This window comes from Ptychodera flava, chromosome 17, assembly GCF_041260155.1.
Source record: "Ptychodera flava strain L36383 chromosome 17, AS_Pfla_20210202, whole genome shotgun sequence".
Classification (NCBI taxonomy): domain Eukaryota; kingdom Metazoa; phylum Hemichordata; class Enteropneusta; family Ptychoderidae; genus Ptychodera; species Ptychodera flava.
This window is the reverse complement of record NC_091944.1, coordinates 4,678,542-4,750,630: the sequence shown is the minus strand read 5'-3', so window position 1 is coordinate 4,750,630 and position 72,089 is coordinate 4,678,542. Positions and strand designations below refer to the sequence as shown.

The 72,089-nt window shown below is 39.2% G+C and overlaps 4 protein-coding genes across 6 annotated transcripts in view; 1 reads left to right on the top strand and 3 right to left on the bottom strand.

The window, feature by feature from the left end:
* The window catches only part of LOC139115214 (aquaporin AQPAn.G-like), a 2,868-nt gene extending 1,948 nt beyond the window's left edge, over positions 1-920 (bottom strand). Inside the window, exon 1 of the mRNA XM_070677165.1 lies at positions 469-920. Coding sequence (XP_070533266.1) covers positions 469-833 — 365 coding nt within the window. The 5' untranslated portion in view covers positions 834-920. The remainder of the gene's footprint in view (positions 1-468) is intronic.
* A 5,476-nt stretch (positions 921-6,396) lies between these two features.
* Positions 6,397-18,241, bottom strand: LOC139115213 (aquaporin-2-like). Its single transcript, XM_070677164.1, has 3 exons — positions 17,724-18,241; positions 9,419-9,623; positions 6,397-8,725 (listed from the first exon to the last, which is right to left on the bottom strand). Exons 1-3 carry the CDS (start codon positions 18,092-18,094, stop codon positions 8,357-8,359), a joined length of 945 nt encoding a protein of 314 aa, XP_070533265.1. The 5' UTR covers positions 18,095-18,241; the 3' UTR covers positions 6,397-8,356.
* Positions 18,242-25,074: 6,833 nt separating this feature from the next.
* Positions 25,075-51,942, bottom strand: LOC139115212 (sphingomyelin phosphodiesterase-like). Of its 3 annotated transcripts, XR_011548077.1 has the most exons (13): positions 51,266-51,929; positions 50,181-50,345; positions 47,324-47,447; positions 40,502-40,605; positions 39,328-39,497; positions 39,046-39,165; positions 37,763-38,008; positions 30,233-30,425; positions 29,734-29,823; positions 28,331-28,425; positions 26,874-27,670; positions 25,989-26,831; positions 25,075-25,782 (listed from the first exon to the last, which is right to left on the bottom strand). XR_011548077.1 is itself a non-coding variant. In XM_070677163.1 (11 exons), exons 1-11 carry the CDS (start codon positions 51,644-51,646, stop codon positions 27,505-27,507), a joined length of 1,854 nt encoding a protein of 617 aa, XP_070533264.1. In that variant the 5' UTR covers positions 51,647-51,942; the 3' UTR covers positions 25,075-27,504. The 3 variants fall into 3 exon arrangements, 1 of the variants encoding a protein (XP_070533264.1); XR_011548076.1 differs by having other exon boundaries at positions 25,989-27,670; positions 51,266-51,902; XM_070677163.1 differs by having other exon boundaries at positions 25,075-27,670; positions 51,266-51,942.
* A 7,196-nt stretch (positions 51,943-59,138) lies between these two features.
* Positions 59,139-70,033, top strand: LOC139115211 (sphingomyelin phosphodiesterase-like). The gene is made up of 13 exons (XM_070677161.1): positions 59,139-59,374; positions 61,192-61,889; positions 62,676-62,840; positions 63,087-63,210; positions 63,711-63,814; positions 64,193-64,362; positions 65,873-65,992; positions 66,439-66,519; positions 66,741-66,911; positions 67,975-68,167; positions 68,637-68,726; positions 69,103-69,197; positions 69,510-70,033. Exons 2-13 carry the CDS (start codon positions 61,566-61,568, stop codon positions 69,631-69,633), a joined length of 1,761 nt encoding a protein of 586 aa, XP_070533262.1. The 5' UTR covers positions 59,139-59,374; positions 61,192-61,565; the 3' UTR covers positions 69,634-70,033.
* Positions 70,034-72,089: the final 2,056 nt, after the last annotated feature.

Sequence of the window (72,089 nt, the reverse complement as noted above, 5' to 3'; positions counted from 1 at the left end):
CTAAATTAAAAGTCGTGCTGAATGGAAAACAACGTTGATTCACAATGAAATTCAATACAAGCATAAGATAGGGACATCTATTCGGACTCTCAAACTTTTACAATCTTGATCTTCAGCCTTACGTTGTTAAATTAAACACAAGTCAGAATCTTTGAAATCCTAACTTTATGGCTAATCTACAGTTTCCTTTAGACAAATCATGGAGATTAGATTATAGCCCCCTTGTCTTTTTTGTAAGCGTCAAAATATTACTCTGAAATTCAAATTCGATAAAGTTGCGGTAGCGCAAACACCATGGCGTGGCTGGCTGTTACACACTTGACTGTGACAGAGAAGAGATCCGCAAACGACTTGAAACATGTACCGTCAGGGCAAAATGAAAAGTCTCATTTGTGGAGTGATCGTGATCGTCGTGGCAAGGTTTAATAGATTGTGAAAATAGCTTTCGTTGCCGATTCGTCAACTTACCCGCGAACGAAAGCAGCACCGGCGATGGCACCAACACACTGAGCGATTACGTAGAACAGGGCCTTGAGAAGTCCGATCTTTCCCGTGACTAGCATCGCCACTGTGACGGCCGGGTTGATGTGCCCACCGCTTACATCTCCGAAACAGTGCACAAGCGTAGCGACGGCGAGACCCGCACACAGCGCGATCTGGACCACCGACGGCGTCTTCTCGTCCCACGAGATGGTCGACGATAGCAGTAGGCACACGAAAAGAAAAGTTGCTACCAGTTCGCAGGCAACAGCTTCCCAGAAATGAAGACATTTGTGGGAATCAGTTCCGCAAAGCCTTGCACAAACAGATTGGTTTTGCTGTGACGACGCCATTCCTGAAAATTTGCTGAGGTTTTGCACAGGGCGGAGACCACTGGAACTGAAAGCCTCGGAAGATACGATGTTCAGCTCGATGTTGTGCTCTACGTTATTCACGCGCTCGCCTAGGAGTATACTAATTTGTATAACAAAGAAATATAATGAAATCGACCAATCACAGACAATCTTACGCCGAGGTATGATGAAGAAATCTTGTAAATTGTAAGAAAGCGAAATGACGACGCTAAACAGACCAAGTCTGTGATTGCTCTTTTACAGGTGTTAACGAGCTGAGAACAGGGTGGCGACATATCTATTCAAAGAAAGGGTGATAAGAATAATGTGCACTTTAAGTACAGTGCGTCTTCTTATAGACCCTAGGGTCTATGATCTTCTTCATTTCAAACGAGAGAGAGAGAGAGAGAGAGAGAGAGAGAGAGAGAGAGAGAGAGAGAGAGAGAGAGAGAGAGAGAGAGAGAGAGAGAGAGAGAGGGGGGGCAGAGAGAGAAGAGAGAGAGAGAGGGCAGAGAGAGAGAGCAAGTTGGGAAAGAGGAGGGTTTGAGGGAGGGGAGGGTTAATGTTTGCGATGCATATTGGAGAAATCAAAGAAGTGAATATACGATGCCAAATGTACATGTTAGTTTTGAAACGCGTGTGATACCATTTAATATGAACGACGAGATCTAGAATTATCGTGATGTTGAATGAGTGATTGTAAACTCCTAATGGGATTTAAGGTGACGTTGTACAAAACACGGCGTATTTTACTATTGTCCACATTTTTGCAAAGATTCATTCAATTTTCATTAATTCATTAACCAAGACCGAAGTATTGGTTGGCTTCACTTTTTAGCATGACAAGCAGTCGTTGAGTTTGGTGAGAAAGACGTGTAAATTTATGCACATTTTATGCAAATCACCCATTTCCTGGCTTCTTTTTACTCTCACTTTCAGCATTTCAAAAATATTTAACTCCACTCTGACTGGACAAATTTTGGACAAAGTTTGGAATGGGACAAATTTTGTGAAATTTTTACATCATATTATTTATATACAATGCAAAAAACTAATAATGATTTTGTTTAGCAGTAAAGTACTTACATTTTGACCAAGAGTCATTTCTATCTTGCTTATCCATAATGTTAATTTAATCACTCATTTTGAATGTATGTCTTTCAACCCTCGCCATCTAATAATTTACGTTCTTCCAGGTCCTCCGTCATATTGCCATCATCAACCCTATGATAAGTTTTTTTCATGAAATTGACGCTATAGGGAAGGATCGGCAATCTTTCAGCTATGGAGCTTAAATGGTCCGCTGACGTATGTTCCTTCAATTGAAGGGACCGTCTAATTTATTCGTTTACGGGGGGAGGAGGTTTGACCTCCATTCAATTAGTAAATTTCACTTTCGCACTTTTATTTTTGATTACAAGTTCTCGTTACATTGTGTGTAAAAAATAACAAAAACTGCAAACTCGTACGAACAAATTTTGCTGTAACAACTTCCAACTCGTACGTGTCATACTGACGGCGGTTAGTATTCAAATTTGATTGATTACTTGACGATGTATTATGGTCAGGGGAAACATATTCTTCACTCAGTAGCTATGGCAAAATGCTACATTGTTACTCTCAAGTAGGCATCAACATTTCGCACTTTTGAACTTTCGTTTATGGGAGGGGAGGGGATTTTGATGTAAGCAAAGGAATTTCAGTTTATGAACTTATGCGACAAACTGAGACGGTCCCTAACGTGTCATTATGTCAATAACTGGACACTCTGGGCAAGTCGAATTTTGATGTTGATTTGAGAGCCCACATGTTAGTACCAAGAGACTCTAAAACTTCTGCAATACTTATTTGGTCTACAACTGTTGTGGGGACTCATTTTGAAACTCATTCAGCAAATAAAATTTTCACCAGCCAATTTCTGTGAACAGTGAAAATCTAATATTTCCCCCATAGAGTAAAACAGGTATGGCGGTCATTTTGAATTCATAGAGTCAGTAATTGGGTATTTTGTTTCTCTAGTACCAATATTTTGCACTGTAACCCTTGACTATTACTCTTGATTTCGAAATGGAATGGCTTAAAGTTTATTTTACGGGAAGTTTTAGCAAAAGTTGAAGCCTTTCAATGTCGAGGTGTGTACAGCCTTGATGCGACACGCTATCTGTATGACACACTTATCTTCCTTTGTATCTTCTACTTCAATTTCATTGAAAAGACATTATACATGTATCTCAAGTCTGTAAACCTTAGTCCTGTGTGTATTCCATAAACAAAATTGCCACAACTTTCACCACAGGAAAGGGAACAATGCCGTACAACCAGAGTATTTACATAACTTCAACATATATTTATTATGTTATGATCAGTTTTAAAAACGAATACAACAGTATAACCCTCGCATATGTCATCACTAATGTATCTTGGATCGAACTATAACTTAAAGCCTCAGAGACTGCATCTTTCCATTTTTTTTTTTTTTTTTTTTTTTTTTTTGATGTGGTTAGTTTTAAAGTAGAGATACATTATGCCATGATAATCAATATGAGATCTGTATGTACACTGTAAAAATAGCGGACGCTAGACGCGTCTTTACGTGTTCAAAATGTAGATGTCGGTGTTCAAATTTGAATGGCTAGTGTTCATATGTTTAACACTAGTGTTCATATTATTAACAATGATGTTCTAAACCTGAACACTATGTGTTAACAACGATCCCTTCAAGTGTTCAAAACTCAGCATCACAGAAATTTTACAATACTGTGAAACAATTAACAGTCTTTTGTGTTTTTTACTATACAATCGCTATATTAAATTTACTATTGCTTCACTGTCAGGCAATCGTACACGGAATTTGATGTAACGAATTTCACACTATGTGAAAAATATTTCCGGCCTACAATTGCTGAAAGCATGTTTTTTCTAAAAAAGGAAGTATACAAAATAATTTTACACGTTTATTACGGGTTGAAAGTTTAAAAATTAGAAAGAAAATCAGAAAACCACCATGAACGTTTTAATTTTAACATCGGCGTGCAAGAGGCGTTCTACTTCTAAACACTTGGTGTTCAAGTTTGGTGTCTTTTCCTATCCCATGATGCATCAAAACGGAAGTTGCGACATTTTTCTTGTAAGCGCACCCTGAAGTCGTGATCGTGTGGAAGCAAGACCAGAAAGGGTAAGTTTCCTCTCCAAAATAGTAAAAGGTGTTTGATTTTTGAAGCATCTATATTATCGTCCTTTGAAATTAATTGTATTGTACCTTGAAATAGCTTAACTACGTGAAGAAACCTTTTTTCTTTCAGTGGCTGCTATACCAACAACGAGCTGTGACTACGCCGTGGTACTTTTGGCCATGGCATATCGATCGATCTCACTCGGGTCATGCAAGGGTCATCGCAACACAACTGTAGCGGTAACCCTTGACCTGAGCGCGATCGATACGCCTTGCATAGTACCGCTGCGTAATCACAGCTAACACATGTCTTTTAGTAGACACAATCGCATGAAAAACAAACATCTAGAGTACACAATGTATTGTTTCAGCATATGAGAGTTTGGCTTTTTTATTTTAATCAGTTGATGACAAGAAGCAGCAAATATCTTTTAATAGTATTGAAGAGCGGCACTGTATATGAAAGTGTCCCCTTTTCCTTAACCTAATCAGCCCCTTGTCTTTCATTTAACGCTTCATCTCGCCATATTACCTATTGCTGCATTTTTTTCAGGATGTAAAAAGTTGGATTTAACTGAAAATCTAAGAGTTGTTATAGAAGCTGGTGGTACAGATAACGAAGAAGATGAGTGTACAGGTAGCTGTCTGGAAACAAGCTTGAGAAACTCAGTTCATCTTTAATGTAGATTTAAACTTCCAAGGGTCAGTAACTGAATTTTGATAATATTTCTGTATTTTTGTTTTGAATTAATCTAAGCTTTGGTAGCATGCTATGATCAACTAAATGTTGCCGGAGAATAAGCTTTCACAGACGTGTAGTCTCCCTTATTTAAATTAAAGCTGAAAGCGACAGACCATTCTGAGTAAAAATGTCCACTTTGAATTACTGATTTTTCTGTAATTTTCACTCTGAATTTTCTGTCACTTTCTGCTTCAATTTTTCATCCCCCCTTGCAACTGATGAAGGAGACTTCACGTCTTTGAAAGCTTATGCCCTTGTAACATTTAGTTGATCATAGCCTGCTACCAAACCGTAGATTATTTTGTATTGTAGCTCAACATGTCTCTTGTAGTTAGCAACTGGGTTTTAGCTTTCCTGTCAGCTAAATAGGTGGATGTGTAGCATCGTCCTCAAATTTGTACATCCAAAGGTTTTTCTTCAAAACAGCCTGTACGAATTCTTCAATATTTGGATTACAGATCCCAAGGGATTACCCTAATCACATATGTTCAAATTATGATGAAATCTGCAAATTTATATTTGTGAGGCTAATTTTGCTATTTTTTGGGAAAAATCTTCTTCTTTTTTACTGACGTCTTCAATATTTGGTAAACATGTCCCTAAAAATGACCTTAGTCAAATTTGTGCTAGTTGTGATGAAATATTCAAATTTTCACGGCAATTTTTGTCATTTTTGGTCAAAAAATCTTTAAAAAATCTTTTTCAAAACTGCTAATCGAACAGCTTTGATATTTAGGACATAGATCTCTACTGATAGTCTTTTTCAGATTGTTCAAATTATGCAGAAATTTGCAACTTTGTATTTTTAGGACCTTAAAGACATATCAGACATTTTTAAGACATTAGGGATTACCAGAATGTGATATATTCAAGTTATGATGAAATGTACATTTGTTTCATTTTAAGGGTGATTTTTACAATTTGTGGTAAAAAAAAATTGTATAAAAATTAATAGCAGGGTACACCAGAATTTGAAAGGTCTTTACGAATATCTTTTAAATTCCCGAGAAGTATATTTTTGAAATGTCACCCATTTATTTCAGGGTTTATTGAAAGATATTACAAAAAACAAACCTTTTTGTTTATGAAGGACTTTGTTGGACAAGGAAATAGGTTTTACTCTGCCAAGGACCCACTTTCCCCACTTTCTGCATGTTGTGTCTTACTGTGACACTTTGACAACTTGACATGTTGTGTTTACTTTAGTGTGTACAACTATATACCATCTGAACCAGAGAAGCCTTGACTAACTTCTTTTTTCTTCAAAATTTACAATTGTCTATACAAGAGGAAATGTCTTTAAGAAACCATCTTACAAAAATGCAGTATGCATTTCATACATATAGGTCCTTTCAACACAATAAGTATGCCAGATTTTGAGCTTTTTAGATGATTTTTGTACATTTTAAACATGTATGAACATAAAACGTAATCCACAATATGGTGATTTTTATTGCTTATTTTTTTGATAGGAAGGTGTTAACACTGTTGGTTTTTTCCTCTGACAAACTTTACATACAAAGTTGCAATGTTTGTTTGCCCATTTTACAGTAAATTATTGTATTTTACTCTAGAAATGTTTCGTGTATTTTTAGAATAAAATAATTTCACTGGATATAAATCGTCTGTAATGTTATTTCCAGGCTTGAACACCCCCTGAACGCCCAAAATTAAAGGTGTTCAACAAGCGCGCATCATGTGTTCTAGCCTTTAACACACTTATCGTTGAACGGCGTCCATGCGTTCAAAAAGTGTTACAGCCCTTTGAACGCGTAAATGCGTTCAAATTTTTGAACACATTTCATGTGCAACGTGTGTTCAGATATGGAACACCATGGTGTTCAATACAATGTCTGATGAACACGTAGCGTTCAAAATCTGCACACGTGTGTTCAAAAATTGAACGTTGGTTGAACACGTAGTGTTAAATTTCTGAACGTCTAGACGCGTTCAAAAAGTGTTACAAAAAGGCGTTTAATTGGTGTTCTATCCTTTAACACTTAACTTTACAGTGTATTTTAATAGTTGCTACACATCTTGGACATTGTAAGTCTGAATACTATTTAGTTTCATTATAAAACTTTGACCTATACATGCTAACTGAGTGCTATACAAATTATCATGATAAAATGACCCTTGGGTATTCATCTACTGATACTGCTGCGAAAAGTATTGCTTTAAAAAGGTATTTTGTAGTTTCATGTACTGCCAGTTCGTGCAGTCATGAGGGCGCTATTCCGATAGCAGTAGGAATTTCAATTCACGTATTGTTTCCACACCTGCAAGTCCGTGCGTGGCGAATATCACATATTGCATCACTAAAATAGCTTGCAATGCTAAAAAGTTAAAGTTAGAGACAAAAACAGTACGGTATACTTCGAACGAAAGAAGTGCATACATACGGACTTTCAGCGTGGAGGCGCATCGTGGTCATGCGGACCCATGACAGTGGCGCATTTTTGCTCACATTTTAACGATTAATGATATTCTGGTATATGATTCAATTAAAGATTTCTTTACAGATACAACAGACATACTGAAATACATCAAAAGCTACAGACAATAAAGTTCGACGTCATTTTTGTCGTCTGCTTGCCAGTCCAGAGTACAGTAATGCATGTAAATTTAATAAATTCAGAACAAGCACTTACACACATAACATCAAAACCATCCTCGGAAGTGCGCTCGAAGATCGTACTATATCCATACGACCTATGTAAATACTGTATACCCAAGGTACGTTCGGTTTGCGACTTATGACTGATGACTGATGAATGTTAAAACATGTTTGTCATTAAAGAGAGGCAGTCGTCGGAACTGCGCTCAAAGATCGCTCGGGACCTCTACGGCCGAAGTAAACACTGTATCCAAGGTACTTTGGCGATTGATGAGGTTAGGATATGTTTCATGATGCATCTATATATAGTGCATGAAATATATTGTTTATAGACAAGACAGTCGCACATGCGTAGTACCGACAACCTCCGTAAAATTGAAATTGAAATCGTGCGCTGTTGATGTGATGCATCTCTATATTGTGCATGAAAGATATCGTTTGCAAACATGAAAGTCGCAATTCAAAACACCTATTCCTTCAATGGTATATGGTTTAAATAAATAAAACCCGCAAACAAGAAAGATGACGAAGAAAACTGAGTGTATATACCATTATTTTGTTTATGTAAAAGTGAAAGTACCATGTCCAGGTCGAAGGTAGTCAAATGAAGAGGTATCTACCATATGTATCAGTAAATCTTAGGAACTTACTTCCGATTGGTCAACATTACTAGCTGCTATCGAATGAGCCACGACAGAATCCTGCCTGCAGTTACTTAGCGGTGAAACGGGTGTAGCACAGAGGCCAGATGAAAAAAATATACGTGTTTCCGGTAATCCGACCGGCCGTTGAGAAACCAGCCGACCCTAGATATTCTTTTCGCAATGTCCAAATAAGAGTAGATTCTTTAAAATATACCATACTTTGATGATGGGTCTCATCAAAAAAGAATATATAAACAACTCAAAGAATTTCCTCCTACCTACCGACCCAAATTTTCGGAGGAGGCATGTTACCAGGAACACACGTAATAAACTTATTTTTTATTTGCCCTAAAATCCCGTAGTTTCTGATATGACGTTTATAGTGTTGGCCCTCCCTGTGCACTCGTCGTCGAAACTGAAGGCCACATTATCGTTGTCCGGGACTCGGTCGTGGGACACTCTGTTCTTATCGATGATCTTTGAAGGCAGGCTGTCATCATTGACCTCGTATTGACCTCTCCGATCATTGCGACCATCTCTCTGTCGGTTACTCTTCTTAGGAACGCGCCTACCAAACGATAAGACGTACAACCAACCAGCAGCGACGCCGCCACCCAAAGGTCCCGCCCAGAACACCCAGTGGTCATCAAAGATTTGTGTTATGACAGCGGGTCCGAGTGTTCTCGCCGGGTTTATACTGACGCTAGTGTAGCCGATCTGAAGAAAATATAGAAACGTAAAGTTCATTCACTGATAATTTGAACCAGCTTAATATTTGTGTTTGATGTGCAATATGACTGTTGATAATCGAATTCAAGTTCCTTAAGAAGGATATAAATCTGCCTTTACAACAAGAGCGCAAAGGGACTACGACGGGATACCTACCGTTTCGTCTACGTAACATACATTTTTAACCTGCAACTGTATTTTAACGTCGTTAGACATTTTCCGTGGCCAATCGATCTGCCTTTGTGAGATAATGCACACACACTCACATAAACACAGACACACATATGATACAAACTGAACACCTTGCACACATAAATTCAACATTTGGAGTAAAAGTGTCACGTGATGACGATGCAAAATGCCGCGATCAAATACTCAGCACCCATTTTATGACTGGTATATTTGAGACATCAATGCAAAGAATAAACTCTACCGTCTGAAACGATAAAAACTGAAAACTCAAACTATGAGACTAAAAATCTTATTGAAGACAAACATTGCATGTAGGGATTCTAAGAAACTCTTACACACCAAACGAACTCAAAATATGCCACGTTAAGAAAAGTAGAATAAGTTTAAAATCAACAAAACTGTAAATAGATCCATTGAAACAGCTGGAAAGCTGAGACTTTGTCTAAACATTCGGATCTGTAGCTGCTTTCCAAACGTTTCTGTACTTACCCCGACCAGATGAGCTATCACCACAGCAATTCCGATTGCTAGCGGTTTGCTGCCGCTGATGGCGTTCTTCTCGTCAACCGTGGCGAAGACGGTGAACACCAAGACGAAAGTCAGAACGAACTCGACACCGAAGGCCTGCACCTGTGTGATGTCCGGATTCAGGATGTTTGCTCCCATTGTACCACGTACGCCCTCTGGTGTCACTCTGCGGTGCAAAGGGAGGAAAGTCGGAAGATTAAGTTGCAATACACGACAATAAAACAGGATCGGGAGGGCTTGGTCTAAAATTTGAGGTATAAGCTTACATTTACTTGAGCCACAATTTTTCGACTGAATTCGGATTGAAATAGATACCACAAAAATGCATAACAAGTATCAGAAGTGTGGTTTATTTATATATAATACTCTATCAAGTCTGATCTTTCACAGCAGGGACTCGAGGGGAGACTGGTGATATACTTATTCTGTACTATTCTAGGCTTACCATATATTGGTGTCCAATCCATGCCAAAATTACTACTTTGATTTTACAACACAAACATGCTATTTCACAACTCAACATGCTATTTGACAACACATCATGCACTTCCAAATCCTATTTTACAACTCAACATGCTCTTCCCAATTTCATTTGACAACACATCATGCACTTCCAAATCCTATTTTACAACTCAACATGCTCTTCCCAATTTCATTTGACAATTCAACATGCTATTTCACAACTCAACATGCTATTTGACAACACATCATGGACTTCCAAATCCTATTTTACAACTCAACATGCTCTTCCCAATTTCATTTGACAACACATCATGGACTTCCAAATCCTATTTTACAACTCAACATGCTCTTCCCAATTTCATTTGACAACACATCATGCACTTCCAAATCCTATTTTACAACTCAACATGCTCTTCCCAATTTCATTTGACAATTCAACATGCTATTTCACAACTCAACATGCTATTTGACAACACATCATGCACTTCCAAATCCTATTTTACAACTCAACATGCTCTTCCCAATTTCATTTGACAACACATCATGGACTTCCAAATCCTATTTTACAACTCAACATCCCATTCTAAAGCTAGCTCTGCGGAGCAGGGCAGTGTTACTGGCTATCGAACAAGATTCAAAATGGCGGACGCGAAATGGTCCCCTCGCACAGAGAGAGAAATGCGAACTTTGCACAAGTCTAAAAACGCATGTTAGCATATTGTGTATCTAAACAAAATGAGCGTGCTCGAAAACTAGGATCGATCACGATTATAAATTAAAATTGGCTGTTTTTGGAAAAGAAACTGCGCGCTGCAATCAGCAGTTTTGTCTATTGTGCACCGTGCGTGGGAGGCTTATCGTGAAAGACCGAGATTTACTATATGGCGCATCTGATACGGATATGGTCCCATCGCATAGAGAGATGAAAATAGGCTTTGTCTAAGTTCAAAAGCACAGCTTAGCTCATCGTGCATCTAGACAAGTTGAGCGTGCTCAAAATAGGAGATCGATCACGATTTTGGGTGAAAAAAACCGATTGTTTTCGGTGGAGAAACTGCACGTTGCAACCAGTGGTTGGTTTTGCCTATGGCGGTCAGCAGGGCTGTGGTGGGAGGCCTTTAGCCGGCAAGGGGTGGACCATTGGGGAGTGGAAAATTTTCGAAAAAAAAATTCCCCACAAATTTCAATAAAAATAATCAGCCAAAGAAACTTGAGAAAAACAGATGACGCACTTAGGTAAAAGGAAAAAAAATCCGTCAAAAGTTACTTTCTGAAACATTTTTATTTTAGTCTGCATCAGATATACTATGATTCTTTGGCCAAGAAGGGGGGGGGGGAAGATCTGAAAGGTATGATCGTGGCCAGTAAATGAAGTAACTTTTTTATTTTATAACTTTTTGTTCTGTTTATCATATTTTTTCTTTCACTGAAGTTTGGCATCGTAAAGTAATTCGAGATATAAGATAATGTAAAAATCATATCTGTGATATCGATTGTTAACAACTGTATTGTGGGTCTTTACACTATGATTAATTAACAAGAATTCAACAATTCAGGCAGCTTGCATCGGTACATAAAATGGGAATATTCACCAACCATATGACAAACAATCACTTTCTTTGTATTTCACTATTCAACGAAACTGATTTCCATTGTAATGTTCTAAACTTTATTTTACAATTAAACATTACAAATCCGTATTTTTCTTTCAAAATTTCATTTGTACACTTGTCTTGACGGTTGAATACCGTGCGTGTGAAATGCAATAGTGCAGAAGAATACGGATAGCGACATTACAGCCATGACAACTGACAACTAAGCCTCAGCAAGCGGAGATGTAAAATACGAATATGGGGCCAGACAAGGGTCAAAGCTCTGTTGGAACGGACTTCGCGAGAAAGACTGTGTGGATAACAACCGATAGAGGTCGCTGTAATGTCGCTATCCGTATTCTTCTGCACTATTGCATTTCACACGCACGGTATTCAACCGTCAAGACAAGTGTACAAATGAAATTTTGAAAAGAAAAATACGGATTTGTAATGTTTAATTGTAAAATAAAGTGAATAGTGAATAGTGAAATACAAAGAAAGTGATTGTTTGTCATATGGTTGGTGAATATTTCCCATTTTATGTACCGATGCAAGCTGCCTGAATTGTTGAATTCTTGTTAATTAATCATAGTGTAAAGACCCACAATACAGTTGTTAACAATCGATATCACAGATATGATTTTTACATTATCTTATATCTCGAATTACTTTACGATGCCAAACTTCAGTGAAAGAAAAAATATGAAAACAGAACAAAAAGTTATAAATAAAAAAGTTACTTCATTTACTGGCCACGATTATACCCTTCAGATCTCCCCCCCCCCTCTTGGCCAAAGAATCATAGTATAGGCCTATCTGATGCAGACTAAAATAAAAATGTTTCAGAAAGTAACTTTTGACGGATTTTTTTTCCTTTTACCTAAGTGCGTCATCTGTTTTTCTCAAGTTTCTTTGGCTGATTATTTTTATTGAAATTTGTGGGAATTTTTTTTTCAAAATTTTCCACTCCCCAATTGTCCACCCCTTGCCGGCTAAAGGCCTCCCACCACAGCCCTGCTGACCGCCATAGGCAAAACCAACCACTGGTTGCAACGCGCAGTTTCTCCACCGAAAACTCGTTTTTTTTCACCCAAAATCGTGATCGATCTCCTATTTTGAGCACGCTCAACTTGTCTAGATGCACGATGAGCTAAGCTGTGCTTTTGAACTTAGACAAAGCCCACTGTCATCTCTCTATGCGATGGGACCATATCCGTATCAGATGCGCCATATAGTAAATCTCGGTCTTTCACGATAAGCCTCCCACGCACGGTGCACAATAGACAAAACTGCTGATTGCAGCGCGCAGTTTCTTTTCCAAAAACAGCCAATTTTTAATTTATAATCGTGATCGATCCTAGTTTTCGAGCACGCTCATTTTGTTTAGATACACAATATGCTAACATGCGTTTTTAGACTTGTGCAAAGTTCGCATTTCTCTCTCTGTGCGAGGGGACCATTTCGCGTCCGCCATTTTGAATCTTGTTCGATAGCCAGTAGCGCAGTAACACTGCCCTGCTCCGCAGAGCTAGCTTTAGAATGGGATGTTGAGTTGTAAAATAGGATTTGAAGTCCATGATGTGTTGTCAAATGAAATTGGGAAGAGCATGTTGAGTTGTAAAATAGGATTTGGAAGTGCATGATGTGTTGTCAAATAGCATGTTGAGTTGTGAAATAGCATGTTGTGTTGTAAAATCAAAGTAGTAATTTTGGCATGGATTGGACACCATATACCATACGAGTTATAACCAAGGCAGCTTTGGAAGAATCCTGCCATCGCACTTCTGGAAATAGACTCACAGCCCTCAATCAACTTGAAAAAAATCGCTTTTGAAATTCCATTACAATTCAGTTTATTCAGTACTCTGGCCGGCCAATATGTACAAACAGTAACAGTAGATTTGATTACAGATCGCTAGTCAGTGCAATAATTGCATTCACAAAAAAGGGAAAAACAAGTAAAGTAAGTAAGCGTTTGCAAAAACAACTCTATGCTTAAGTTACGCATCAATGGTAAATTCTCTTGTTCGTTTTGTTGTAAGAAAAATGCATTTACCCAGTTTCCTCAATTTGGCAGTATTTTGAGATGAAAGAAGTATCTTGAATTTGTACATACAAGAGGGTTAAAAAATAGGAAGAAATGTATTTAACTCTCAAGTCATTATACGTTGGACACTGTACTCCTCTTCAACCGCCCGCAAACTACACAACTCACATAGTCTATCTGGTCTAGGAATATTGTTCCAACGACCTGTCTCAATCTTCAGAGTGTGCTGATGTTTTCGCACTGGGTGAATGCAGACAACCAAAATATGTTGACCTTCTCCGCTCCCCTTAGGCAGGTGAACAGCAAGCCAGGAGAGTATCGTTCACGATGTGATGATTACGTAATTACAAACCCCTTTTCAGGGCAACTATTTCGCGGCAATACATGTAATTTGTTTACTGTATCAACTCCGTCTACACGGGTCCAACTATGAAGGGACGACGAGACGATTAAGTGTATTTAGTATCTCAACATGAGGTCACCGTATTGAAAATGAGATTCATAAAGCCTTTACTATCATGATTTCTGCTCTTTACGACAGTCGAAGTGTATAGAGGAAGAATCACATCTCCTTTGAATCATAGACACTCCAAAAGACCTTAAAGGGAAACGGTCGTCGGAACTGCGCCTGTACGAGTTTCTTGTTTACAAAGAATGTATTTCGTGCACGATATCTGAATGCACCCCATCATCATAGCTGAAACATTTAAATTATACGATGTAGATTGTGGCAAACATGTTTTCATTTTCATCAATCACCATCGTACCTTGGATACAGTGTTTACATTGTTCGTATGGGTCCCATACGACTATGTTTGAATGAGATCGTCGATGAAACTCTTTCACATACACTTATCTCGCCGGTCCAAGACCAAACGCTTGATCGTTCTGAGAGAAGCAAGGCCAGTTCTGTATGTCAAGACGGTCTCCTGCCCTTGTGGTACGGATGTGTAAATAATAGTAAGCTTGCCAAGAGTTGATGTGATCGTGATTGGTAAATGAAATGCCACAGAAAAAACAATATCATGACGAATATACTCATAGAAGGTCATATGTCGTGTGAACAAAGCGAAGCTCTCTCGTCATGCTAAAATCCTTGTGTTGTCTCGTTGAAGTTGTAAATTGCCAATGGGCGTTGACTGGACGTAAAATTCATTGTTGTAGTTCTCGTTGTAAAGTACAATTTCTTGTTTTACTGTCAACACAGTCGGTATGACAATATCCTATATTACAGCTGAAGACCAGAGTTTAGACGGAAGAGAATTCATTTGAGAATTCATTTGTTAACGGTAAATTTAATATTGCACAAACATTCTGTTTTTCTTGTGGGGTTAAAAAGTGTCTTTGGAAAGGGAAAGTATCTGCACTTATTTTCTGGATCAAAAAATAAGAAAAATAAACAAAGTTTACAACTATTGGAACTTGAACTGAAATGCAAGCTTCTATTCTTATCTATTACAAATAGGCCTAACCTTGAATATTATCACGGTGAATTCACGAATTTAATGTATTTAATGTATCTCAAAAACACCTGCTTCCTAAACCGTCTACTGTCTTTCCTGGCTAATATCTAGATTTTCATTTTTCCTTCCCTTCAAATTTTAGGTTACAGGGTTGGTTTATTTTGCCCCATTATTTTACGTCAATCTAGTCGGTGGGGTCCCCTAGTGTTCTCTTTATCGCAAATTCTAAAAACGGACCAGTCGCTGTAACTCATGATGATTGTAGACTATTAAACAATAACAGTGCATTTACAGTGGGTGTTGTAACATGCTTCCAGGAGAAGAACGAGTTTTGCTTCGTCAGCTTCGACGACAGATATTCGGATTTTCAAACTTTTGCAATGCATTTTTTGGTCTGCCACTTTTGGGGGCTCGTCTCGAAGCTCATGGAATGAATAAAGATTTTACTGGAAATGGAAAATGTAATTTTTGCTCATAGATTTAAAACAGGGATGGATTGAGGCCATTTTGAATTTTAAGTATCGTTAACAGCGGTAAGTTGTTTCTCTAGTACTATATATTGTATGGTAAGCCCTGATTTTTATTTTTATTTCCAGACAGGGCGGGGAAAGTTCATACGACAATAGCAAAAGTTGAATTCTTTCAGGTTCACTTTCAAGGCGCTTATACGATGGGCGCCAAGCTGAAGCAAAATTGGACTTTTCAGCAGAGTTTACGTCCTCGGAACAAAAATGCACGTCGAATGTATTAAGATGACTGAAGAATGTACTGTTAGTCACAATTGCCATTATATCAAATGTATTGTGAGGATCCGATACTTGTAGTTTGAAAAGATCACAACAGGGATTCTATATAACAATTTATGCGTTTTATAATTACACCCGGCCATGCAATGGTAGCTCGACTGTCTTGTAGGCTCCAGTGATGTTAGATATTGGTGCAATACATCGGCTTACAGATTGCAAATGGAATAATGGACCTCAACAAGGCCATGGCGCCTGATGCGGGCCATTGATCTCAAACTTTTACGGGGAAAGCGAAAAGCATTTTACGATCCAAGTGACGCTCATTCTGTACACCCATTCTTTGTTTTCAACATGGCTGTAGAAATTCCGTTTGATTGATTGATCGTTCGATCAGCTTACGTCCATTTTGATTCTACAGGCACGGCTTAACGACTACCAAACTATGTAGATCGAACCATTGGATTGTTTTGCCCTCAGAGACCAGGTGCAAAATGCTGCATAGACCGAACATAATTCATCGAACATAGTTGGAATTTTCCGTGACGTTGAGGACAATTTTTCGTTTTGATTTCTTCAAAATTTGTTCGTGTTTGCAAGGATACGCCAGAAAATCGCCACTGAATATTCTTGCACGGCGTCTAGATTCAATAATTTATGTTATTAAAAGACATAAATGTGAGCGATGTCATTCGGTGGCACATCCTTTGACTCGAAAATGTTTACGTTCTGCCACACGGAGCGACAGTCTTTAACATTTTCACCAAGTCACGTATTTGTGTCAAGAATTACTTACGTTTTCATATATGCTGGCTTATCATGCTTATCACGACGCTAACGTTTTCATAATTGATATTCATATTCTACATATGATAACTGCGGACTTCACTCTAGAAAAACACTGTGTTTCTCGTTTTTGACGAAACTTTCTTATAGTGCAATTCTATTTATTCTTGTGCTTTCTCCTGACCACTAAAGTTTACTCTGACCGCAAGATATTTTCTCTGCACTTTTAGGATTGTGGGGATGTGAAGGGTAAGTAGCTCCCCACATCGAGTTTATCAACTTTAGTAAACTCCGCTTAGGCTAAATAGGACGAATAAACAAGTGTGTTTCCGTTGAGATGCCTTTCTAAGGTAGGGTAGGTCGGCCTTAAACTTTTTTTTGTTTTTTATTTTTATTTAAAAAAAACAACAATTTTGTAAATTGATGAGTGATTTTGAGAAAGCAAAAAGAAGCTAACACCGTGAGGATTTAAGTAATTTGGGTTATCGGAAACACCGGGAACATTTTTGTTAGGAATTCAGCAACGTTTACCTACCTACTTACCTATGTATGTATGTATGTATGTATGTATGTATGTATGTATGTATGTATGTATGTATGTACGTATGTATGTATGTATGTATGTATGTATGTATGTATGTATGTATGTATGCATGCATGCATGCATGCATGCATGCATGCATGCATGTATGCATGTATGTATGTATGTATGTATGTATGTATGTATGTATGTATGTGTATGATGTATTCCTCTAGCTGTGGGCCCATAGCTGTGGTGTGTGGTGGAGGCGTTAAAAGTCGTAAAAGTCAAACTCAGACCGTAAAGGAAAAGAATCCCGTTTGAAAACACCACAGCTATGGACCCACAGCTAGTATTCCTCCATCTATCTATAAACCTATAATAGCTGATCTCGCTACTCATTTATAACTAACAATTTACACCGTCCACATGATGCAAGACTGTACATCTGCCAATGCGTGTCGACAAATTTTTATCAATAACATTTGTCCGTTACCGTCTGTCAATTTATCCGGAGAACAACACCAGATCTGAACTTCATGGTCATCAGATTATGGAATGACGCCACCTCAGTCATTTCGTCAATTGTTGCTGGGTTGATGAGGCTGAAGGAAAAAGACAAATAGGTATGTAGCAGCACTCTGTAAACTCACCCGTGTATAAGAGCCGCACCAGCAATTGCACCTACACACTGAGCAATTACGTAGAACACAGCCTTGAGGATTCCGATTTTACCTGTGAACAACATCGCTACAGTGACGGCCGGGTTGATGTGGCCTCCGCTGACATCACCGAAACACTGTACCATGGTGGCGATAGCAAGGCCTGCAGACAGCGCAATCTGAACCACCGTCGGCGTCTTCTCATCCCACGAAATCGTCGACGAAAGCATGAAAAAAAGAAACAGGAAGGTTGCAACAAGTTCAGCAGCCACAGCTTGCCAGAACGAGAGACACCTGCAGCAGCTAATATCACAAAATTTAGCACAAGTTGACGACGTCTCGGTGTCCTTATCAGTCGCCATGTCCGATTTGGTCACGTACAAAGCGCGCTGTAACGCGCAGGCTCCCTTACGTCAACGCTGGTGATGACTGTAGGAAAGTGAACTTGTTGGACATGACCCGGTGGTCTGTAGTCTATATTTGCACGGCCGTGTCCTTGGTAACGAGGCGGTTGTCGTCATACTGCCCATTTCGAAAACAACCCAAGATGACGGATAATTACCAGAATCATCTTTTCATCCGTACAAGATTGGAGGACTATTTATTATCTCAAAATAACGAGTTGGACGAAATTATGGACATTGGCAATAGCATCATTTAATTCACAATGATTATTTTAACGATGCCGGTCTGTCTCTTAGTTAAGTTGTATCCGTGTGGCGGGACTAAACTTAACTGGTAACGACTTAATTTTCCGTTACGGATGAGCGACCGGGGATACGAAGGCCGATCAGCAAGGCTGAAACGGTAGCCTAGACCCTATTCATTCGTCGTGGACGAAGGCCAAAAGCGGAGAATGGTGGCTTAGGCTATGAATAAGGGAGCATACACTTTTTACTCGGGGAGGGGGTGTCGATGGAATTTGTAACCTCTTTTATTTTGTAGGGGAATTTAATCCACGTGGGAATCGTTCCAATGGCCTATTGTTGATTACTGCATATGTTAAAGGGAAACAATCGTCGGAACTGCGACTGTGCGAGTTTCTTGTTTGCAAACAATGTATTTCGTGCACGATATCTAGATGCACCTCATCATCATAGCTGCAACATATAAATTATACGATGTAGATTATGACAAAAATGTTTTTACTTTCATCAATCACCACCGCACCTTGGATACAGTGTTTAAGTGGTCGTATGGGTCCATTACGCGCGCGCCAAATGTTTCAAAAATATTTATCGATTCAGTGCAAAAATAAACTGTCTTTCTCAATTGATATAAAAATTCGGTCTCATTAGGAAGGAAATAAGTAAGAAAAGTATAATTAAAAAACAAAAGACAGAAATGTCATTTAATACTTCATTTTAACTTGAGAAAAAATCTTTAAAGCGTAATTAGGAAATAAACAATTTTCAACGATTTGAAAAAGTTATACATCCATACTTATCGACATATATACACGTATTATAGTTCGCGTAAAAGGTGCAATGAGTGCTGATTTTACAAAAAAAAAAGAAAAATATGTTATACAGTGGTACGTCCACAAAATTCACAAGAAAATCACTAAAAATCACTACTACCACTCGGAAAAAATAGTACAAAAAATAAAAATGTGAACCACATACAGAAAATCATTATAAAAGAATCAGACAAAAAAGTCGTGCATACATAAAATTATTTATGTACTTAAGAAAATTAAAAAGCACTACGTCTCATAATAAACGTATTATAGATAATCAAAATATAATATGAATCACCAGCCGCTTTGACAGTAAAGAGAGAAAATCGGAGAAAAAATTCGGCAGTGATGGCTCTAGACAAAAGTGGATCTCATCTACAAAAAATAAAATAAAATAAAATCGAAAAAAATAAAAACGCCATGAACAGAGATACAAAAAAAATGTGTGGGCCTGTGGAAAGAAAAAACAAATGAGGACTCGCTACAGCAAAAAAAAAAAGAAAGAAAAAAAGAAAAAAAAAGAAAAAAACGAGCACTCAGCACAAAAAAAGCCCGAAATTACAATTATTTTATTCAAAAAACTCATGGTTCACGTTTCCTTCGATCGATGAATCCCCAACAGCGGGAATCCGATCACCACATACTCCAATGTTTGACGAAATATTAATTGAGCATTTCAGTGATAACGTGACATCTTGAAACCTAGCTCTGTTTGGCTGGGCCCTGCTCTACTTGAAACCATACTTGATGAAATGAAGTGGGCAATATCACCTAAAGAACGTCCAAGTTAACAGTGATAGTTCCAGAGAGTCAAGTTAACTTAGCCAATTTCAGACAGTCCACAGGTCGGATCACGAGCGAGACGTACAATCCATGACCCTTCATAGCAACACTGCGAACATATCGATGCCTTAGGTGCGGTATGGCAGGGAGCCCACTGCAGGCCTTCCACCGAGCCGCACTGTCATCGCCGTTTGGCCCACATGATTTCTACACAGTTTTATACGTGTGGTTCGATACATCGGGTTCAAATACCATGATAATTAACCACCTCGTTGTTTGGTAATTCCTCGTCTATCCTCAAAGATCACCAAAATCATGATAAAATGAATAGTTTTGAAGAAATCTGCCGCGTGTTGAGAGAACGTCCATCGTTTTCCATGTTCGACAACACGAGCAACACAACTGTACAAGCCTTACGACTACGAGTATGGCGAGAGTGTCCGGCCTTCGCAACGCCAGACACTCTCACTATACTCGCAGGGCTAGACTGGCACATGTACACGACATGTCGATCCCAATTGCAGAAATCTTTATGTCCACACAGTCCAATATATGGAGCTACGATATTTGTGCAGTAGCCTATACATAGCTCTGGTTGGCAGGGCTGTGAGTTACCGGCGTTATACGGCCTGGCCGTATAACGCCGGTAACTCACAGCCTAGCCCTGCCACCCAGAGCTAAATTTAAACGGAGTGTTTCAGCCCGAGTATTTTTGCCTTTGCCACACTCCGTTTAGAGGCTAAACCCACGGGATACGTGTGTGGTTCGATACATAGCGGCCGCTGCTAGCTCTGCATGGCAGCCGGCAGGGCTGTGTGTTACCGGCGTTATACGGGAGGCCGTGTCACGCCGGTAACACACAGCCCTGCCATGCAGAACGAGGCCGCTGCGCGCTGCGTGGTATGCAATTTTACTATGCATACCCACACGGCGGCCGCTGTGTATCGAACCACACGTAACCGTGGGCTAGCGGCAAGCCATCGTTTTGTTGGGGTTTGGGCACAGACTGTCTATGGTTTGGGAGAGGCGGCCCTACACTTTACAGCGAGGGGATCGCTGGTTGCCGGCGTGTAGGCCTACTGTACTAGTGACGGGACCGCCGGCCGCTGGCTTACCATCTCGAGTGTACATTGGAGCGAGGGGACCGCTGGCAGCCCACGAACCACCACGAGTGTTTTGTCAACTTTTAACCAAAACTGGTAACTGTTTAATATAGAATGCATTGGGACGTGTCGGTAACTTGGACGTCCATGAGATGATATTGAAGACTAGGAGATGAGAGTTATCGCTGAAATACCCGAAATATCTTGTCCACAACATCCGAGTGTGATAATCCAAAACCCTCTGGCATTAAACTGTAACAATCATGACGTTGACAATTCTTCAATTTTCATGTTGGGCTTTTTCTGCGGGGTGTCCCACTCTGTTTTCTTTTCTCGAACGGGCCTCTTTTTTTTTCTACTGAGTTTTTTTTTTTTTTTTTTTTTTTTTGGTAACCTCTTTTTTTTTTTTTAACCTCGCTTTGGTTTTTTTTCTAAGCTGACCTCGTTTTGGTTTCTTTACAGCCTCAACGCCGGCGCGATCTCGGTCGACTTTTCAATTGTGATTCTCTTTCTTTTTTTAGGTGAGACCTGATGGTGATTCGTTTTGTTTTTTGGTAGTAGTGCAAGTACTATTTGTGGTTTTGTTTTTAATCATTTCAATATTTTTTGTGTGTGAGCTTAATTTTTTTTCGTTTTTCCCTTATAATCAGCATTCATTGCACCTTTATATCAAATACACGTGTAAGTGTACGTCAATAAGTATGGGAGTGTGGTATTTCCAAATTTTTGCAAACAGTTTATCTTATCATTACGGTTTAAAGAATATTTTACAATTAAGCATTACATAACATTCTGCCCTTTTTTGCAATAATACTTTTCTCGTTTATTTTCTTCCGTAATTCCATCGAATTTTATTCCAATCGAGTAAGACGGTTGCACGTCATCTTTATCTGTACAGACACATTCAAATATTTAATGACACATATTTCAAATGAGTGCCTATTTTTATGAAAATGTACATTAATAAAATGCAATGATATGGACGAAAGAACTTTTTTCTTTATTATTCACACACGTTTAAGACTTTTTTTAGAAAGAAAATTTGACAGTTTATTTTTACTCTATGATGATAAATATTTTTGAAACATTTGGCGCGCCGTATGGGTCCCATACGACGAGGGCAGTTCCGAGGGCGACTTTAAAGTTACAGATAACAGATGAATAGAACGACAGATATACAAACACAAGTAGGCGCGTATAGCATATGCCGGTCGCCTGGGGTTTTTTATGAACGAAAATTGAGTCCAATCTAAAAAAATTGTTGCCAGCCCGGGAATTTCGAGTGAGCTGAAAAAATGACAAAATCGTTCTGTATTAAAGTAAATAATTATGAAAATTAATATTCGCTGAGTAATGACAACGTTGCCTTTTATGTGCTGTGTTGTTGAGTCGATGTTGTTTTTGTAGCTATCCGTTCTAGAAAAACATCTTAAATTGGCAAAAACTCTATAGAGCGTTGCGAAAATTGCATCATACCAAACCGTGTTGGATCTAATAATATAATGTTTCGACGATAAGTTGAGCAATTACTCTCGACGTCGTTGACTTGTCAGCCGTTGTCATAGCAACATCACGATCCTCAATCACGATCCTGTCAAAAATACAAACCTTGGCACTAATGAGTGGCAGTGTGGAGATAATCGACGTGAGAAAACTACATGAACAACAGAAAATGTAGAGTCAAAAACTCTAGCAACAAAAGACACATCACATTGACTTGGAACAGCGCACCTCGCACACCTTGAAGAGGTTTTCTGAACTCAGAGGTAACGAGGTGGCGTGACATGCATGGCGAGGTTTCACTTCTCTTTGTTACTGGCACGACTCTTCCCTGAGGACCTTGCAGGAAAGCGTCACAAGGTTTCAGATTCTGACGCACTGTGATTTAAATAGCAGTTTGTTTTTTGTAGAGTTTCAGGTCTATCATCCAATTTCCTTCTTTCTATAATCAGGCAAAATAAACTGATATTTCTGATCATCGTTTCTTTCAAAAACTGGCGAGACGATGAGCATTTTCCCCAGTCTTGTTCTGTTCATCAGTCTGCCTTCCAAATATATAGTCACCGGTTGGATTTCATGTGTTCTATCGAATCATAATTATTTCGAATTCAAAGCGTGCGGTAGACAAGAGTATGTTTGTATAATGCACACCATGCACGCACTGACCAGAAACATTACCCGTTTTTAATAACAGTATTGATTGATTGATCGATTGATTGATTGAGAGAGAGGGGAGGGCGTGCCAACTGGATGCAGATGAGACTGTCCAAACAAACAATGCCAGACAAATCATCGGTATCAAAATGACAAAGTTCATCTTTACTGGCGTTTTGTGCTGTGCCTCAAAAGTTTTTCAATTGAAACTAATTAAAACTAAGATGGTTGAATTTTTCCTTACTCCGTAAGCTTTAAAATGAATCTCAAAATGGTAGACCAGAATATCTGTCCCCGAGACGCGTTCTACCTTAAAAGGAAACAGTCGTCGGAGCTGAGCTAGTTTCTTTTTTAAAAACAATGTATTTCGTGCATGATATCTAGATGCACCTCATCATCATAGTTTAAACATTTAAATTATACGATGCATATTATGACAGACATCATGTTTTACCTTTCATCAATCACCATCGTACCTTGGATACAGTGTTTACATTGGTCGTAAGGGTCCCATACGATCCGTATACGACCTTTGAGCGCAGTTCCCACGACTGTATATCCCTTTAACATACACTATCTACAGTTTCATTGTGTGTATTGAGGGCTGGTGTGTACGTGTATACTTCTCAGAACTCCAGCTGTGTTATCGAGTCACAAAATCGTAGCAACTTAGTTTGAATCTTTCAGTCAAGTTGAAGGGACACTAGCTGTAACTTTTGACTAATTTTTCACTACTCTGTTTCAATGTATCAACTACAGAATTTTACTATAATCCGATCATCATGACCAATGCCCGGTTTCCTGCTTGCCAACGCAACCTGTTTACGTGAAATGACCATTGTTATTGTTGATAAATGTATTCTAGTCCGGACCTGAATACAAAATTTGAACAATAACAATGCAGATTATACTAATATAGGGTATATTTATGAGCTAAATATTAGGAATTTCTCTATGGTTCAGGGATTCAAACAGAAACTGCAGATGATACACAAAACAAACAGAATTTAAAAAATACCGCAATTATACGGTGTCGCTCAAATTTGATCAGAATTGGCACATACCAAAGATCAACAATAAGTGTTGTTTCTATCTGTTCAGTGCAGGAAAATTATACGTTGATGTCATGACAATTTCTGCACAGTACAACCAGAAAAACAACAAGAAATATTTAAACTAGAAAAACAAGAATGACAAAAGTAAATAAGGTCTGAAACTTTAGGTACTGAAGGTCAACTTTAGCAACATGCATAGCAGAGAATCTTTCAACCATGGATGTACAAAAATAGACATCCATGGTTTCAGCAGGTCTGTTAATATGTCACAGTTCATAAACAATGACAGGAAATGACCAATTAGCTGTTTCAGTTACTGCTACCACTCCCAAACATAATAGGTACCCTGCATACAAATAGGTTAAAGGTCAAAATCCTCTTATTCAGATGTGTGGGCTGATTCAGTTACTGCAACCACTCCTGCACATTTGCAGGATTTCCCTTTTTCTTACCTCATTTGCACATTTTTGACACTGACGTGTTCATTTGAACAAATTCACATCTCAACCCCTGCATCTACCTGTACACCAAATACTGAGATGGTAGCTTTGGCGGTATGGGAGCCTTTGTGTGTGACGGACATACATCTGCACATACATACCCACATACATACATACAGACGCCAGCCACTCATTATATAAGCTCTTTTTGGTATTTATATATAAAACCAAATATGAGCTAAAATGACCAAAGTTACAGCTAATGGATCTTTGATTGCAGTCATTGTCAGAAATTACCGAAATCTGGTAGACAGCAGAAATTGAAGGACAAGTCACACACAGAGCCACTAGCATTTTAATGTTTTTAATCTGGGTTGTATAAAAAACAAGTCGCTTACAGTGTCTTGTTTAACTGACAATCTGCCAAAAACAATGTGTATTTGAATCAAACGACTAAATAAAAATAGTTTGCAAACCTCGTATATAAATTATTCAGAAAAGTCATTTTTTCATGGCCAAATGATCAGAAATGTAAATTCTATTCTTTAATTGTGGTGTGCCTCAGTGCATTAGGAGGTACGCCTAATTGATTCTTGATTGGGAGGGTCCTCAAAGTGAAAACTGGTGACTGTAGATTGCCAAAGGGGTATTTTCAAAAATAAGTTATTCGCACATTCTTCAGCAGATAATTTGATGCTACCTTTAACCCTTTCATCACAATGGTTTGACCCAAACCCATTGTTATCTGTGAAGATTGTGGACCTGTTCATGACGAATTGGGGTGAACAGGCTAATCCAGGATTTCAAGTCCCATTTCGTCTGAACTACTCATTGTGTATACACAGGACACCCATCTGTATCACTTGACACTTGATAGATTCCTCCTGACCATTGGTAAAGTCCCATTCTTTTGATCAGGGTGGATTACCCTAATTAGGGGAAAGTAGGGCATGAACGGGTTAGATACTCATGTTATCTTCCTGTCTCTATAGTATTCTATCCTATACAAAATTTTTACATTCAATCTTTCTGATGTTGAAATTATCAGAAGAATACCTGTGAAACAACAGTATGGAGGCTGACCACTTTTTTCCTGATAAGAACTTCAAGTTATGAACATCTGAGACGAAATTATTGATACATCTTCCGAACATTCAAAAATACATGCAATATTTGTTTAAATAAAAATTATCAATACTTTTCATGATCCTGGCAAACTAGTTTTTGCAGACTGAAAATATACAGACTATGGACCAAAGAACCTGGAATTCCCCCCCCCCCTTTCTGACTATTGGTTTTTACCATGTCGCTGAAAAAATGGGGTAAACAAAGGAGGAAATTCAAGAACAAAGAGGTGATCTGATATTGATCACAGGTCCATCACCCTCAGCAATTTTTTTTGCAATATAATACATCTGAAATATTTGTAATATACCATGAGCACCACTTTAACAAGAGGCTTCTCAAAGAAAATTACTTTTTTCTTTTTCAGATGAGTCAGCTGTAATGTCTGATAATATTGTTATTGTTTTTCTTCTGCCCTAACACTTGTCGAAATACAAAGTGCTGGAACTGCAATCACTGCATTGCATGCAACATGCAGTTTATCGTTGACGAATCAAGACTGGATTCAAGTTGTAAATACTGCAATGGACATGTAGATGGTACACACATTATGGCTGCATTGAAAAGTTGTAAACCATTTATTGTGGCATGGTTTTGAGAAGAGAACAAGAAAATATTCACCAAACTGGACAAAAATTATGGAAAAGACATCAATGGCTACAGCTAATAGAGATTTAAATTAATATGGCAATGGTACATAGAATGAGCAATAAGCTTAAGTAATATAATGAAATGGAAGCACTGGATGAAAATTTGACCAAATATCTTTTGAAAACCTGAGTTTCGATTGACAAACCTTACACATCTTGGTGATTCAGTACTCTTGAAAAAAGGGACAATTTTCATTCCAGTGGTTGTGTGACAGAGAAAATAAAAGTCTACTTGGCTTCTTCATCACAATCTTGCATGCATCAGAGTCAGAGGTGGCCCTGGGCCTGAATTGCTGGTTTCTTGGGGGAGGGTAGTCTGCTATTTTTGCCCTTTCAACCACAGTCCCTCCATCGTGGTCTCTGTGGAGGGACCGTGTTTCAACCAAATAAGGTCACAAATCCTGGTTCTTTAGAGGGTTTTTGCTCATGGAATGTGCACATACCACCTGTTGCTCACTGATTAATTGCATATCATGAATCTTCCTCCCTGCTGAAGTGACATAATGTACTCTACAATAGTGTTTTCATTCTTTTGAGCTTATCCACTGTAAATTAATTATGTTAAAAGCAAATATGTACATTAATTCAGGATTTCTGTATTCTGGATATAAAAAATATATAACACCAAATCTGTATATGTGATGCTGCTGTTTGACAAAATGAAACTTCAGTGTTTTAGATTGACTGAAATCAGTATGGAATTCACACTGTCATCTATGGGCTGACCTATGCGCCTGGATGGGACACCTTTGGTTATAGGATTTACCTACCTAATAAACAAATTCAAAGATTGGCATACCAATGACATATGACAATAACATGCAAAGAAATGGACCAATCACAGACAACCTTGCTGGAGAGCTGTGAGAAGGTACTTGTGTACTTTGTGAAATAAAACAACATATGGTAAATGAGACTCACACTGATACAGTGATTTGATCAAAATTTTACAACAAAATTATTGTTTTGCATTGTCAGTGTTGATTTTGTCTGATTACTAAATCTAGCATTTGATGTGCATTCGCCTGAAGTTCAGAATTTCTTCAAAGGAGATCTTTCTGTCTTTGCACAGACTTGGGTCGTCAGCCCGAGCTGTCTGCAGCTGGCAAATCAGGCTTTCCTTGCATTGTTCATCACATGGGCTGGTCACATGAAGTTTATTGAAATACCTGTGTGGGAAGAAAATTGGGCATTATTTCTCTGCAGCGTTCCAATCCGACCACCTTTTAAATGTTTTTTTTTGCATTTTTGTTGATCAATGCTTTACTTTGACCAACCAACTCACAGACACCAATCAATGGTTTTATTCTTTAACTTGCAGAAGCAATGTAACAATTTTTTTCTAACGGTTTGATCAAAATAGATAACATAGAGTCCAAGCATTTGGAAATACACAATTTCAGTTCAATTGGCATCATTGTAAACCACGTGCCCCTTTACAGCGACAGCTTGGTGCTACCCGCAAAGATTTTTGCGTAGGTCAGCGGAGCGGAAATCATGTTCTGGCTTGCGAGAATGTTCAATTGGTAAAAGCTCAGCGGGGAAAACCTAACAATGGTATCTAGGCTGTTCCATATATATTTACTTGTAATTCTGTCACCAACTGTCACATGCAATCAAAACACAAGAACTAAGATTATCGACAGCTGACAATTTTTCACAATATTCATTTTTATATACAGAGTATATGGATGGAAACTATAACAAAACAATAGCAACATACCAATTGTTTCATATCGTAGCCATGGTTTTGGTTTTTAACCAAAACTGCTCACATTTTAATTTGATAAAATCTTTACCAATTTGCTAAAAATACATCAAGCACTCACCTGTAAAAATTCTGAAACATTGTATCATTTTTCTTGAAATTTTCTATGACTTTTTGCCAGTCGCTTGGAAGCAGGGAAGTCATATTAAAGGCAGTCTGAAACAAATATATTTCATACTTGTATTCAACGAGTCATCTTGACATTTTTCCCATTTTTTAAAGCTTATTTGTAAGTCTGTAAACTATCATATTCATGTAGTGCAAAACGGTTCTTAAAGTTTTGAAGTTGGCAGACCAGCAGACATAAATAGAGGCATACTGAGAAATACTTTACACATGGTGAAGACTTGAGGGACGACTGTTCTGACCAATCATAAGGTACATTGTTTCAGCCAATCAGCTACATGTATCTCTTTCAATAAATGTTCCAGGAGAACAGTTTCAGATATCTCTTGCCACATGTTCACGTTTCATTTGATAAGTGGGAGCTAAAATCCTCTCAGAACCATGACTTTGAAGCCGTATCTTCCAAGCTTTACAGCTGCCATTGTTCATTGGTATAAACATAGCTGCTCATCACAGTGATTTCAAGCTTTTTTAATATACATGTTTGTTAAGAGATGATATTGCTAAACGGGAAGTTAGAGGACTGTGGGTGCACAATAGGGGGATTACTAATGTAGCAGCGATTTGCATACAATGGGCCGGAGTCTATGAATTCTCATAGCATCACTTTGACCATATGACAAATTTGAATAATCATGGTGGGCACTTTCTTGACATATGCAAAGAGGGGTCAAATGGTCGTACAGGGAATACATTTGAAACATGTGCATTCTCCAACATAAAGCGAAACATTTTTTCAATTTATTTTCGGCTCAAGTTTAGTTGCTACATATTCACAGACATCATATGCAAGATTCAATGACAATGAACACCTGAAACATGGCAAAATTATGGGATTCTGGGACAAAACATGGCATATCTGATCAGGAGCAAGGCTTTTTTACATTTGCATTATACATTTACAATAATGTGGCTTTTATAGGGGAAGCTCCTGTTTAAGAAACATTACAGGTAGACATACATTTGTAACTCTTGAGATTTGAAGACTACAAAAACAATTTTTGTGATATCTACCCATCAGCATTCTCAACAGCATGGAAAAGCCAAAGGGTAGCTAATTAACATAAAATTACATAATTTGCATATTCTCTTGTTGTCAAAAAACTTATTTCTGATGCTCCATTTTGTTTAAATATACAGATACCTGATGCCCAGGATTCCTTAGAGCGCCCTCTATGGCAACTTATTTTTCTAGAACCCTTTCTTGCTAAATTACAAACAGGATGATTTATGCACTGGATTCCACTTCTTTGAAGTAGGCTGTTTTGCTTTATCAACTGAGAGAAATGAGTAAAAAAGTGGTAAAATTTTTGGTTGTAAAAACAATTGTGTGCTTGCCTTGGCTGTGTATTCTCTGAACCACCTTGGTTTGTCAGTGAGGTTGACTTCTGTCAGGTTCAAGACATTTGTGTAGTGCTCCAAGACAACCTAACATGGATAGAAAAGAAAACGTCATGATGTGAGATACAGATAGGGATCTAAGATTGGAAAGGACTGAATGCTATGAGTACTACATAAAACAAATTTCAACAGAGTCCCTTGGGATAAACAATATGCAACGCCTCGAAACTTATAGCCAACCGGCCGACCAAAAACTTACTGTACTTATTGAAATATTTCTGAACAGCCAATCAGGTAGATGACAACTCTAGCATTAGACCGTTGCTGAAACTAATGACAATCTACAAATCAGATATGACCTTCCGTGCCATGGCACACTGAGAGAGACATTACATTGTTTGGAAATATTTTGATTGCTGAAACATGTTTTGTGTAAATATGATTATCTGGAGTTGACCCTGGAAGGTCACTGATAAGACACCAATTTCTTACTCACTGTTGAACTTTCAGAGTAGTTGCCATCAATGTCATACAACCTGTAACTTGGATTCAAAGACTGAAAAGGAGTGACACTGCCACTGATGTACGCAACACTGGTGGGTCTTGTCAGAGTCTCTTCATCGTAGAAAACTTCAAAATAGTCAATGTGTGCATGTCCGAAGAACTGGGCGGTGATTGTGCTCTCATACCTGTGAAGAGAAGACACAAAGTCCTGTTTGATCACCCTCCTATTCACTAATGGTTAGGTCCATCTCCTGAGGTTGGAACTATATCTTAGGGAATAGGGGTGTGAGGTTTGAACAGTTTGGGTGAAGGAACAAAAGTTACCTTGATTGCACTCAAAGTGAAACTAAGTATCCTTGGACACTTTCCACCCTATCAAAACATGTACAGGTCCTGTCACACAATGACAACTGTGAAGATGGGTCTAACTGCAACAGTGAAAGGGATTATACAGAAGGGAGAATATATTGTATGGTGCTTGCTTGTATGCAGACCCAATAATTAACATTATCCAAACACAAGAGTACTGTATGATTGGTTTTTGTTTCCTTTCATTCAAGCTTCACTTTTGTAACTTTACCTCGTCAAAGATAAAATATTTCATATTCATGATTTGCCTCATAACCTGGCAAATGTCATTTCCATGATATTTTAGAACTATACAGTAAAGCTGCAAACTATGGAGTTACTTAATTATTAACTATTTTTATTTTTCAGTTTGAACCTTGCTTATATGGAAAATATAGTTAATTCAAGGCCTTCAGATAAAATGTTGGCACGCTGTCCTTTGAAGGACACTAATGATTATATTTAGAATGCGCCTCAGGGACAGACATTCACACACTAACTTTTACAATTCTTTTCTGATAAACTGTTATAAGGGTTCATTTTAAAGCTGTTGGAATAGGAAAACTATATTGCCCTTGTTTTTCGAAATTCAAAAAGTTATTTTTTCACCACAGAGTTAACACAGTTATGGTGGCCATTTTGAATTTCAAATATCGGTAAAATTGTTTCTCTCATTAAAAAATTTTGCAAGGTTACCCCTGATTTTTATTTTTTATTTGGCAATAGAATGGTTGAAAGTTCCTTTGAGGAAAATTTTGAACAAAAGTCTTCCACTTTTCAGGCGCATATACTACTGTACCTTAATGATTTAATATGTCCTTGATAGATTTCAGGCTACTTCAATACATGTACATTTGTTGCATAATGGCTGTTGATGGTGTCAGACAAAAACCTGTTTATCCTCTTTCATCAGTCTTTCAGTATCACACATCTGTTTCTGTCTGTATCCACAAATTAAATCAATGCAAACTTGGAAATTTCTGAGATCAGTCACCAGGAGGATACAAGTATTAATGCAATTTTCATTGAATTACTTTCTAATAGGAAACAGAGCTCTGCTGAAGCTGAAAGTTGTCTACCGATGCAAATGTAAAATGCTGATACCTGACTTGTATTAGAAGCAAATTGACCATACATTTGTATTTGTATCCACTGTACCAGTACTCGGACAGCACAATCAAAAACACATGAAATCGCCTGAAAGTTAAATGTTGTTATGTGTTCTCCTGTCCATAATCTTTACAGAGTTGGTAAAGCTTTTCTGGACTGAGATTTGATAGCAAAGAGGAGGATCCATTAGATGTACCCGGTAGAACTATGAGGGCTGGATCTGGTCTGCAAAGATTTTGTTATACATCTTGTACATGTTCAAGTGAACGTGGTACAAAACTAATGTACCCCTTTTCCTGCCAAGTCGATGAAAATCCGCTTGAAATTCGGTGTAGCTAGAATCTGAGCAGCCACGGCTGTTATCCTGCCAAGGCGGTGGAAATCGGGCTACTTTTTGGTACCCCCTTTCCTGCCTAGTCGACGGAACTACGTGTAGCAAACCCTTGCTCGCGCTAGGGGTCGTTCGAGGACAGGTTTTGGGCGAGGAACGGCGTTTGCTCTCGAAATGGGTTCACAGAGAGTCCAACGACAGGAAAGGTGCGGAAGCTACCCAGCCAGTCCCCCACCCGGTGGGGGACTGGTTTTTTGGGGGGGGACGAGTAGCGTACTTGGCAGGTTAGCACGTTGACGTATTCTGGCGGAGTTTGGGTTAACTTGGCTCTGAGGCACTACATAGATTGCGGCCGAAATTGACCGTCTCGGCAACGCTAATCTGTAAGGCAACCGCCTAAGACCGCCTCAGCTGGCGGTGCAATTTTTTGCCAATGGTGCGAGACGAAAATCACAGACTTGGTCCTGATTGACGGGAAGTGCGGACGGATTTGACGGACTCGGCTTTCTGTAAGGCAACCGCCTAAGACCGCCTCAGCTGGCGGTGCAATTTTTTGCCAATGGTGCGAGACGAAAATCACGGACTTGGTCCTGATTGACGGGAAGTGCGGACGGATTTGACGGACTCGGCTTGATTAGTCCCTGACATGGAACTGATCCGAACGGACTTGAGCGACATTTGTGAAGGGTAACCACCGCTTTTAACCGACTTGTTACCTTCTCGAAAAGACTACCCACTCAGATGTCGGACGTTGTCGGCTGCACTTGGCTCTAGACGTTCAAGCCGTGCAACGAAACACACCGCCTCAGCCTTGCCATTCAGGAACATGGCCTCAAAATTTGATACCATTGTTCACCGACTTGGCGGCTGCGGTTAGGTGCGTGAACCGTTGTTCACCGACTTGTTACGCCTATGTTTCCCTGTGAAGTTCGGCTAACGGCCGAGTCTAACGGGAGTTGGCAGACCTGTGTTTGGTTTATACCGTAGTATGACCGACTCAGGTAGAGGTACCTGTCGGTATATTCCAGTTTTACGCACTCGGGCGTCAATGACGGGTCGTCATCACCGCTGATGACGTAGACGTGCGGGCCACGTTGTTTGAAGGAGCCTTGTTTGCCCAACGGACGAGGCCGAGACAGCCGTTGACAATTTTGGCATCCTTCATCTTTGACCGCCTTAGTTGGGTAAGCCGCTCGGCAGGCGACGGTTATGACCTAAACAAGCCGCTGAAGCACTGTTCGTTGCCGTACAAGAACGAGACGGCCAGTCCATTACTGCTTAATGGGCGATCTGTCGGGTTGGCTTGTCACCGACTTGGATGACAATACGCCCTGCGCAGGCGTACTTAGAAGGGACATGAGGTTAAAGATACGGGTTTCCCACCCGTACTAAACATGGGCTTGGGCCAACGTCCTTGGGTGGCAGGTGCGCATGCCACGTACCCAGCTGGACGGAATGTCAAGTTGAGATGCTAATGACATTGACTATGTTATGCTAAGTGCTCGAGGGATTTGCATCGCAAATGAGTATTATTAGCATATCAAATGGTGCGGACAGGCAATTTACATGACGGGTAGGAATGTCAGCGCCGGTTGGTGGACTGATTGCCGTAGGTCCATTATAATAACAGGTGGATGCATATATTAACACCCCTGCGTCCAATCATGTCCAGGGCTTTGTTTCCCTGTGGCTTTAAAAGGGAGGGACCTGCTAGTCTGTCGACACTGTTCCAGACATGAGCTTGACGGACCGCAAAAGTTTTCTGAAGGCGAGCAGACGACTGAAGCTCAAAGATGCAGAGTCTCCGGGCGGTAGTGGTAGCGATCGTTGTGATGTCCCTAGTAAACGTTCTAAGAAGTCGGGCAAGAAACGCTCCCGTAAGGCGAAGCCATCTCCGGCTGAAAACCCAGTGGTAAGCGTAAACGTAAGAGCGATCGTTCTGCCGATGAGGATGATGACGGGTCACCGGTCGCCAGTGGTTCTCACCCGGCTGCTCCGGGAGAGACTACTTCACCTGCAGAGACTACATCTGCTCTTGTGGGAGATACTTCACCTGCACAGACTACGTCTGCTGCTGCTAGTGAGACAGTGAGTAACGAGACGGCTGATGCCATTGGTTCTCCCCCGGCTGCTCCGGGAGAGACACCACCTGTTGCTACTATGAGCCCTCATCCTGCGTCAGGAGAGGTTCCTGTGCCCAGTGCGAAAGAGCTTGAGTCCTCGTCATCAGCAGAGGCTGCCGAGCCCGCTCCTGCCATAGTTTCGTGTGCTGCGATGTCCCCGCCGAAAAAGATAGTGCGGAGGGTTCGTTATCAGGATAGCCCACTGATTTTGAGCCAGATATGATCCTTGATGCCGCTACGGGCGAGTTCAGGCCCAGACGCCCAGACGACGGTGATATCACCGCTGAGTCCGACTCGGAGGTTGACGAGGATGCGGCAGAGGACGATGACTTTTATGACAGGCAGTATGAGGTGAGGCAAGCTCTGACGACGATGATGACGTGCTGCTGTGTTGGCGGAGGACGACACCCCTCCTGTCTGGCGTATGTCGGAGACTACCGATGCTAATATATTTGAGGAGACCGATTTTGACCATGAGAGAGGACCGACTTTCACCTTGCCCAGCCACTCCCGTGAGCTCGATTACTTTTTTAAGTTTATTCCAGCTACACTGATCAGATTGGCCAAGGAGGAGACTAATAAATACACCAAATTCCCCAGCGATATATCGCTAGGAAAATAGATAAATACTGGCGTAACGCTGACTACCGAGAGGTGCAGGCGTTCATTGGCGTCTTAGTCTGTATGGGTGTCGACCGTAAATCATCAGTGGAGGATTATTGGTCTAGCGATCCCTTTCTGAGAAACCAGGGTATTTCTACTGTGATTACCCGCAGTCGCTTTCAGCAGCTTATGCGATACTTTCATCTGGCAGACCCAGAGAACGATCCACGTCGTGATCCTGATGAGGCACGCCGCCGACGTCGGTGTCAGGAGGATCCCCTGTATAAAATCAATCCATGGATGGAGCCCATAGTTGACCGGTGCGTAAATAATTATAAGATGGGTAGAGAGATCTCCATCGACGAGGGCATGGTGCGATTTAAGGGCCGTTCTAAATTTAAGCAGAGATTACCGCATAAGCCTGATCGAGACGGTTTCAAGATATGGCAGCTGTGCGACTCCACCACTGCATACATCGCTAACTTTGCACCGTACCTAGGTGTGAAATTTCGGGATCGGACTGATGGGAGACGGCAGGAGTGAGGTGTGGTGAAAAGAATTACGATGGAGCTGGTCCAGCCATTCTGTGGATATAATCACAGCCTATTCTGTGATAGCCTGTTTAGCACGGTCGTTACTGCTAGAGAGCTGATGGAGACCGGGATCTACATGGTCGGGAGTTTTAACCGCCGTAATCGTCGCACCATGCCCCCTCAATTAATTCCGCCGGGTAAGAGGAAGCGCCTTCCTCTGTCTGTTGGGGATATGAAAGCCACGACCAGAACGGACTCTCGTCTGAACATCACTGCTTATCAGGATAGTAACGCTCAGGTGCTGATCTTGAATACGGTCTATCCACCCTTGGAGTGCGTGCCAGTGGGGGAGGGAGACGAGCGGCGACAAGTGCCTCTGTCGCTGTATAATTATCGCCGGTACATGGGAGGCGTCGACCGAGCCAACCAGAAGCGCAAGTACTTTCACACTGGGCGCAAGAACCACAGATGGTGGACATATCTGGCATGTTACCTGATTGATGTTGCCCTGGTAAATGCATATATATGCTTCAAGCATGTACACCCTGATAGTAAGCTGACCCATAAGATGTTTCATCTGCGTGTCGGGAAACAACTCATTGGCGGTTATTGTGGGCGATCGCAGCCCAGTGTGAGAGAGGTCGAGGCCACCGTTTCTCTTGCCTCGTACATCAATCCACAAAATCAGCCGATGCACGTTGTCAGCCGTTTGGAGGGGCGGCAGAAATGCTGTAAAGTATGCAGCAGAGAGGGTAAGACCACTGCGAGCGGACGACTGTCTGAGACGTCCAAAGGATGTAGTCTGTGCGGGGTTCATCTTCACGAGGGCGAGTGTTTTGCGGCTTTTCATCATCGCATGATGCTACGAGGTAAGAGGAGCATTGGCGTGCAGACCTCTACTCACACAGCCCCGACGACACCCATCAGCAAGAGAACCCGACGTAAATAACGGACAGGGGACAGCTTCGCCTAACAGTGGCTTGACTGTATTCTGAACACGGACCATGATCACATTTTGAGCACGGTTGTGCCGTTTGTTTGTGCTTTACGATCCCGCTGATTGTAAATTGAAACACGGATTATTTTGTACAATCCCCCGATTGTAATCTTTGTAACACGGACCATGCACTCGGACGTCGAGACAGACTCTGAGATTTATTATTCGGCATAATGTAAATTATTCCCGAATAAAATACTATCTATGGATCGCATATTTTCGTTTGTTTTGTTTAGACGGATTATTTTGTACAATTCCCCTATTATAATTTTTGAAACACGGATCTGCCACCCCGATTGTAATTTTTGAAACACGGACCATGCACTCGGACGTCGAGACAGACTCCGAGATTTATTGTTCGGCATAATGTAAATTATTCCCGAATAAAATACTATCTATGGATCGCATATTTTCGTTTCTTTGTTTTTACCCCCACTTTCGTTTTTGGCAGATCCGTAAGGACGCTATAGTAATGGATGAACGTGCGTTGTATCACGTGGGAGGGGCACAGCCCAACGGAGGCTGTGCTCGTGCGACGTAGACGTTGTACCAACCATCTGTCGTTGGGGTTAGTGCATAGAGCAGTTGCACTGTCCAGAGCTAAGGTGGTACAAAACTGCACCTTAGTAACAACTGCACAACTAACCTGTTAGGAAACGGTAACACTAACGAGCTAAGTGTTCACTGAACTGGCCAAACTACGTACACGCCTTCCTTCAATGGCGGAACTATGTCGTTGACACTACGTCAAAGCAGACTGCACTGTGCGACTCTTCCAAGTCGTTCAAAGTACGTGGCCAAGTGACACAACCCAGGGGAAACAGGACAGGTTTGAGGGTGCTCCCGCACCCATAGCACTAACCCCTGGGTCTTCTACTAACCCACGAGAGAGGTGACGTTTCCCCGGTGTGGCCGTGCGTGCCGGCGAACGAGCTTTACTTCCGCGAAAGTAAGCTAGAAAAGGGCATAAAAGTGCACGTCCCCCGGGGCAAACAACGCCCGTGACCTCGTCATTTTCTGGACACAACCTCATCAGCGGTGCCCCTCTATACGGGCATGCAAAAATTTTTGAAGTCTAACACGTATATGGTCGGTAATCGTACCCCGAAAATGCGGTATTTTCCCGCCAAATGCCTGGCAGGAAAGCGTGCAGGAGAGCCTATCTTCTGTAGACACGGAAAAGGGGGCCGTTTTGACCGACTTGGCAGGATAACGGACAGGGGCGCTCGGCAGGAAAAGGGTTAAAGTTTCAAAAAAAAGCATTGTCCATTGTATAAAAATGCCCTTACAGCTTGGTTTTATAGTGAAGAAAGCCATAATATAACCAATTTCAAATCTCTGATGGAGTTGTTAATAACAAAGACTTAAAGATGACAACCTCTAGGTACACAATTCATACAATTCCTGAGAAGCACATGGAACATCCAACTAAGCTAATATAGGCAATTTTACTGAAAGCATACATGTGAATTCCTACCTGTCAACTATTTTATAATAATTCCATCCAAAGGCTTTCATACAACTACTTGGATGATTGTGACCAATGATATGGACTTTCTCTTTGTTGGTTTCCGCCATCTGCAAGACATTGATCAGCCATTCAAGTTCACCGGTTGGGTCAGTGGCATTCAGCAACAGCCAATAGTTGCCGCTGTTACACATGTTCATATTGAGAGAGACAAGTCGAAGTCCTGGCTGCAGTTGAACTGTGTAGTAACCACCTCTGTCACAAAAAATAAAAGACAAGAAAAATGAAACTTTCATGGCCAGGGAAGAGGGATACTTGGATAATGGACAGCCATATTGCAAATACATGTTAACCTAGAGGGTATTTTTCTGTTAAGGCACACCGGTACGTATACTAGAGAGGTGAAAGGAATATTTGCAGTATCACTCAGTCTCAAAATAGTGTGTGCTTATCACCATGGTATTTTCCCTTACATTTCATGTTTGTCAGTCAATATTGATGTGCACAGCATCATTAAAAGAGTTCTTGAGTCAATAGGGCAGTGAAATGTATCATGTTCATGTAAAGTACAGCAAGGATATCATAAAGAAAGAAAATATTAATGTGGCATCATAGCTGCAAACAATAGAACGCGCACTCTACGACGTGCACACCCACTGTACAGGACCGTGCTCACTGTAAAAATTATACCGTGGTTTGATGGAAACCTATCTTCATACAATTTATTGTCAGAGCTTTAAGCATGAACGCGGACATTGTTAGTAATGATTGAATGATGATTACATTATCTTAGGGTTGTAAGTTTTAAATGTTTGCATGTCGATATATTTACAAAGTATTTAAAAATCACGACAAAATAATTTGAAAAGAACATATTTCTCATCAAATTGTGATTTTTCCCATTTCACATACTGTATGGGGAGGGGTGATGTTATGCGATGTAGCATTGTAAATAGGCTGGTGACCCCATATTTTTATTTGATGCATATAGTGTTGCAATATCTGAACAATAATTTATGTGAAAATAAACAAAATTGTTGGATTGGAAATCCAAATAATTAAATGTTGTTCACATGTAAGAGAAAAATGACGAAAAGGTTAGGTAAAAAATTTAGTGGCTCGATGAGCCTTAAATTACTGGTCACACAACACATGAATTCAGAAAGAAACAACTGCATAGAAAATGTTCCAGAATATCAAGGGAAGCTAAATGAAAGAAAGAAATACCTTATAGTATTTTAAATCAATAAATATGAGTAATATGACATTTAACACTAGAGTATGTTTCTCACCTTTTAATAGTAGGTATGGTGTCTGGCGGCAGCCAACCAGTTTTGTTGACCCACTGATAGACAAAGGCATCATACAACCAGGAAATTGACAGATCTCCAGTAACGTACTCTGGGGGAAAACTGGGCAAGAAATATATATCTAGTGAATTGATATGCCATACGCTATGCTGGGCAATATCTAACACTTTCCATGTAGCTTTGCACAATACTACATGTACATGCATATGTAATATATAAAGTAACACCACAACATACACTAAGGGCAGGCAGGTTTCTCCTTACCTGTTTACAGGAGCACTTTCATGATTTCCCACTGCTGGGTACACCTTCATTCCGGGATAATACTTTAGGAACATGTCCGTGATATCTTCCAGCACAGTGAGTTGATCTGTCCTGGATTGGTTCCACACATCATGAGCCGGTAAGTCTCCCGTCATCAAGATATAATCAAACTGTGTTTAAAGACAAAATCTTTGTTATTTTTCCTTGGCACACCTGTTGTACCATTAAAATGTGGGGGAAAAAATAACCTTTAGTCCATAATTCCTAAAGCTCTTACACAGGCAAATTTAGAAAAATTATTTATCCAAATTTGCTTTCTTATTGCTTGATGAAGCACTTTTTTCCAGACTTCAAATTTATTTATATATTTATTTATTTATTCATTCATTCATCTTTTTATTGATTTATTCATTTATCTATCTCAACTTTAACTTGATAACATTATAGGTGTAATTCCTGTTTTCATGTAGGTAAAATAAACAAAAAAACAAATACGCAATTAAAGAAAACCCAGAAAGATAGCAGGACAAGACAAGAAAACTTGGTCAAACTAGCAGACAAGTAAACATAATACAGAAAGTCTTTACACAATTTCTTAAAAACAGTCAAAGACTTCAAATCCCTGATGGTTTTTGGGAGATGTTGTATTCATCAACACTTGCTACAGACAAAGTGTTTTAATAAAGTGGTGTGCATGCTCTAGGAACTTTCAAGAGGTTTGGTTGGAGAAACCAATGATTCAGAGGAGATGTAGGAATGGAATATAGTACAACGGTTGAAGTATGAGTTGCTCATACGCATGAGTCAGGCAGCTGAAATGAAGTTTCAAATTAACCGGTAACCGATAAAGTTGTGCATACATTTCATAAATCTGATAAGTGGAAAGTGGTGTAATAGTGTGACAAACAAGTCTTGCTGCACATTTCTGTAGACACTCCTAGGCATACAGATTGTTATCAGTAGATTCCCTGGCACACACTTCAACATGGAAGTTCTGAAGATTACACGTGTTATCCTGGATAACATACATGTAGTCAGTAAACTGCCACTGTGTGGGCATGTTAATTGAAGAGGTCCTTAGCCACCAACATACTCTGTCTGTTCATCAATTTTATTCCCTGGCTCATTAATTGAAAAGTCAACTAGGTAATATGTAGGGTAATCTGTTGCTTACTTTTTCTGATGTCCGGAGATGCTGAAACAAACTGTCAAGCAGAATTTTTGGTGCGTCACAATTTCTGTAATCCCCGTATTTCCCTGCTCCCTGCACTGATGGACCTGTCGAACAAATATGGTCAAAATGAGTACAAGTTCATCAAATTTTAAAAGAAAATCATTACACAAAGGGTGAATGGCAATACTTATGAGAAATCTAAGAGAGAGAGAGAGAGAGAGAATGAGAGTCAGTACGCTGTCATTTCATTAAAAATGATTGGCATTACTTCATACAGCGCCCATGTAAACGCTCATTTTTTATTTTTTTTATTGTATTCCTCATCCAACAGGAGAACCCAATTACAGGATGAGGTACCATAATGCACTACCCAATGGAGCAATGGGGAGTAAAGTACCTTCCTCAGGGGCACAGCAACATGCTGGAGTCTCAAACTCACCATCCTCTGATGAGTCCAGTACCACTGCCCCTCTCTCTCTATCATATGCTTAGATTTGACAAGTCATCGTTGATGACACAGTCCCCACTTGTTAATAATGGGTACTTTGATTACATGTCCTCAGAGACGATAGAGTCCTCTTCATTAATTAGGTCTGTGATAAAAATACTTTGATACAGATGGCGCTCAATGGCCAAGAATGAGTTCCATGGTGATGAAAACATAAAACCAATGTAGGCCACCATCCTAAAGTTCACAAAATGAGTCAACTAGGAATTAATCAACAGGATGTTGCAAAACATTTTTGCATACAATTCTAACACTTAACAGATTATCACTGGTACCATATTTCATAAAGTGTGATGCAGTATTTATCAGTCCGGGTTATGTCCATATAGAGGATAGTAGGGAAGAGCCAATGGCGTACCGTATATGTAATGAAATTAAGGCAAGAACCAATCACGTACTGTATATGTAACAAGGGTCAAAGGTTACGTTGGTTCACTTTGTTCAGATCACTACCAACGCGTGGATTTGACCGGACAGATCCACCGATCGAGTGAGACTGTTGGCTACCCGGAAGTATCTTAGCTCCAGTCGATTGGCGACGTTCTACCGTGTTAAAAATTGTAAGATTTCTTCAGGAATAGTTTTCTGAGTTTCTTTACCCTTGACCATATTCGACAAAGAGTTATTGGACGTTTTACGTTCTCTTTTCCAGCTTTTGGTTAACTTATCGGCGATTGATCCGGCGCGCGTTTTTCTGAGCGAAGGGTCAATCGTACCGGGCAACGCATGGTGATCGAAAAAATCGTGCTCCATCGTGCTCCGATGACCGACTAAAACAGTTGGACCATCTTTGCAAAGCTTGAAACATTCTCCATACTGCAGATGGCAAGGTTAAATTGAAATTTGACCAAAAATAGGCGATATTTGGCGACAAATAACTCACTGTAGATTTACGAGGGTCAAATGTTGATTTCTAGGAGCCGTACCCGGCCAGGAAATTCATCCAAATAAGTAATTTTCAATGTACTAACCACTTGTGTCGGTCATCATCTCGACCGTACTGAACATTGTGCGTAACGTCTATATCTAAAAACTACCCAGTGCTAAAAATAAAGGGCGAAATCAAGCCGAAAAGTTCCAAACTTGTTGCAATGTAGGAGCCAAGGATTGCATGGTTAATTATTCATGACGTTGGCGGCGGTAGGTTCGCTGATTGGTCAATCGTAATATCCTCTCTATGGACATAACCCGGACTGTTTACAACACTATGAGATCAACATCTGTATCAAGTTTCATCACATTTGACGTTGTATTAATTGTGGCTATATCACCCTAATTAGGAAAGTTCATTACTTATGCAATTACAAATTAATTAAAATGACACTGATAAATGTCTTTTCAATGTTAAAGCAATGTGAGCTTAACATCGGTTAACATCTGTATAAAGTTTCATGAATTTGATGCAGTACATATTTCTTGACATATCAGCCTACTTACGAAACTTCAATAATTGACATGTTACTGCTACATGACGTGAAACAAATTGACGAGCATATGTATGAAATAGGTCAATGTCAACTTTGAATGATACTGGTGGAAATATGTCTGAGTTATGGCTCTGTACATGAAAACATCGTAATAAAATGGCTGCCTAGCAACCATATTGGATCGTATCACATAAAAAATCGACGTACATATGTATGACATAGGTCAATGTCCTTGTACCAACTTTGAAAAATAGCGTCAATGACACTGTAGCTCCCATCCTGGACTATTTAGTGTTTGTTCTCTGGTCAGATATTTGAACATGTGTGAAAGGGATAAAGTGCATGAAGTGAAAATACTTAAATGAAATGTACTGGAGACAGTGAAATATGTTTAATGTAATTATTCAGAATATAAAATGGAAAAAAACAGAATTAGATATATCGAATACTGTGATACAACCATTAACTCAACAAGTCATTTACAATGACATAGTCCCCACTTGTAATAGGAGTATTAGTCTTGATGGGGCAGGAAAATGTGGTCATTAAGAAGTATCACTGGAGTGTATATGTTGAGATCTATGGGCACATACGTCTATGTCGTTGTTCCCAATTTGAAACACATGAGGCATGTCTACGTTATGGTTCTAAATCGGGAAAAAGATCAGACCTCTAGCAGTATTGGCCAGCCAAGAAATACATATGCGCATTATAAATGAGGTACAAGATGTGACATCTTAAGGTCTAATACACTATCAAAATTGGAGGGTATAGAACTTGTGGTTACTGAAATATGCATATATATGTATAATCAAGGTCAAAGGTCATCGAGGTCACATGACATTTTGAAAAAAAAAAATTATATTGCTAATTAATCCCTATATGCAAAAAATCAGATCTCTAGCTCTATTCGCTTGCCCAGAATTAGATGTGTACATAATTAATGAGGTAAAGCGTGTGTTTGTCATAAGGTCTCCCATCCTACTAAATACAAAGGACATAGCACTTGTGGTTACTTATTTATTGACATAAACATATATTTTAGGTAAAAGGTCATCGAGGTCACATGACATTTGGTCAAAAAATTTCTCTCCTATAGTTATCCCTATATACCAAAAATCAGACATCCAGCTCTATTGGCTCGCTCAGAATTAGATATGCGCATAATTATTGAGGTACATATGTGGCGTCATAAGGTGTCCCATCATACCAAACATGAAGGGTGTAGCACTTGTGGTTACCGAGTTATGGACAAATATGTATATTTGAGGTCAAAGGTCACCGAGGTCACGTGACATTTTGCTAAGTTATCCCTATATACCAAAAATCAGACCTCTAGCTCTATTGGCTCGCTCAAAATTAGATATGTGCATAATTAATGAGGTACAATATGTGGCGTCATAAGCTGTCCCATCATACCATACATGAAGGGTGTAGCACTTGTGGTTACTGAGTTATGGACAAATATGTATATTTGAGGTCAAAGGTCACCGAGGTCACGTGACATTTTGTCAAAAGAATTGTATTGCTAAGTTATCCCTATATACCAAAAATCAGACCTCTAGCTCTATTGGCTCGCTCAAAATTAGATATGCGCATAATTAATGAGATACAATATGTGGCGTCATAAGGTGTTCCATCATACCATATATGAAGGGTGTAGCACTTGTGGTTACTGAGTTATGGACAAATATGTATATTTGAGATCAAAGGTCATCAAGGTCACATGACATTTTGTCAAAATATCCGAGATATCTGCGTGAACGGATGGACTCACGGATGGACGAACAGACGGACATGACCCAATCTATAAGCTCACTGGACTTCATCCGTGGGGACTAAAAATTGTGTCACTGCATCCTTTTTGCAATATGAATACGATGAGAAACTAAATTTTTATTTTTCGTGGCCTTATACATGGGAGTCTATGGAGATCTGCCTTATACATGGGAGTCTATGGACGTGTAAACTAAAAATATGCAAATTTCACCACGATTTGCCCAAATTTGGGAAAGGTCACTCCTATGCACTTCCATACCAAGTTTCAAATCAATCGGACTTGTGGTTTCAGAGCAGGAGATTTTTTGACCAAAAATGGGAGAAAATTACAAAAAAATTCATGAAAAATAGCAAGTCCAAGATACTGACCCAAGATGTGCACAATCATTTCATGTCAGCCCAAGGTACTTACATGCTAATTTTTCATGTAATCTGCTCAGTGGATATTGAGTTTTTTCAATTTTGACTGTTTTTACATTTTTTCACTTAATTTGCATATTTTTGGCAATGACAACTTCATTTGAACAAAATCTCATCTACAGCCCATCATCCATGTACACACCAAATATCAAGATGAAATGTACAGCGGTTTTGGAGTTTTTGATGTTGACGGACAGACATACAGACATACAGACATACAGACATACAGACATACAGACGTACAGACATACAGACATACAGACATACATACATACAGACATTTCCCTAGCCTATAAGAATAGCTTCCATTGCCATATATACATATGGCTATGGGAGCTAATAAAATCAGTTGAGATATGCCTGAGTTATGCCTCTGTATATGAAAAAATCGTAACAAAATGACCACACAGCGGCCATATTGGATCGTATCACAAAACAAATTGATGTGCATATCTATGACATTGGTCAATGTCCTTGTACCAACTTTGAATAAAATCGGTTGAGATATGCCTGAGTTATGCCTCTGTATATGAAAAAATTGTAATAAAATGGCCGCCTAGCGGCCATATTGGATTGTATCACAAAACAAATCGACGTGCATATCTATGAAATTGGTCAATCTCCTTGTAGCAATGTTGAATAAAATCGGTTGAAACATGTCTGAGTTGTGGCTCTGTACATGAAAAAATCATAATAAAATGGCCGCCTGGCGGCCATATTGGATCGTATCACAAAAAGAATTGACGTGCATATCTATGACATTGGTCAGTGTCTTTGTACCAACTTTGAATAAAATCACTGAAACATGTCTGAGTTATGGCTCTGTACATGAAAAATCGTAATAAAATGGCCGCCTGGCGGCCATATTGGATCGTATCACAATGAAAATTGACGTACATATCTATGACATTGGTCAATGTCCTTGTACCAACTTTGAATAAAATTGGTTGAAACATGTCTGAGTTATGGCTCTGTACATGAAAAAAATCGTAATAAAATGGCCGCCTGGCGGCCATATTGGATCGTATCCCAAAACAAATCGACGTGCATCTGTATGACATATGAAGTAATCCTTGTACCAAGTTTGAATGAATCGCTTCTTGCATCTCTGAGATATCTGTGTGAACGGACGGACGCAAGCACACACGCACGTACGGACATGAACAAACCTATAAGTCCCCCGGACGGTGTCCGTGGGGACTAATAAAGCCAGCATGTACTATCATATGGATGTGCAACAGAATATATTTGAATATCAAAACTTGCAACTCTCACAAAGGTTTTTCCTTTGGCTGGATTATGCTGCTGTATCTTGGCCGCGGCTGTGGGCAAAAACAATCTGTCACAAGGCAATGCAGATTTCAAAATTATGCAACAGCCTGTTACATATTTATGTACATGTATGTACATGTATACGTATGTACACAGTTTGATCTGTGCTTCCAACTTTATAAACATATAATATTTTGGTATACCAGGAGATATGGGAAATATTCAGGCTATAGTTTTCATAACACAGAGTAGTTTAGAGGGATGGAGGAAAATGTAATCACGCCAAGGTAACTTTATATCTAGAACATAGAGCAAAAGAAATGTTTCTGAAGTTTGGAACATACACTGGTATTGACACAAAACTGCAGTAACTGATATTATTTCAAAGTTTAACAATGGTCTATATAGTAGGACCACTGTCTATGAATGTAAAATGGAAAAGTATGATCACATGACATGAAGTGGATGTGTTAATATTTGAAATAAAATTCACTCTATTTTGGATTTTGTATTCATGCTTCTCTTGCTTTGATAAACAAAAGACCCCTATGCAGTTTTAGATAGTGAAATGAGGTTGTTATTATTACCAGACAAACTCACAACTGAATCTATTCAAGAATTCAATCACCAATGATAGTTTGACCTTTAAAGCTCTCGTTCCCCTCTATGGGAAATATATAGATCTAATGACAGCCTTTAAAGAGATGAACTTTTTTTATTTTCTTCAGTAAGTTTGACCTAGCTTTCAAAAGATCAAACCATTTCTTGTGATACAATTGCTTACCTTGTGATACAATGTAGGCCACTCAGCAAGGTCAGAGGTTGTATGCCATACATTGTGAAAGGAGGGCAGTGGTAAATGGCTTGACTAAGCTAAGAATAGGAGTGTTGTCACAATGTAATAGACCTGGCCACTCAGTGGTCTGTGTACACAGTTATAAGCTTCATGCAAGGACAAGGCAGTGATTAGAATTAATAGATGGTGGGAGAAAACAATGTACGTCACAGCTAGAGTAGTGGGAAGACATAGTAGGCCATCACATTGCTCAATACTCAATGGTAGTAATTGCGCCAAGGGAACAGACATTTAGATTCTCAAATTTTCACAATTCTTTTCTGATCTGCGACTTGTGGGGCTCATTTTAAAGCTCTTAGTTTTTCAAACGTCAAAAATTTTGTCTTTCCTATGGAGAAATTCAAATGGCTGCCATATACTCACTCATGTTAACTCTACAGTAAAGACTAAGATGGTGAGAATTTGTCTTACTCCAAGCATGGTTACCGGGGTAGAGTAAACGTGCTCGAAGAGCTTTAAAATGAATCCCCACAAGTGGTAGATCAGAAAAGGATTGTAAAAAATAAAGTGCGAATACGAGTACATGTATCCACAGCGATTCATTAAAACAATTTCAGTACCTGGTTTTCCATCGTTGGCCCTGCAGCACATTGGTTCACCACATTCAGCATTGGAGCCAGGCTGGTAGTATCTGTCATAGTGGAAATCTGACAGCTGAAGCACTTTGGTGATGGGAGAACCGGGCTATGTAAGAAAGGAAATAAGCCAGGATGATTTTGTATGCTGAAAAACATAAAAGTAAAGTCTTGTGGAACACACACACAATATGTGATGGCCGCTTTCATTGTTTACACCAGCTTATTTACAGCTTGATTGTCAATAACTAGTAAATAATTATAATGGGAGACATGATATTGTATCATGAATGAATTTAGAAAGAGACACTTTGAGAAATCTATAACAATTTGAACATATTGATTGTTGAGAGTGAGCAGAACCAATCTCTTCCTATTCTTTGCTATCAATCATGTGACCAGGACAAGTGATCAACAGTATTGTTGTTACCAAGTGACGGGCAGAACAACATGTGGCACCAGATGCTGACAGATTGACAAGCCTTTTTTCACACCCTAGTCTACTCAACTTTCTTGATTTTTCACCCTTGTACAACTTCCTTGGGTACCCTCATAATGTCTTTCCAACTTCCCCATTCGATCAATTATTAGAGCTATACACGTAACATGTATCATGCATGATGACTGCTGAACATGACTTTTCATGGCATTGTCGACTGCACTGTAGGATTGCATTCTGCGCGCAGAATGCACACATTGCCCATCAGCTAGAAATTTGAAATATGCATGTGACATCATGTGATAGTAAAGAATAAGCAAACAATGTGACACTTTACTATTGTGTATTCAGCCCCTCACAACCATCAGCCACCCCTAAAAAATAATGGTACACCCCGCTGGGTACTTCTGTGGCAGCATACTTGATAAGGTCTGTTTTTTCTTCTCAATTCATATTACTGCATGTTTGTACACAATTTTATTTTTTCTAAAAAATTTCTTGAATTATAATTAACAAATCTTTCAAAAAAGCTTACTGATAACAAGGAGAGTAGAAATTGGGCTATAATTCCTCTTGTCATTTACAGTTTGTACATTGTACTTAATCCTTTAAGAGGGGCACAACTCAGACTTATGTAAGTCTATGGAAGTTAATAAGGTAGAGAAGAGGATGTGAAATTTCAGCTCTAGCATCATGAACTAATTTTGGAGTAAGGCTGCATTACCAGGAAATATTGATAATGTCAATATTACCAATAGTTCATCCAATTTCAAACTCTGTGTCAAGTTCAAAAACAGACGAAGGTGAAGATTCTATGCCAATGGAATGTAATCATTATAAAAAGTGGGATTAATCAAGAAGGGGATATATTTTTTGCAAAATTATCACCAATTTTAGCACAAAAGGTTGTTGGGATATCTTCTACAGTATTGGTTTTTCAACTTTCATTTCCCAATTGTGTCATATTTTATTTTACTTCTGTTTTGTAATCTATTTCCAACATTTAATTCAAAAAACTTGTTAATCTAAAATCTTGTTAACCAGTCAGTTTTTAAAGCCTATGAGCTGTTGACAGCTTTTCAGTTAAGGTGATTATCCTCCACGTTTGTGACTGGCAGCAGTAAGAATTATACCTAGGGTAGACAATTCACAGTACAGACTGTTTTCCTTTATAGAAATCCTATACAGAGACAGGAAAAGGGCCAACCAGAATTATAATCTTGAATGCTTGCAATGAAATATGAAAGTGCACCTGTGTGTGCCTTAGGTCTGAACATTAGCGTAAACACTTGGAAAACATGTACCAAAAAATATCAAAATTAATAATTTATTTAGGATGCTTGTGGAATCAGTTAAACACCAACTCACTTAGTACTGACCACATGTATAGTGTTTCTATATGATTTAACGATCGCTTCCCATTTTCTCAAAGAGGATGTACTGAAACCTTGACTAGACTTAGATATGTTGTATTGTACAGGGTAGGTGGACCTCCATCCATGGGAAATGGAGTACCCACAGTAAAAGACATCAGGAGAGCTAAAATGCTGTGTGATTAGAAATATACTGTTTCTATGCATCATTGTGACATAATAACCTTGTTTTACCAGGAGATTTTGCCTTATCTTGCCTACAGTGGGCAAACAAAGACAATTGGAGTGAAAATACGCCCCTTAAGTTGCAATGTACAATGATTGGGTTGCCATGACAGTACATGTATGAATATCATGTGACTGACCTTTGAAATGGTGACAATGTACAAACAGCAAGCTATCCTTACATGTATAAAATTGTAACAATTACACATCAAGTGGAAATCTGTCATGTAAAGTATGCAGCTGGGTTGTTTCTAAATTGAGCAAAAACTACAGTCGTGACTGTTTGTACACCATCAAATGGCGCAGGTAAATGGGTGGAAATTGAATTCAGTACCTGCAACTGTAAACCAGATATTTGCCTAAAACAAGCATATTACAGGAAAGGAAACATACTAAATTCAAGAAGCACATATAATTATTGTGATGTTTGAAATTCAAAGTAAATTTTCCTGGTTTCAGCTTTTCTCTTTGTTCATCATTATCTCACAATGCTTTGTCTCCCATTGGGGTTACACTTAACAATTACAAAACTGGATTCAGTTTTGATGAATTTGAAAAATTAACCATCTCCAGCAACTTTTCATTTCATTTGATGATTTATTTTGAGATATCAAAATAACACAAATTTTTGGTAGCCATTTTAACTTATAGCTCATATTTTTGAGACATCAATCGGTGAAAGGAATTTTTCATAAAATTTGACTTGGTAACAACATGATTAATCTAGGTCTAACTATATTGTGACAGAACAAAACATAAAAAGCATATAAAAAATGAAAAACTTAAAACTTGATGATATTTGTACCTTTGGAGGTTTTGGAGGCACCACTGGTGGCTTGGGAACATTTGGCAGTGTCAGATTCCAGAAGAAACGCGGATCGTACGAATGACCACATGAACTTCCAAACAATATTCCACAGGCTTCCTCAGGACTTAAGACAAGGTTATCAACAACGTAGAAAAATTCATCCTGGAAGTCAAAAAATACTCCACTATAATCACTGAATAACCAGAATATGTCCTGGTATGGTATTACTTCTCCAATTTCATAGGATGTTTGAGAAGTTGTTCATAAAACCATAGACAGTAGAGGGGGGACTACTGTCTATGATAAAACAAGGCTCCACTCGTGTGCTTGAAGATGCCTACAAGAAGTTAGATGCACAGGCAACGCCATAGTTGACAGCACTTTTAGTGTAGTACTACACTGAAAGCACTGTCAACTACGGCGGTGCCTGTGGTTACATGTACCTATTAGTAATCGTTGACAATTTTCTCAAGCGTCTATGGAAGGTAGTGCAACGCACCCTCCTCCCCCAAAATCAAATCTGTAATGGAATCAAAGTTACTAAATTCACGTAGTGCCACCTGTATTTATTTTCAATCTTGCCATCCTAATGAACTTTAATATTTTGTCATAGAGAGCAGCTTTAAAGATGTCAAAGGGACGGTTTTCATTTGCAAAAGACAATACTACAGTCTTTAAAAATTTTATAAGCAACTCACACAGCGCGTTAAAAATGAAATTTAAAGAAAGATGTTTTTAGTACACGTATTTTGTTTTACTTGATTTGCATTATGGAACTCGGAACAACTATAATCGTTACAGTTATATTCACATGGACAAATTTGATCTGAAAATAAATCAAGTGCTTTCCTCTTCCTCGAATAGCAGTATACAGTTCCAACGGACCTTTTTCTTCTGTAATTTTTTGAATTATTACTATTATTATTATTATGAGTTGTTGTTGTGTTGTTGTTGTTGTTGTTGTTGTTGTTGTTGTTGTTGTTAACGATAAGAATCGTCCATGATATGAAATAACGAGTTCAGGTAGCCTAAGATATTGACAGAGCTACGTAGGGACCATCATAGACTGTGACTAAACCCACCTTGAACTCTTCGACGATATACTTGCAGACTCGTTTGGACTCCATTTTGCCAACTTGGCAAATCTCTGTTGCTATGGAAATAATCTCATCCTCGGTGGCTTTCACGAGTAGCAGTCGCTGCAGAAGGCCGATGGCAAACTTGCAGATGCTACACTCGACGCTTGCGGTAATGGTTTTGATGTCCAGTCGGAAGTCAGACTGAAACTTGTCGTATTCCCGGAGTGCCATTTGCCTCAGCTCTTGAAAATATGAAGTCTCATTCTGGGTTGAAAACACAGGGACGCTTTGAGCTTGTTGCGCGAGCAAAAAGCAAATCAGCAGAAGATAGACGACCTTCATTACCATGCTTTGTAGGACTTTCCTGAGCTGGCTGAGGCCCATTCAGTACTGACAGAGTACGAGTCCTTCGCTACTTCAGCTAAACACTGTAATAGTATACGACTTGCCTAGTTGCCGGCCGGTGGAATGCACCACGTATGACCAAAATCGATCACACACGTGACCCTGCTTGTGCTGGTGGGCCTACGACGGTGTAGTGAACTACAAATCTCTTGAAACAGCTAAATACACGTCCAGCGCTTCCATGAGGACTGAATGCTTCTTTCGCGGCCACTCGCATGTGCACTGAACATGTAATGTTATTTCCTGAGCATAACATTCATCACGCCATGTCACCTGACATAAAACACGTGACAACAGGGGTCATGACCATACACTGCCACCAACGACAGCATATATTGCATTCAGGTAATCATACCGGGATCAGTGCAGTGTATTGCGTGCAGCGCAGTGCAATGCAGTACACGCACGTACGCACTATATTTCCCGGAACTGTCTACTTTGAAGTTATCCATGTTTGGAATCATCATCTGAAATATAGTCTTATAAAAATCCAACTCTACTATTAAAATCTCCAATGAGTAAAACGTAACATCACCCTGCATAGAATACTTACATATCCGCCGGGCATATCCGATTCCAATAGATCAAAATATTCCCCTTTTATGTGAACATTTGAATTTGCAGGGGGTATATAAACACAACAGATGTACATATCATTCTCTAGAGAGAAAAATTGCTTGTCTAACTTACACCACAGAAAATCAGGAATATCAGACTGTTCAGATTGTTTCAATAAAGATTTAAATATAATGGCTGTTCCCCCAGCGACACTGTCACGTTTTTTACGTATACAATTTCTTTCAGATCTGAAAACACTGTATCCATCAATGTTAAAAAACTCTTTGGTACTATTTAACCATGTTTCCTGGAGACATAAAACATCAAATTTTCCACCCAGTGAAACAAAATCATCTTTGAAATTACACTTATTCAACAAACCGTGAACATTCCAACTACCAACTGAAATATGTTAACGTTTTTGTTGTCTGGCAGATTTCTTCAATAATAATTGAAGTTGCAGTTTGCAAGGCTTAGAAATTTCAAGCTACTGACTCAGTGAACTCGATTACATATTGTAATCCAACAAAGATCAACAAAAACTTCTTCAAACATTTTTAAAAAATTACAAAATCAGTGACTGCAGCATGTAACTTCAAGGTTCAAATCACATGATTGAGAGCTAGGGTATTGTTGAAGTAGGTGAATTAAATTATAAGTCACTGCAATTCCACGTGGTAATGTCGTCAGTTTTTTGATACTAGTAAAGCGTACATCCTACAGTATACGGTACACGAGAACTATATGACCAGTCAGCAAGAGTAAGAAAATATCTTTGTCAAAAATGCAAAGATATAATCGTCATTGGTTAATAATGATTTTGCGTCAGAATTTTATAACTTCAGTAGTCGTATGAAAGCCGACACACGAAGAGAAGTACGGCTTATACAAAAGTTACGCATCCCTGCCCCACCTCGGCCCTAGCCCGCTGCCTTGCTGCACACCTGACCTCAACAGGTCACCGGTCAGTAGACTTGTGATTGCCGTGTTCGGCGCGCAGAATACGAAAACTCCCGCTTGTCCGTCTGCAAATTTATACATTTCCGCGCCAGGCTGTTTCCGCGCGTAAACTCCTTTTGAGAGTTCTGGAGTTCGATGAATCCTATGGATATACCACGCCAGGGGGATACACACCGATACACTTGTAACATGTCGAGTTTTATTACTTTTCGTCGTTAGACGTAGGTAATTCTTCATTTAAACTGCGAAATAATGATAAACATACAAATTTGCGATATATCGTAGAGGTTAGGGACCGTTCAGTTTTTACGGCGGGGGGGCCCGGCAAAATCCAGGGGGGGGGGGTCATCGTAATTTTGGAATCCGCGAAGGGGGGGTCATCGCTTTTTCACTGGTAGGAAAGGGGGGTCACCACATTTTCAAAAACATAATACCAACAAAAATCACTTTACGCCATGGCCATGATCGACCCTCTTTACCGGCGGGCCGCCTTCGGCGGCCCACTACAATAAATATACTTTATGTATTACCCATGACCCTCTTAACGGGCAGACGCCTTTGGCGGCCCACTCCAATTAGGTTTACTTCATGCAATGGCCATGATCGACCCTCTTTACCGGCGGGCCGCCTGCGGCGGCCCACTACAATAAATTGACTTTATGTAATACCCCATGACCATCTTAACGGCCGGACGCCTTCAGCGGCCCTGTCCAGTAAAGTTTACTTTATGCAATGACCATGATCGACCCTCTTTACCGGCGGGCCACCTTTGGTGGCCCTCTAGAATAAAGTTGACTTTACGTAATGGCCCATGACCCTCTTAACCGGAGGGCTGCCTTTGGCGAACCACTCCAATAAAGTTTACTTTATACAATGTCCATGGACATAAGTTGTCTATGGAAATGAAGTTAAAAATTGCCTTACAGTCGTCCTAATTAACAGACGTTTCAATGGATGTGGCTGAGAAGTTTGTGCACTGGCATCTCTGCTACACGAATAAAGTGCACCGCGAACCGGAGTTCAAATCCAAACCGTGCAGGTAAATTTGACATATGGGTTTTGGTTATTTTTCAGCTGGGGGGAGGGGGGGGGTCATCAAATTTTTTCATCTGACAAAGGGGGGGGTCATCTTTTTTTCACGAAAAATGCAGGGGGGTCTATATTTTTTTGAACACCGGCGACAAGATTTTGCCGCCCCCCCCCCAGGCCGTAAAAACTGAACGGTCCTTATACTGACTTGACGATATTCTAGGGGAGGTCTACAATAAGTTCGAAGAGCACATAATTTACTTCCTACGGCAAAGACTTTATAGCCAGCATTTATGCCATTACCTCGGGTAAGTTTTGTAAAACTTCTCCTTAGTTTTTGTCGTTTTCATTATTCTTAATCAGTTGTACTATATTTTTAACCAATACCACATAAACATCAGTTTTTACGTGTCAAATATTAGCCCCCTCCGATGACTACATTTTGTCGTCTGCCACACAGTACGCCGCGCGCGTGGTATGCGTCTATGCATACCACTCGGCGGCCGCTATGTATCAACCGCACGTAACTATGCTAGTCACCTATGCGAATTCTGGTGGAATCAAACTTTGTTTTCCGTTTTTTCTCAGAGTCAGTAAGACTCGGCTTTCTCCCACGGGGCATGACCGATCACCGACGCGAGTGGTACTGTGGCGTACAGCAGCGTAAGCGTAGACTCGTACTCCATAGCTTAGTTGACAATGGCCCCAGTGCCGAACGTTCGATGTTCGGAAGCTGAATTTAGGTGGGCCACCGGAATTCAAACTTTTACTTTTTTGATGACATGTTTTTATCGATATCTCGTGATCCGCGCGCAGTCGCCACGTCAAATATCGACCGTTGGCATTAAAAAATGTGGTTTAAAAATGTTACCAAGTGGGAGTGCCACTTTATGATGTCCCAATTCCAGCCATTTATTTGTTTTCCTTCGGCACCATAAACCACAGAAGTGCATAGGTAAGCGACGGGGAGGGGGTCACTCGACCAAGAATCATAATCGAATTTATTTGATGATTTTGTCCCGACCTACCTTATTTTTACTTTTACAAATAATTAAATATCACCGTGGAAGGGACTGAGAGATAATTCTAAAATCCCATTGAGAGCATAATCATTGCAGGGTCTCCAAGCCAATTCTGTGAAACAGTTAACCGTATTGCATTTTTGAGAATGTTCGACTTTTTAGTCAACTTAATGTATATTTCAGGCGAGATAACCACTTACGAGTGTAAAATTGGTGTCATCCTCATTATCTCTTCAGCTTCAGAGGACAGTTATGGATTTTGAGTGTACACCGGGGTGACATAGCTTGAATGACGGTAAGATCAGAATATTCCTGACTGTACAAGTACCATATATCATACATTTCCAGTTATGTCTTACACAAACACTGCTGCTACATAATCGGGAACTATTTCATTCAGCAGGGTTCTGCGAAGATTTTCTCTTTTATTTGTAACAACTAATTAAAGGTCACGTGGAAGGGAATTGAGAGAGAAATTCCAAAGTTACCAAAATTAAAGTGATGAAAAGGATTCTGTGACCAGAAAGATACAAATCCATTGTTACATCTGAGATGTGCAAACTTATTCTTGGAGAATTGACCTTATGCCAAGCAATGGATATTCTTCCTCAGCATCTGTCAAAGGAAATAATGAAAATGACGGCAGGAGTGACAACAATGGATACGGTGGTAAAGACCTACCCCATTGGCGGGTCAAGTGCTGGTAACTTCTGACCCCATACCTGAGGTAAGAAAATTTCGAAGGAAATGGTAAAAGACATCAATAAAATCTATGACCTTGACAATGACTAGAGAACCAAAGGGTAAGGTGGCAAAGACCTTTCCCAACGGTGGGTATGTGCTGTTAATCTTTGACCCCCAACCACAGAAATTAACAGCATCCAACACAGTTTGCAGTATGGAATGTATTTTGTTTTTTCATTGAGCTTTGATTTGTGTTTTCATAATTTGTTGTTTTGTATTGTCCCTTTTATGACTGGCAATGTGAATATTAAAACTTTTTTTATTTTTTTTTATTTCACATTTAATCAGAAACAAGACAACAAAGCAAACAAGAGCAGACAGAACAAAAACAAACATTTACAAAACAAATCTATGAGGCAAAATGTGTACAAAAAGTCCCCTACTTTTGTATATGTTTTTCCATTGCGTCATTTGACAATGCTATACATTTTCTGTATTGTACACTGACCTTGCATAATGTTTAAAATTAACAGGAGCAGAGTTTGTGTATCTACATTTGAATATATAAAATCGTCCCACAAGAAAAACAAAGTTAATAATTGAGCTAGCCATAGGATCTATGTCACCAAGGATACAATTCATAGCATTCAACAATAATTTTGTCTGTGTAACGTCGTAAATCCACTTTTTTACAGAGTTCCAAAATTGAGCTGTGTGTACACAATCCCAAAATAGATGATAATAATCTTCTTCTACTTGTGTACAAAATGAACACAATGGTGATTCAATCAATCCCCAAGTGTGTAATAAGCGATTTGTTGGTAAAATCTTCATAATGAGTTTGTATTGAAAATTCCTTAATTTAGTGTCAATGGTTATTTTGAAAGGAAGCAAAAAAACTTTGTCAAGTGGAATAACAATATCAAGAATATTATGCCAGTACATTAATACCAATAGGGGTTTCTAAATTCATGATAAAGATGTACATATCTCTATTAATCTTTTCACCTGACATCCATTTATCATTTCGAAGGTTTGGTTTACAAACTAATAACTTTGATGAATTTGATTTTGTGATCATCTTCCTCCAGGCAGATGGTATAGCAGATAAAAGTTGATTATATCAAAAAAGTACAAATACTACCATATTTTTCAACAAATTGATCAAATGTATAAAACTTACAATAAATATCAAGAAGATCATTAATAAAAACAACGCCATTCTCAGAAAAAATATTCCACGGAATTGGCATCCATGAATGCGTATGTCAGAATTATTACAAATTAGTTCTTGACAAATATCATCCTTACAATCAACTGTGTTGTAATTGTATTGCAGCCATGCTGAAATAATTTCTTATAGAAAAACGGAATTAATAGGGTCCAAAATACGAAAGTCACAACTTTTAAGATTGGCATGATATTAAAACTTAACACTAACAGTATTTTGGCAGATGAAAGGGTGAGTAAACACCCTAATGTTGATGAGAGCATTGGTCAAATCCTACCTCCCTGCCTTCAGATTATTTCACTGTTTGGCAAAAAGGAGGGTTGGGTAGTTGTGTTCTAATATCACAGCTCCATCATCACTGTCTTTTATAATTGTGCCATATATAGGCCGGCATATACACAAGAAAAATAGTCCACATCTGTTTATAGAGGGAGGAGGGGTTTTGGAAGTGCGCCAGTGCGACTTTCTTGTTTTAATACCAACGATATTATTGCTTACTTGATGTACGATACTGAGGTGGTGGGTCGATTGCTATATTATAATAGGCACATGCTGCTGACACTAATAAGCGTGTTCTAATTTGAATTATATCATACCAGTATATTGATGGCGCAAATACAGCGATCTGATTGGTCGAGACGCGAAAAGAACCGTGGTATATTGGCGATATACCACGGCTGGCGCACGCGCGAGCTCTCAGCTTGAGCAAAAATCCATTTTTGACGTTCCACGCCAGAATTTCAATATATACTGTTATGATATAATAGCAATAAAGCACACCCAGCGACGGTATACCACTCGATTTTGACCAGTTCACTTCATATATGCACTCGCTATCGCTCGTGCATATATGTCGTGAACTGGTCAAAATCTCGTGGTATACCATCGCTGGGTGTGCTTTATTGCTTAAATATATCACCCCGTACCGTAGCACAGACGTTCGGCGGCTGGGTAGTCTGATCAGTCGAACGATCGTTAGCCTTGGTCCTAGACGAAGTATTTTTGGCCTCTTTCAGAGATTTTGGCCTTCGCCCATATATATCGGACCCGAAATCTCCGAAGGCAAAAATTCTTCGTCTAGGGACAAGAGTCTAATCGATCGCCTGCCAAGTGCTCATGCTCTGCCCTAGCTAGAACGCACTTAGGGAGCCGCCATTATTTACAACCCTGGGGTCGAGAATTTGAAGAGGGTCACTCAACTAAATTCGAAAGCTACTAGGGGGTTGCTCAAAATGTGGAAGAAAGAAGGGCGTTACTCAATTTTTGGTGCACCATTGCACATATCAATTTATCAAAATGTTCGATGCGACAGGGGGTACCTGTCTCGTGCTTTTTCCCACCTGGGGTGTTCTAACAGTTTTACTTAGAAAAAAAAAGAAAACAAATTAAAGTTACCTCTCGGATCGCACCAGACTGCACCTTTGCACACATCAATTTCTCAAATTTTCCACACAAGCGAGGGGACAACCCCCTCTCTGACACTTTCCCCGTCACCCTCTCGCATGTTCTCCTTCTGTACTTTCAAATTCTACGCGGTCCTGTCAGATATCCTAGTGAAGACCCTGTCATGATACCCATCCTAATTAAACAATACCATATGGTTGGCCAGGATACTGATTATAGCATACATTTTGTTGTGATTTTGAATTTCATTTTGTTGGTTTCACCTTTTTCAACCGTCATGATATAACTGACAAATAGCAGGGTACACCAGGATTTGAAAGATCTTTACTTTTGCTATATTTTTGTAAAATTCTACAAATACATATATTGATATTTGACTTTTCTAATAGGGGTTAGTCAAAATTTATGTGTTAGAGAGGGGGGTTTACTCAAATTCACCATGGTTGACAGGGGGGTTACTCAAAATTTCGGAGTTGCCAATTAAATTCCTCCTACCCCCCCTCCCAAGGCCTAAATAATGACGGCTATTTTAGGGCTGCTGGTCGGACCACCCAGCCGACGTGAGTTGCGTTTTTATAGCACTGGCGATCGATTGATCAAGCAGACTAGTAGCCCACGAACGCCTGTGGTTAGGCGAGCGCCTGTGAGAGCTCAGATGCAGGAAGCATGATATGTCCCGGCGTGGCGCTGACTAACCAGTAACGGGTCGATATATTCTTAAACATGATCAAGCTTACGTAACTGTTGCTGCCAATAGTGGAAGGTGGTATTCATATTTTGTTTGCGGCGACCAGGCTAATTGCACGAAAGAGGTTTGCGGTAGGTGTCCTTGATCTCGAAATAAGCGTATGTGTGATATGTGTATGTGGGCACGCAATCATGAGGCAGTATTGATGTGTAGATCATACCATATTGAGGTAGAAGCATGGACGTGAAAAAAACGTGATAGAAGCGAGACCATTGTCGATACTTTGGAATTTGATCAGTTACCAGTTAAAATCCCTTCCACGGTTGTGTTATACTAGCTTGGCCATGGCGTCTCATCCCCATAGGCAAAATTTTAAAAAGGAACTCATTACGATAGAGCCGTGTTTCGCAGAAAGGCAGACACTGATTTCTAGTATGGAGATGTATGGAGAGGGGGGATCTTGGGACTGTGCTCTACAAGAACCACGCCCTTCGGTTCTGAGGGCCTTAATCTGACCTGACATAACTGCAACTTACAAGTGAGGCCTTTTGAGGACATAAAGGTGAAACACGGTCACTTTTTTGGCGTGTACAATAGTAATATTGCGTGCTGCTGCTGCTGTTTTCAATGTGTCATTTCAGTGAACATCATGGGGATTGTCTATTTTTATCATACCGGGTATACTCCTAACTAGAACTATAATTAATTTCATACCCAACTCCTTTACCTACCACAGGAAACACTCGACTCTCCTTACCCGAAGACCCAACAGTTATTGCTACAGCATAGAGCCTTCGCGTGTGACCTTGAGATTCCAAACATGCAGTTATACTCAAGGTCACATCACAGTTTAATGAGCGCATACTTGGGGTCATACACGTACGCCCTCTAGCGGCAATTTCAGTCCACCAGAGAGTAGATCGGATGTACCAAAAGAAATACATCGAGTGTGATTCTCGAGATTGTTGGCCAGTGATAACATCGTGTAAAGAGTTGTTCTTACATGGTGTATATTACATCGCCATGTCCCAATGTGGATATGATGCAGGTGCGTTCTAAGACACCTGTGTGATGGAGACGGGACAAGTGATAAGGGCCATTTCTTCAGTTTCGTTTTCGGGATACCCATATGAACATGCAAAAATTTAAAATGCTCTCTTACAGTTTAAAGTGCGCTTTAGACCTAAACCGAATGCATTCCTTTCTCTTAAATGGTTTTCATATAAATTGTCCATATGAGACACATTGTGAACGACTTTAGAAGCTCAGTTTGGCTCAACAAGTAAGACTTTTTATTTTCAAAATAACAAATACTTGAAAAACTTGTAAAAGATCACCATGATGTATCCAAAGTCAGACCCTGATACGAGAATCAAATTATGCACGCCTGAAGTAAACTTGTACAAATGAATGTCTGTTAAGGAAAAAGTGGAGTTATCCACAGGGGCTGTTTTGTAACATTTTGAAACATTTTTTAACATTTTTTGCAACACGATACATCCACAATATTTCAATTCTTTTAGTATGTTACCTAGATTTTGAACGTATATGGTAACCATTTTGCGCAGACGGTCCTTTTCAACTTTACCTTGATCAAGACTTTGCAATGCGCCAAACGGGCTGACATACTTTTCTACACCAGAGAATATTGGAGTGTCAAAAGAACTTCGTCTAATATTATGGATCGACCCCTTTAAGCTCCAGCTGCTGTGAGAATTCTATCTCCCTAAGTACCCATCTGATATTGTTCCTCGCTTTCAGCGTTGATAGTATGCGTACGTGATACCTTGGTATGCATGTTCGTCACATAAAAGCAAACATCAGAAGGAGAACGTAACAATGTATTTGTTGGTTAGATACGCGATATGAATACGTATATTATTTTGTGAGTGTTGCTGTTTTGCACGTTTAAGATTTGCATTTATTTATTACACCGTTTGTGTTTCAGGTTTATCATGATGCTTACTCGATCTTTAAATCAGTAAACAAAACCCAATAAAACCGAACGGCGTCACTTCAGTTCACAAGGCTCAACACGGTATCATTAAAACAAACGACTTCGCATTATGCATTTACGATAAAGGACCCCATTGGTGCACTTTGAACAACGACAAAGATGACCCGACCCACTTTAAAGATGAGCTGATGAGATGAACAGAAGAGATAAAATAACAACTGTATAACCTATTGTCTAGGTGAGGCCGGACTGTCATGCTGGTAGTACACAGGTACAGGTTGTTGAATTGTCAGATAAGAAGTTTGAAGTCCGTGTAACCAGTGTGATTTGTTTACTACCTTAGACCGGCTAACAGAAATGCCCCGATGAGAATGGAGAGAAGAAAATGTCTGCAGTTTTTGTGCTTCCCTATTTTAGCGATTTTGATCGTTCCGATCGATGCAGCCGCTTTAAGATTTTCATCTGCTTGCTCAGGAGGGGATAATGATGTTTTGTTGAACAGCTTGGACGATGTAACCGCTCCGTCTTGGCTCACGTGCGAACTGTGCAAGTTCAGCGTCACTCTGGTGCAAACACGGTTGAAAGAAAATGTCACAAGAGACGAAATCGTGAAGGAAGCCATTAAGATCTGTATCAAACTAGAAGTCGAAGATGAACGTGTCTGTGAATTAGTTATTCCTGAGTTCCAGGTGAGGCACTGTCTGCTGTCGAATCTCACAATTTTTATGGACATAGTAACAGCAACAGTACCATTTTGGGCGATTTGTCATTTACGTTTTCCACTGTGGCCAAAGGGATGGAATCTGTGTCTCTGGTCTCTGTTTTGTCACTTTCGTATTTGTTGCACAGCTACTTTCAATGTTTTGCATCTGTAAAGCCTGCTGTAAGCGCGGTTGACAAAGCAGACATTCAGCCATAGTATTCACAGATACACAAGGGAAAGACAGCAGTGCAATGATTGACATAGTTACCTTACATTCGTGCTTAATTAATAAACATATGCCTATGAAAATTGCAAACCTTCGCAGATGTTGAGAGAGATTTCAATTGAAAACTGCCATGGCATATCATACAATGACATAGGCTTGAATTCACAATTTGTTTGACAAAACTCTTAGATAATATAACTTTTATCATTTAGGGGTTTATGTGTTACATCAAATATCATGATGAGATCAAATGTTCGGTAGCCAAGAATACAATGCATGCCTGTCACACAGCCGACCTTCAAACGCAAAAATCTTGCGAGTTCGGTCATTCGACTTTTGATCTGCGAATCACAATGAACATCGTACATATGAATAAGATCAATCTCATAATTTCTTGAATTTTTACATTTTTGTTACGAATATGACTTTGTGCCGCTCATTATTTAAAGCTCTAAGTCCAAAAAAAAAAAAATTAAAAAAAATCAGAGGAGCATTTATCGCACGCCCTGACGATTTCCTCAGATACTACATATTTTGCACCGATAGGATTGGTTCATAACAGTTGTCCAGAAACTCATCTTTAGCCCCGATGAATTGTGCGGATTAATGTTGGGATCGGACTGTGCCAAGCCGTACAATCCTTTCGAACAATGGAATATCACACTTCCAGACACGCCTAAACCACCAGTCTTTCCTCCTAAGCCACCAAAGGTAGAGTTTTGTTTTCCTGATTTCATATCAGCCGTACCCGTCTTTAAGGTTCTCTCATTTTTGGAAGCAAAAGTTATCCAGTATTAAACTTCGAATTACTACTACTTCTTCTACTATACTACTTCTGCTACTACTACTACTATTACTATTGTTCTTATTGTTTTTATTGTTGTTGTTGTTGTTGTTGTTGTTGTTGTTGTCGTTCGATAACTTAGGGTTCAACCTTTTCAATTTCATATTTTACAGCATCATTACCCAAAGGAAAGAGTTCTTCATATTTCGGACATTCATTACGACAAGGAGTACTCACCTGGGTCAAATGCCGAGTGTGGTGAACCCATATGCTGCAGAGTAAATGACGGCAAGCCTCGTGAGAGACTGTTTTAGTTGACTTTACATGAAAGCAGTGTCATACTTCTATCTTTATTGATCGATTATCGAACATTGGTGATGAAGATGATGCGAATTATATAGCACCTGGTCCAGAGTACAGTATCGTGCTCATACTAAAGTTTCCTGCAGGATAACTATAACGCCGTAATTTATTTCGTGAGGCGTCAAACTTTACTCCCCACGAATAGCTTAAACCGTGTCAGACACTACAATAGCGTTAAATATTGACATGTGACTACAAATTGAAATGCTCAACTGTAATGATCGCTATGGTAGACAGGTAACGCTCACAGCAGTGTTCTCGAAGTTGTAATCTTTCAATTCGTCCCAGACAGTGGAAGTTATGATTATGTTTACACGGCATCATTGTAAATATCTGCTTTATAAGTCGAAGTCCACTTCGGTTCATAGATACTAGTATTACCCATGCAAAAATGATTGATGTAGATATATTTTTATATATTTTTATATATTTAGCCGAGGGTCATGAAGGTGCCGGTAAATGGGGTGATTACAGGAATTGTGACGCTTCCAAATTACTTCTTGAAAATATGTTCCAGCATTTGCATAGAAAAGAAAAGGTATGTTTGAATTGGCACCAGCAAATCCACTCTCATTGCTTTGATTGACGTTGGAATAGATGCGAATACTTCGACACTGTGTAAAATTATCAGCCTTTGCAATATATGTTCTTCTTGCAAGAAGGCAATACTTATACTTAACCTTTCTCAAAGACACCATTGTCACATTGGTTTGTTTCTAATATGAGGTAATATGTAGGTTTTTATTTATTTGATCGTGTTTGAAGAATTTTCCCACAATAGAATTATGCCGTTTGGAACTTTTCCGTGACAGAAATTTATCGAAAGAATAGATGTTCAAATTTTTGTGGCAAAAGTTTGTGCGAACGATGAGAACTATCAGTGCATAATGGCGTAATGTTATTTTCTTCGTTACAGTTTGATTACGCATTTTTCACAGGCGACATTCCCGCCCATGACGTTTGGAACCAAACAGAGGGCAGCCAACTTGAAGCACTACATACTGTAACACACTATTTTAAAAAATACCTCGGGGACACGCCGATTTTTCCCGCCGTCGGAAACCATGAAAGCGCCCCTGCCAACAAGTAGGTACCCAATATAAGAAAAAAGTCACTTGCGGTAGGTCTTATACAGTTCAGTATTGTGAAAGACACGCGTACGTAAAAGCTGACGTCTTTGTGAGGCTAACTTTCACTTACCAATAGCACAGCTTAAGGATGTGACTCAGGTTCATTGACACGTATTTTCAATCCGCATTTTCACATAGAAGAAGAGGTCACACATCCGACATGTGGTACTTTTTTATCAGCTCGGTCACCGAAGAGTTCAGAAAATTTGCTAGTTTTTCAAAAACAGTGCGCATACGGTTGTTTTACTCAAAAACACGTGTGCATTAATGACGTTTTCAGCTCTTTCTTATTATGTGTATGTGAATATTTTGTATCATGTGGCCATAAAAAACTTCGAAAAATGTTAACCAAATACTTGACTCGATGAAACTTTTCAACAGTTCCAATTTTATAATAAAGATATAAAGGAACAACGGTTACCGTGCCAGTTGGAAAATTGCCATGAATTTTCCTACATTTGAAATGAACTTAAGGGGGCGCTGCACCCCAACACAGCGTATTTTGCTCAAAAATCACCTTTGGTATTCATTCAATTTTAATTAATTTCTTAACCCAAGATTAAAATATTGGTTGGGTTCACCTTCTAGCTTGTCAAGCGGTCGTAAGTTGCGTGATAAAAAAGTTTTAATTTACGCAATTGTATGCAAAAAACCCAATTTCCTGGCTTCTTTTCCTCCCAATTTCAAAATTTCCGAAGAATTTAACTCTACTCTGGCTTGCATGGTCAAATTTTCTTAAATTTTCACATTATGTTCTTTAAATACTATATAACAAAACGACTATTTTGTTTGCCAATAAAGTTCTTACATTTTGGATAAGAGGCATTTTTAATTTTGCTAATCATGATTTTAATCACTTTTTGAGTGTCAGTCTTATAACCCTTGTCGTTTTAGAATGAGGATAGATAACGCAATAAAATAGTCGTTGTTTCAAACACTCTTCTTTTAAGTTAAATATTACCTTTCAGAAAATAGCGTCAACTTTTGACGTAAATTAATTTTCATCATTAATACCAAATTTGAGGTTTTTTACCCAAAATATACACCCACTTCATCCTTCGAGTAAACTACTGCTACCATACTAAGCTTTAGATTCTCTGCTTTTTGAAAATATATAGTGTGAGGGGGTTTCCTTGTCATCTTTGATGAGAAATATTGCGTTGAAAAGAAACTGTGTTGGAAACATGCAGCTCCACCTCGAAATATTCCTCCATTTTCTACAGTAAGTAAATGAGGAAATGACATTTTCCATTTTCACAGAAAGTGATTGGACTTTGAATTTTCTTTACGAGGTTCACATCAAGTCTACACAAGCTGCAGACCAGCGAAGTATATATCATAGCAGGTTTTGCTTCCAACGATCTATCCCAGTGGTCGATACCACTGTAAACTAAACAAGCGTTCCTCCACAGTTCACTACACTGAACTACACCCAACTCAGTATACGACTCATCTTCTTGTTTCAGTTTTCCTTCACCTTCCATCGATGAAAAACATTCTATACAATGGTTGTACAATGCCTTGGCAGATACATGGATACAGAAAACGGGATGGCTGCCAGAAAATACGCGGGAAACAATAAAAAAGTACGACCTGTCTGTTAGATATACAAGCATTCGTCTTGAAATTTACAATTCAAATCTCTTTTGATGGCTGTATATCTGCCACTGCGCATAACTGATATGCCTGTGCTTCTGTCTGTCTAGATCTGTCTGTGACATGACTGTATGTATGACTGTATGACTGTATGTATGTATGTATGTATGTATGTATGTATGTATGTATGTATGTATGTATGTATGTATGTTGGGTGTATAACATGTATGTAAGTAGGATATTAATCGGTATACACGGTGTGCTACGTCGGTATTTCGATTGGTTCGAGAGCGGGAATAAACGTGTACGCGCGCTTTTGACTGTTCAGAGCATGGGCCTTCGTTAGAGTTGTCCGTGATTAGCTTCCCGTCCCTTCACTGTGTGAGTGTGAATTATAACTGCTATATGATCTTCTAATGTTCTTATTTGATTTCAGAGGAGGTTATTATTCAACGCAGATCAAACCTGGTCTTCAACTAGCATCAATAAATACTATGTACTGTTACAACCTAAACTTGTAAGTTGTAATTCAAATCTAGAGTGAATTTGGATAATCTGCTTTTTTATGTTTTGATTACTTTATCTTTCAATTTTTATCTTCGTGTGTGACTATTCCCTTCTTTAATTCTCTTTTGATCCATAAACAGGTAACACCGCACGCCCTTCTCTTCGATGCAATCCGTTCTCCAAATCCCCTTCGTTCTAGTTTCGTAATTCATCGTTTTATCTTCATTCCAGTTGGCTATATTTGAACACAACTGACCCAGCTGACCAACTTCAATGGTTGATATCAGTTCTTCAATCTGCAGAGGACAGCAACGAAAAGGTGTTCATCATTGGCCACATTCCTCCTGGAATCGACGACTGTCTGAAACGATGGAGTTGGAACTATTACACAATTGTAAACAGGTGTGTTCAACCAAACGCAAATGAGAGAGAGAGAGAGAGAGAGAGAGAGAGAGAGAGAGAGAGAGAGAGAAGAGAGAGAGAGAGAGAGAGAGAGAGAGAGGGGGGGGGAGGGGGTGGGCTTGGTTCAGGATAAAATAAGTCTAATATGCACTTCGATGCTCATTCTGTTATCATTGTCAGGGAAGCCAGAATTGAAGTTTCATTAAATTCTTCTCGCCATCGTTAGGGCGGGATGTTCCCGTTTGCTGTAAATATTCTCTTAATTGAGAAAGTAATGTTTTTCTCTAAAGTAGGTGAATTATGACACTTAACTGATAATGCTTATCAACGGTAACTTTTAATCATATTACTGGGTATGCTTATAAGTTTACACACTATTTCGATGTGTCTTTAATTTCTTTTACCTCTGAGTCAGCACGTGTGCAACATTAAGCTCTTTCATTTTTTTTCAATGAAGCTCGCCTACGGTGTGCGTCTTATTTCTTATTATTAAAATTACTTGGCGTAAAACTCAACAAACGTTGTCGACATATTATTGTAGAATTAAGCAAAAAATAATTACATTTCGACTGCTCATATTGCACAGTCACAGGCGCTCCTTAGCTGGGTCGTCTGCTAAGTAGATCGATTTGCGGATCGAGCTATTGATCCCGTAGTCGATATGCCCGCCACTGCAACTGCACTGCAACTGAGTATTTAGGTTGCAGTGGCGGGCATACGACTACGGGATCAATAGATCGATCCGAAAATCGATTTACTTAGCAGACGACCCAGCTAAGGAGCGACTGTGTGCACAGTGCACATTGCCCAAATACTTGAAGAATGGAGAAGGTCTTGCAATTTTATCTATCATAAAAGTTAGTCTTTAATCACATCGAATTTCAGATTCTGTCGTGAATTTTGATAGCGAATTATCCTATTATTCCTAAGATTAAAATCATTTGGCAAAAGAGAAACTCTACCGTTGATTGTATGGACTTTGACCCGAAAGAAATTTCGACATTTGACAACCGCACGACGTCTGCCACCAGCCTATTCCAACATTCGCAAGTATCACTTGCAGGTATGAGAGCACCATCGCTGGTCAGTTCTTTGGGCACACTCACACGGACTCGTTTCAGGTGTTCTACGATGAAGAAACACTCAGCAGACCGCTCAGTGTTGCTTATATTGCCGGCAGCGTGACGACTCAGCCAACGTTGAACCCAGCATATCGAGTGTATCAGATTGATGGTGATTATGAAGGAAGCTCACGGGTAAGTTACTATCCTTCAAACATGTACAAGCTGTCGAATGGTTCAGATAGAATAATATACTGTGCATGTTCAACACATCATTTGATTTGAATTTCCGTGTATATTATCATGAAGTCAGCATCTTTTATGTTTGGAAGCACAGACAAGTGAACTGACAATATCACAGCGTGAATCGTTGCTTACATTTGCCCGTCCGAGCTCTGTATACGTAGTGCTTGTCTGGTATTGACCCATTTTTGTTATGGCTACACGCATTTGCTATCTCCATTCGGTGTGGTCGCTGCGACAGGATGAAAACATTTTGTCTTACACAAACATTAGCTAACAAATTTGGGTAAAATGAACAACTCTTCGAAGAAAGAACAACATTACATATTGCGATATATGAGAAGACTGTTGAGTTGAGGTGTAGAAGTCCATAGGTTTTTTCAAAACGCTCTCGATTGATGGTTTTAACTTCTCCTTTCAGATGGTTCTGAACCACCACACGTTCATTATGAACATAACAGATGTCAATCTTACGGATAAACCTGAGTGGAGAAGAGAATACAGCGCAAGGGTACAAGAGTTAAAAATGTTCTCCTTTGTAATTATACCGCCTCGTTATCAATGCTATCGACTTAACTATGATTATCACTTTCGCCTTCAATTTTATGTAATGGTTCCCATTTGCATCATCATCATCATCAACAACAAAAACAACAACAGCAACATACTTTTAAGTAGTCACCATGACTTAATATCCAGTATATTTTTGGCTATTATTACTCTGTCATTGTTCATCCTGATAATCGCTATATCCACTATAACCACTATATCAAAAGTAACGTGACTGTTCTGCCTTCTTTAGACTGAAAGATCCTTCGCTCGAGAGCGTCCTCTAGTGACGGATCTTTCAGTCTATGACTTTATTGTTCAGTTTCCTTTATTGTCAGGATGCTTACGACATGGAATACCTGTTCCCTTGTGACTGGCATGCCATCATTCAGGAATTCAAGAGGAAAGATGACCTTTTCAACAAGTATTACACGTACGTATACATGAATCCTCACAGTCCAAATTCATGTTGTGAACAATCTTACAATGCGACACACAAGTCTCTAAAATCAGACCGTTATCTATAATGCAACATTTTGCAGGATTGCAAAAAACCTTTCTCTATACTTAGGATTGTCACAAAGTTTGAATACACAAAAATCTACAAAAATCTAGAAAAGTAAATTTTGTTCGAAAAGCACTGCAAAAATTTACTAATTTACTTACTAGGGTTTCAAGGAATACAATGATTTTCTCTGTGTCGTCGTTTACTTGACAACTTTCCATGTCTGCATTTTTCCGACAGGTTTTTCTATAAAAGTCACGTGAGCAGCATTTGTGATGCTTCCTGCAGGGCCAGAATGATCTGTGATTTGCAGAGTGGAAGGTCACATGATCCAAGCCTGTGCAATATCACTGCAAACTACTGAAAATTGCCTTATTTCTTAAAGGAGGGTGTTCTCCCGAAAACGATGACCCACAATCTATTGCTTTTTGTGAATATAGAATTCTAGAAAGTGTTAACCCAGAGAGATCAGAATATGTTTCAATGTGTGTATGAAACACAAATTGAGGGTAATACCTTTGGAAATCACGTTTAGCGACTCAAGCATCTATGTTTTCACATTTCTCACTGAAATTCGGGGTTGAAAATTGGCAAACATTTCCATTAGTATTAAAATATTTTTCTTCAATTGCAACACTCTCATCGACAAGTAACCATTTAAATTTGCATATATTTTGTCATTTTTGAGTTCAAGTAACACAAGATGGGTCAATTACTCTTTGACTTTAATGATCATCATAATTAAAAGACCAAGATAAAATATAGATCTGTCGACTGTTGATGTACTATGGGTGAGTCGAGATCGTCCTTATCATTGCGCATTGCGATTCTTTTCAGTGTTTTCGATGAATCTTTGTCACGTTTGCAATCTTCCTAAGCCGGCTACAGTCTAGTCTTCCAAATAAATATTACATTTTTGCATATATATATATATATATATATATATATATATATATATATATATATATATATATATATATATATATAAGGCAAACGTATCAGATTAGAGATATCTTGATATGTCGTGATATAGATAACACAAATTTCTTCAAGTACAATGTAATAATACCTGTCATTTATGTTTCATGCATCCTGCAATCCTTCTGTCTGAGCATTGCAGGATGTATGAAACTTAAGTAACAGTTATTATTACTCTGTACTTGAAGTAACTTGTGTTATTATTTATAACGCTCTGCTTTCCGCATAGAGCACTGTTATTTCCCACAAGGACATCTGTATACTTCGATATATATATATATATATATATATATATATATATATATATATATATATATATATATATATATAGGGGCCTATATATATATATATATATATATATATATATATATATATATATATATATATATATATATATATATATATATATATATATAATGAAGTTTTAGTAGCTGCGTTGTTCACGGTATTTATTTACATGTAAAAGATGATTGGTCAAGTTAATATGTCATATGTCATGTACGATCTCCAAAGAGAGGGGACGAAATAAAGGTTGAGGTCCATGACAATTAAATTTTGCTGTGCGCTTTCAAATTCGTTCATTCTGCTACTCATTACGTGTTCACTTGATCGAGCCAGTGCAGTCTTTCTTCCGATGCCGATATGTTTTTCCATCATACGTACAACATCATATTACCTGTTTGGAGACAACCTTTCTAAATTTGTACTCCACACTAGTTATTCATTGTTTTTGTCGGTTTAGTGGGGAGGGTGTAAGTCAGTCTATTGCCGCTTATTAATATTACCAACAAAGGCCTTTACCTAACAATAGACTTTTGTGATGAATATTTAATCTATAGGTGCGACGACTAATTGATGAATGAATGGTGAACTAATTAATCACGATTACTTGCGACAAAAGTTGAAAAACAAACGTTGATTATCAGATATAAAGCTTTAAAGGGGGATTCCTCAGAAGTGTGACAGACGACTGTGGCGTCATCAAAGAGTGCTTTGGAAGCTACATGTATTGTGTTGAAAAAACTTAGAAGAAAATTGTGTTGAAAAAAGCAAGAAAAATTAACGAAAATTCAGCGAGCAGTGCTAGCGGAAAATCAAGTCGCTGAAACTCCGATGCAAGGGGATTGGAGACAGCAACAGACGAAATGGTACAAGAAGATCTCGAGGCCTTTCTGCGAGGAACCACATCAAAACCACAGACAAGGAGAAAAAAACCAAAGACAAGCCACAACGCACTGACTACGACGTCGTTCACGCCCTCTGCCTTGTGTTGCAATGCTTTATGCTTGGCCGCCATAAGCACATGTTGAACTGTAGAGGGCACATTAAGCCGTCTACAACACCTGAACAAAGACTTCCTGATAACTTTGACTGTGTAGACACGCACGGACTGAAATTACTAATCCTGCATGTTTACAATTTACAAATAGCGTCTTTAATCGTTTCCAGTCTGAACTCGTAGGTACTTAAGGGGAAACGAATTAAGAAAAATAGCCAACTTCAGCTACTATTTACTACATTTAGATAAATGTTTATAAACTGTTGAGTGATCTGTATTCCATGAAAAAAACAACAAAATCACTATCCTGATCACAGTCTGTACACATGGCAGGATTTTCCGCTGCCTGCTGGTAATTGTTGATACATAGATCTGAACACGGTCTCACAACAGCCATTGATGGTGTATTTGGTAACTGTCTCTGAAGTCCGCCTGTTTCAATGGCACGGAGTAGCTGTATCACAGCTTGTGCACCAAGGAACCAAAATGACTTTTGTACGTTTCAAAAGTTCTTCTTGTCATGTTCATGTTTCGCTGTTTAGTGTAAGCCCTATGGTTCTTGC

What these genes read in the sequence shown, in the direction of transcription:
- LOC139115212 (XM_070677163.1), bottom strand. Translation starts at nt 51,646, where the DNA reads ATGGGCCTCAGCCAGCTCAGGAAAGTCCTACAAAGCATGGTAATGAAG. An exon ending in TATTATAAAATAGTTGACAG is followed by an intron (nt 30,426 to 37,762) that starts GTAGGAATTCAC and finishes TTCTCTTCACAG; the next exon opens with GTATGAGAGCACAATCACCG. An exon ending in ACTACTCTGAAAGTTCAACA is followed by an intron (nt 29,824 to 30,232) that starts GTGAGTAAGAAA and finishes TATCCATGTTAG; the next exon opens with GTTGTCTTGGAGCACTACAC.
- LOC139115211 (XM_070677161.1), top strand. Translation starts at nt 61,566, where the DNA reads ATGAGAATGGAGAGAAGAAAATGTCTGCAGTTTTTGTGCTTCCCTATT. An exon ending in TAGTTATTCCTGAGTTCCAG is followed by an intron (nt 61,890 to 62,675) that starts GTGAGGCACTGT and finishes TTGCACCGATAG; the next exon opens with GATTGGTTCATAACAGTTGT. An exon ending in ATTATGAAGGAAGCTCACGG is followed by an intron (nt 68,168 to 68,636) that starts GTAAGTTACTAT and finishes TTCTCCTTTCAG; the next exon opens with ATGGTTCTGAACCACCACAC.
- LOC139115213 (XM_070677164.1), bottom strand. Translation starts at nt 18,094, where the DNA reads ATGGCGACTGATAAGGACACCGAGACGTCGTCAACTTGTGCTAAATTT. An exon ending in GGTGCGGCTCTTATACACGG is followed by an intron (nt 9,624 to 17,723) that starts GTGAGTTTACAG and finishes TTTGCACCGCAG; the next exon opens with AGTGACACCAGAGGGCGTAC. An exon ending in TGATAGCTCATCTGGTCGGG is followed by an intron (nt 8,726 to 9,418) that starts GTAAGTACAGAA and finishes TATTTTCTTCAG; the next exon opens with ATCGGCTACACTAGCGTCAG.